At 40.9% G+C, this 62,052-nt stretch overlaps 2 protein-coding genes across 4 annotated transcripts in view; one reads left to right on the top strand and one right to left on the bottom strand.

The window, feature by feature from the left end:
* Positions 1–1,425: 1,425 nt before the first annotated feature.
* On the top strand, positions 1,426–30,002 carry adss2 (adenylosuccinate synthase 2). Its single transcript, XM_042501905.1, has 13 exons — positions 1,426–1,702; positions 12,635–12,737; positions 14,699–14,767; positions 15,365–15,415; positions 15,540–15,606; positions 19,073–19,180; positions 21,106–21,187; positions 21,264–21,390; positions 24,966–25,120; positions 25,520–25,644; positions 25,957–26,054; positions 27,156–27,305; positions 28,217–30,002. The coding sequence occupies exons 1-13, from the start codon at positions 1,511–1,513 to the stop codon at positions 28,267–28,269; spliced, it is 1,380 nt and encodes a 459-aa protein (XP_042357839.1). The 5' UTR covers positions 1,426–1,510; the 3' UTR covers positions 28,270–30,002.
* Positions 30,003–53,996: 23,994 nt separating this feature from the next.
* The window catches only part of zbtb18 (zinc finger and BTB domain containing 18), an 8,062-nt gene continuing 6 nt past the window's right edge, over positions 53,997–62,052 (bottom strand). Inside the window, exons 1-2 of one of the 3 annotated variants that reach the window (XM_042502764.1) lie at positions 61,619–62,052; positions 53,997–56,515 (exon numbers count right to left, since the gene is read on the bottom strand). The exon at positions 61,619–62,052 is cut by the window's right edge and continues 6 nt beyond it. In XM_042502764.1, the coding sequence (XP_042358698.1) occupies positions 54,804–56,498 (1,695 nt within the window). In that variant the 5' untranslated portion in view covers positions 56,499–56,515; positions 61,619–62,052 and the 3' untranslated portion in view covers positions 53,997–54,803. Of the gene's footprint in view, positions 56,516–57,966; positions 58,181–59,398; positions 59,684–61,618 lie in introns of those variants that run through there. The other 2 variants (XM_042502763.1, XM_042502762.1) reach the window with 2 other exon arrangements.

Here is a 62,052-nt window from a genome sequence, read left to right as displayed (position 1 = left end):
CAAGTTTAAGTTCCTTTGCAGATTATAAAATATGAAATTGACTGTGTTTTATATCTTGGCATGCAAGTGTTTGAAAATGTCAAATGCTTGAATTAATTTCATTTATTTTATGATCTTTTTTTATGTGGCTTGCTTTGCGTTTTCTTGTTTTATTGATCAATGTGATTACAGGTTGTTTTATTTTATTGTTTTATTTTTTGTGCCCTCAAAAGATTAGTGACCATTTTTGTAAGCTAATGGAAATAAAAAAATAAAAATAAAAAAAATAAATCAAATGCTGAAATGCACTTTCAGAATAAAAAAGTACTTGCTGAAAACACAGGCAACATAGGCTATTTAAGGGTGCATATTAGAGAGTATCACATTATTTTTGATAATGATTGATTGATTGATGGCAAAATCAAAATCAAAATGCTTGTGTGCTTCTTCATCTAAGACCACAAACCTGTTTACTCCCACTAAAAGACACAACCTCTGAGCTGAGACTGGATTTACCTGTTAAGTGACTGTAAATCTGACAAAGGCATTCTTGATGAAGATAAACAACTTCTTCTCTGTAAATATGCACGCAGAAACTATTTGTTGCAAAAATGTGACAAACTCTGGTGGAGAGACAGCAGTGACATGAAGTTCTGGGTTAAATGAACCTGTGCAGCCTCTCTTTGAAACATTTAGCAAATTGGTTGATTTCTTACGGGGGGGGGGGGGGGGGGGGGGGGGGGGGGCATGAAATGTCTCGTAAATTGCAAAAAAAAAAAGGTAAAAGGTGACAAGAAAATTACCTAAAAAAAGTTGCTTAGTAAAAGAGAGAATCATTGCAAAAAGTTTCAAATAACTAAGAGAAATTAACAAAAAAAACCCAACCCAATCTACAATTATCATAATTATACAACATTATTATTATTATTTATAAATATTATTTTTACTTTATTTCATAACTAGGCCATTTCCTGTTTTGGTTCTTCAGCCTTTTTTGGCTAATTTATGGTAATTTTCTTGTAACTTTTTACTAATTTTTTTGTATTTTTTGGCCATTTTTTTAAAAAAAAAGGTTGCTAATTGCCTGGTTCAAAGAGTTGAACCAGGTTAATTACTTTATAACATCTTTTTGGGCCTTGAACACATCTCCTTAGAAATGGGAGTGACCTCTGTGATTTTAGAAATAACCAAGATGATTCACGTGCTGTCGGATTTCAGAAAGTTATATCGAATAAAACGATAAAATTGCAATACTAATCATGTGGGGGGAATAATTTTATTTCATCTTTATTCAGACTCCATGTGAGTTACCTGACTGCGGTTAAAAGCTGCAGCAGAGTTTTTTTTCCTGCTCATAGTTATGTATGCTATGGTAATTGTAATTTCCGACACTGTGGTACGCATGTGCGAGGTGTGTTTCGGTTACCGTGAAGCTCCTCCAGTCCTCGCAGCTCTGTTTGGTGCAGCAGCGCGCAGCTCGGTCGGTGCGAGAGGGCGCACAGCAGTGTAGTCAGCCGGAGACCCAGCAGACATGTCGGAGAGTGGGAGTCAGGAAGCCGGCGGGGCCGCGGAGAACGGCGGCGGCAGCCCGACGAAGCGTGCACCCAGACCGGCCGTCGGGAACAGAGTGACCGTGGTGCTCGGGGCTCAGTGGGGCGACGAGGGGAAGGGAAAAGTTGTGGATCTGCTCGCACAAGACGCGGATATGGTGTGCAGATGTCAGGTTGGTCACCTCCTCCTCCTCCATGCTGCATTCACTTGTTATGCATCCGTAGCTAGTTAACGGAAACCCCGCAGGTAACGCAGCTCACGGGTCCACAGCGCGCGGCGTTAAGTTAGGTGTACAGATGAAGCTAACGGTTACTAGCTGCCACTGTCAGTGTGTTGTTGTCACTGTTTTGCTAATGTCACCTTGAATTCCTGCTAGCTGCTTTTAGCTGCTCTGACATCTTTGATGTGTGTGCTGAATTGATCCTGTCGCGTGCACATGACAAGGAGCTGAAGGCACCTTTGGGTAACTATAGTCACCAGGTGCATCTCTCCGCACCGGGCTTTTACGGCCACCAGCTGCGCGTTAACGCCAGTCAGTAAGCTAGCAAAGGACCGGAGTAATGTTGGCTGCAGGATTTTATTCTTTCTGGCTCAACAGTTTATTGCTAGTTTAATAATAGAGCTGGGAGGTGATGCTAATGTTACACTGCATCATACTGGATTGTGGTTATTGCAATATCCCGGTGATTTACTGGTGTTGAAGGCTGCATTAGATCCTATAAAGTTATTTAGTATTAACTACTATGTGACTTAATCAGACTGCTGTAGCTGTGTCAAATAAGCAATGCATGTATAAACTTGTGCATTATATCCTCAGTATTAAATATCACTGATTTTTACTGGAGTCTGGTATAAATATTGCAGGGAAAAACCCAAATGTCTATGCCAAATTTGAGATTTCAGTGGCACTTCGGAGGATTAGTGATTGATTGATTAATTGGTTGGTTGATTCAGATTTTTTTTTAAATTTTTTTATGGGGTAGTGTTTTCCTGGTCTCGCAGGCTGCACATGGACATATCCATATATTACTGATTATTGACCCGTCAGTGCATTCAGATGCTTTATTTTATTCATTAATTTTATTTATTATTTTACAGATCAGTGTTCTCCTGATCCTGCAGGTTGCACTTGACCATATCCATATACAGTATACATACACCATACACTAATGCGGCTGCAACATTAAGTGATCAGGGAATAATCGTTTGTCTTTTTTTTTTAATGCAAAAAAGCCAAAATGTTGCTAGTTTTATGCTGCCAAAATGTAAAAATTTGATGCTAAAAAGATAGAAAGTGTGTGAAATAATCAGGCTATTGTAGTTGAGAAATTAGCAATGAATGCTTGGATTTGTGTGACACAGACTCCTATGAAAACAATAATATTTGATATTAAGGGTATACTTAATATCAAATATTATTGTTTTCATAGGAGTCTGTGTTATAAATTACAGGGAAGTGAAAAATGTCAATGCCAGATTTGAGTAGTGCTGACCTATGTGATCTTGCAGGCTGCATTTGAACATATTTCAATGTACACCAGAGCTGCATTACATTAAATAACATGTCATTCCACACCAGCCAAACATTTGCTTGTGTCACGTTTTTTAAAGATACAGTTTTCAGATTTTTTCGAGTTAAAAAGTATATTCTCATACAAAATAACTCTTCTCAGTCATCAGTAAGAAGTGTGTAGTAGTGTTGTATTGTCCTGCAGAGACTCTGCCGTCTGTCTGTATTCTCTTATTAAATGTTTGTGTTTCTGTGTTGTGGGCGGTTGCAGCTGTGTACCCCACAGCACTCAGGTGAGGTTGGAGCTTTATAAAACGGTAACGAGCAGGTGCCAGAATGTAAACCACAGGCATCCAAAAGACACAGCGCCAAAAACTGAATCTGGGCTTGGCTTTTACGTTCACTTTTTATACGAGAGTGTTTACAAACAGTCACCAACAATCCTGCATAGCGTACCTTTAAAGTTGAGAATATTCTTTGTCATACATGTTTACAAACTGAATAGCATTGGATTTTTTGACTGTTCGACATGTTTCACGATTTTCTGACATTTTATTGACAAAACAATTTATCTATTAATTGAGAAAACAATAGGCAGACTGATCTATGATTACAATACAAGCTGCAGCCCTACCATTGTGCTGCTTCGGGGGGCCATACGTGCACCACCTTATCATTTCGGACAGACTGGGAGGGGACAAGGTGCTAAAAATAAGACATCATACATGTGTTGATAACATGCTTAGCATGTAAGGATGCACAAACAGATGCTGCTGTCTTGCCAATATAATATCTGGGAAATGTGTGTAGGTGCGACCTCTTAAACGTGTTTATGTATAAAGAGATGTGATGCAGCTCAAATCATTATGATTGTTGCTTCAACTCCTGGCGCTTAGTGTTGAATTTGAATCACACTAGTTTTCTCATGCAAAATTGGTGGTTTGGAGACTATGAATCGTGGTGAGTTGTTGACATGGCTGAAGCTTTCTTCTAACACATGCTGCCTTTATGTGATGTCGGAATAATCTGAATGACAACTTTCCCTCTGGGAAAATTCACATGAACAGCCTCTCAAGTTGGAAATACAACTCGGAGATAATTTTTTAACATGTCATAACACGACTTGATGTCATAAATGCATAAACATGGCGTGCAAAAGTCAATGTTTACTCATTGGAAAGAACCTTTTTTCATTAATTCAAGTATTAAATATCAACTTTTGATCAGATGTAGTGTAATATGGTATTAATGTTACCTGCTGTCCACATGGAGATTAGTTAGTGTTTTTTTTCTTGTTTGTTTGGTTTTTTTTTTTAGCATAAACCTGATAACAAGTTGGGTAAAGTTAATTGTAAGATATATTTGGTGGCTTAAAACACATATCTTTGAAATCGTGGCTCACTCACTCCGTTTACTTTGCTCTTCGTTGTCCTGAAACTGCTATCAACTTCTTGCTTAATTGCTCTTAGCATTAAAATGCAACCCATCTTCTTTTTAGCTTCCATGTTCCCACTTTACGACCTCAAAGCACGTGAACACAACAAAGTCAGAAAAAGGACTTCCCAACTCGGAAACTCTGACCTTCTGACATCACATGAAGGCAGCAACAGATCGACTCAACGCCCCTGAAGTATTGCACTCATATAATATATGTATATACTGTATGCACATTTTTCACAATGCAACACCATGCTGCTATTATGCAGCTCTGCAAGTACTGTAAACGAAAAACATACTTTTAACGTTTTTATTTGTTTGTTGTTTTGTTGCTCCTTGCATAGATGCTGCTTAAAGTTTTGTTGTACTTTGTTTGATGACAATAAAGTCTATTTTGATTCTGTTTAGTTGGGTTAAAGCAGTTGAAGGAAAACTGAGCTCATCCACTGTGTTAACCTGGAGTCACATGCTTAAACCAAATCTACTCAAAGAAAGCTGAAGTTTGGCCAGTCTGTAGAAATCTGGTCTTATTTGGTTTACTGCTCTCTGGTGTGTGTAATTATACACAGTGTATGCAGTCAAACTGTCTCGAATCAGAAGGATCATCGCTTTATATTTTGGCAATACTTTAATCAACTGGGCAGCAAAACACGTGTGAAAACTCCGATGAGTTCAGTGTGTTAGCACAACAATGTGAAGTACTTCCTATTTTTGTTGAATAGACTTCAAACCCTCGCAGCTCTCAGCAGTGTGTGTTGACACTCAGCCTGGTATACAGACTCTGTGTGTGTGTGTGTACTGAAGCGAAAGACTCGATAAACTGAGGCAACGTCAGAAAGACAAAAAGACAACCTCCCTGTATGTTTCCAGTGTAATGTTTTTGCATATTTTGACTTTTTTTTTGTTTTGCAACACTTTTTGCTGCATTCAAAATACATTTTCAGTCATATTAGGTCAATAGGAAGCCACTGGTTTCCATTAACTTTAACATGGTATGAAAATAACATTTTGAAGAGTAGAAACCTGATTTAGTTTGCGGATTGATTTAAAGAAGTCTAATAATTTGCCTTTCCCTTTAGGCACCATCATTAGGCAATACCAGTATTGTTTTTGGAATTTTTTCCTTTTTTGGGGGGAGTCGACAGCTAGAAAAAGAATGATGGCGGGTATATTACAATCACCTAGGGCTGCCGGGATGAAGAAATGTTCCCTACGGTGTTGCTCATTAGCACGATGTCCAGTATTGCTGCATTTTTTTTGTTGTTTTTGCAAATTACTTTGTTTATCATGGTTTTATTAATACGCATTATCATTGGGCTATATTCAGATGTAATGTTTTTTAAAAGACAAAGATTACACCATGTTAAACCGCCGGCGGTGGTGGTGGTGCGGTAAACTGCCAAACTGCGGTAATATGTCGCTCCATCACAGCAGTGACAAAAAATCCATACCAAAGTTAAGTGTTTCTCAACTCTCAACAACCAGGAAATGACCACAAAGAGCGCAGAATAAACATTCAGCGTTTTGTCAAGCTGCTTGCATTCATAGAATAAATACACAACACTCCCATGAAAAAACGAAAAAATACGAACAGAGAAATTGCAGCAGTTGCTTAACACTCCTTGCAGTTGATTTGTCAAGTGTGACATTGCAATATTGCGGTTATCACGTCAACCTCACATGCAGCAAAAGTTTGATCATGCTGTATTCATCTTTGCCTCCAAGACACCCTACTATATCAATATTTGAGAATCTGAAAATTGTCAGAATATTTATCAGTCAAATTCGTTTTTCTCAGTTAAATCCATTTAGAAGTTTAAAATGCTTCCCTTAAATTGTTTTTTCAAAGAATAGCTAACAAGATACCAACTGCCATTTTTTAATTTCGTCTGTGCTCTTTGTTTTGGAGACAGCCTCTGAATAATCTTTGCCATTTCTGTACTGCAGTGTCTTGTAACTTTCTGGCTGACAGATACGCTGATACCAACATTTCTACAATAAGCCAGTATCACATCTCCCTACTTAACACCATGTTGCTCAGACTGCTTAATAATACAGACAATGTTGCTAATCTTTTGACTGCTTGCACTAAATCTGCGGACTATAAGTTGTTGCTGTTGATAACAAGTTGACATAACAAGGATTCTCCGGAGCCTTTAGGCTTCCTGGTTCCTGCAGGCCTGTCCAGGCATGTAAAAATAAACAGCTTTCTAGCAGCCGTCCTGCACAACGTCCCCTCCATACATCATGGTGTGTGTGTGTGTGTGTGTGTGTGTGTGTGTGTGTGTGTGTGTGTGTGTGTGTGTGTGTGTGTGTGTATGTATGTTTGTTGGGGTCTGCTGGAGCAGATAGTGTTGAGCTTTTTATAAAATAAGCTTTGCCAGCAGTCTTGCTTGGTGTTCCTTACAGTTCGGACCTCCAAGATCCTAGAAGTTACAGTTGGGATTACAAGAAAGGAAAGAAGAGGGCGTATACTTGGGGGGCGTTTCAAGTAAAACACGTCTCTGGAGACTGTTGGCAGGAGAGTCAGCAGTCATTTTTGTGCAATATCATATATCCATACCAGGCTTCAACAAGTAAACAGCACAGATTGTTCCTCATCAGCAATGTATTCATAAATAAATATACTAATTTCAAAGTTGAATTTAGCTGTTGTTGATCAAATAAAACAAAATCAGAGGTGTGTGCAACTATCCATTGCAATGAAAAAGTAATAAACGGTCACAAAATGTTAAGTTTGCTTAATTTATAACTTCATGAGCACTTCACTGTCTGCATAGTGAAGTAACGGGGTCTCAAGTCTGTTAGAGGCAAATTGAAAAGTCGTCTGACACATTTTGAGAATCGATTAATCATTTGTCATTTTTTAAGCAAAACTGCAAAATATTCTTTAGTTACAGCTTCTCAAATTAACATTTGTCATGTAAATGTTAGTCAATTCAATATCAATTTTTTTGGCGTGTTAGTTGGACACAATAAGTAATTTGAATATGACGATTTGGGCTCTCTGAAATTACGATGGGCATTCTTCACTACCCTCTAACATTTTAGAGTTAAAACAATAAATTGAGAAACTGAGAAAATAATCGTCAGCTTGTGACTGAAGCAAAGTTGGTGCACTATGATAATATTGGATATTCTACCAGCTAAGGCTGCATGATATGCCAACAAATATCATGATGTGATTATTTTGATATTGATCAGATTTTGCAATAAGATCCACGATTTTAGTTCGAAAGGTAATTTTTGCATTTAATTTTCTTTCGCGAAAAATCAAAAAATTATGAGAATGTGATTTTTGCTGTACCAAACAGGCATGTTTATTTATATCTAGAATATGATTATAGGCCGGGGGCGGCGGGGTCTCTGTAGCACCATTGGTGGTGGTGGTTTTGATGATATTGAGATCAACTGTTCAGCCCTAAAACCAGCCAAAGTCTGTAGAAATGTCCCTTTTTTGAAGTAAGGTCAAGTAAATTATTAAATTAAATGCACTTAAGGTCTTGTAAAATGAAATAATCTAGAGGATGCTTCAAAAACAAAAACAATTTATAACTGCACTTACGACTGATTGTTTTGGCCTGACTCTGCTTGGAGATAACAATCATATGTTAAACAAGTTCATCAAGTTAAACAGATGACATTCTCTGTCTCTGAGGAGTCCAGTCATGGGTACACTGTGGGTCTTCCTCATGTTTTGTATTTGTCTTTATTTCCCATGGACTGTGTCAGGATGATATATGGTCTCAGTTATACCGCACACAGTTAAAATGCACTCCATTTTGTTGCTAGAGAGAGGTTTACTGAAACCGCGGCCTGGTTGGCAACAAGCCGACTCTCGTTTGCTCTTTCAATGGACATTTTGGTAAATAGAGGTTGTATGCACAAGACCTTTCCACACGTAAAAGGGTTAAAGGATCACGTTATATGAAATGTAAACAAGTCAAACCGGCCCAGTGGAAATACATACTGACAGAAAATTCAACGTTTGTGTTAAACAATGCTTAAAAGTGCAGATGCCAACAATTGAAGGCTCGGACTGAAGACCTTGAACCGGTTCAGGAGGTGGTTTCTGTGCTCACCATGGCACCCTGCTGCTCAGAGACACTTTTATACACAACACAGGCATTTGATACAATATAATGAATATCTGAATATATAATAATATCAAATATCTGACCGTCACTGTCATGTCAGAACAGTGACAAGTTAAACCATTGTGCCGCTCTGTTAGTGATTTTTTCACGTCTATTTATCACGTTTTAGGTGTCCTTAGGTGTTTAGGCGCTGTTTGACAAGTTCAGCGTGAGAACGGGCTGGGATAGAGAGAGTAAATTATAGTATGAACTGTCAGGATCGCTAAATTATAGATAGATAAAACAATATGTCTCCATCTATTGTGTCTGTAAAATCAATGAGTCACAGGTGAAATTGTTTGTATCCAACCAGAGCTCATCTCCCCAGACTCGACACACACGGTCATATAATCAGCATTGTCAAAGCAGTGCACAAACCGCAGTGCAGCAGCAGGTCAGAGTTAAAAGTTCCTCGTGATGGGAATAAGAGGCCGATCACGGGACAGTAGGAGAACCAGAGTTAGGTTCTGTGGGGGATGGGATGGATCGTAAAAGTATCTAAAAAGGAGAGGCATCTGCCCCCTCCCATCTGTGCCCCCTCTCCACCTTCAGGGTACTGCTGTGGCCAGGAATAACCCCATGTAATCAAAGCACATGTTGGGCTTGATTTACATCCACAGGCTACAGCGTCAGGAACACATCCTGGTCACAGGACGGACCTAAAGTTCAATTAGCACCTCAGGTTGTGACTCAAGCTGAATGGAGCTGCTTTAATATCAGCACAGCAAAAATAAAGATACTTAAAATACTTTGATTCATTCATTCGTCCACTACTGTCTCACCCCAGTTTCATTCCTGCTTTGCTTGCGTTCTTTTCACTGCTATTATCACTTTATTTCTTTTCCATCTGTAAGTCTGTGAGCTGCAGAGTATTAACCGCTCTGACTGTGAAATGTAAAGCGGAGAGGAGCAAAGCAGGTCAGATCGGGACGCTCTCGTCCAAGGACTCAATGTTCTCCTCCTGGGCTCTACTTTTGCATTTTTGCTATCCATTGTCAGCTGCTTTAAATCATACGCAGGCCTGGATGCAGCATCCAGATTAACACCAAACACTCGTGTCACTTGAGTGGTTCAGGATTTAGGCCGTAGGTCGGCTGACTGACACACAGAAGTGTTGATTCTTTGATTTCTCTGAACTTGAGAAAGAATCGCGGTTGTTAACTTATCGCACAAGTACATGTTCATGGTTCTACACAACAAAACATTTAAATTTAATGTCTTCTTAAATGTCTAATTGTTTTAACTAAATAAAAAGTCATCTTGTCAGGTCATGATATTTGGGATGCTACCAGGTATTGGTGAACAAGCCAGGAAGTTAATATCAGCCACTCCTTGTGTCTGAGTGCATAACGTTTTAACTTGTCATTTTGAGTTGCTTGTTTACCAAAAAATGACGATGAGGGCTGATTACACTGAGATGCGTCGCGCCAGGTGCCGCTCCAAAAGCACATCTGGATAAACAGCTGGGAGCGCCTGTGGAGCGCGGCTGCATGCTCATATTACGTGCACGTGGCCAAAAGTGACATTGACAAGTGATGTGACGCCTTGAGCTAAAAAGGTAAAAATATTTTAACTGTTATGCGCGCGCAAAAACGTGATGCTCAGCAGCAAGAGAGGAGGGCCCGACAGCTGCACTGTACTAAAGGGAAATCATGGTTTTGCTGGTGACACTTTTCTTGCAGCGTGTCTTGGTGTGATTGGCCCTTTAGTCCTCATGCAAGAACCACTCTTACAAACAGATTTTATATAAGAAGGAGTGATTAAAGATCATTTTGTTTTGAAATGTTCTCAGATTTTGACACAAACAAAAACTACAGTTTTTCCAGACCTGTCATACAAGTCATATAAAGATAGTTGGCCTTTCTCTGTGGGGCAAAAAAATGACCTGAAATTATAATGCCTTGTTTTAAATGAGAGCTGCAACAACAAATCGTATTTATTTCATCACCAGCTTATCTGATAACCAATAAATTGGTTTTAGTATTTATGTTATTTATTTATTTTTGAGGAAAAAAGGCAAAAATTCCAGCTTCCTGATGTAAATATTTTCTGGTTTCTGTACTCCTCTGAGACAGTCTTTGGGATGAACAAAACAAGACATTTTAAAGTACCATTTTGGGCTTTGGAAAATACTAATCAACATTTTCTAACCATTTTCTGACAATTTTATTGACTAAAGAACTAATCAATTAATTGAGAAAATAATCAACAATGAAAATTATTATTAGTTGCAGTTGTATTTTTGGGGGGGTTAAACATTAAACACTAAAACTAAATGCAAAATTAATATTCTGTTCACTATAACTTGCTGACTCACTGAACTGTCTAGTATAATCCTCTCATTGTACCACCTACTGCAGGCTTTAATATTTATGTCACGTCCCCTTTGACGCCTTTTACAGTCATTTAGCACTTTGCTTAAAATCCTTGCTAAATGACTTCCTTTTTAATGTCTGTCACAGTGTAGTTCTGCTCGAATGACTTGTGGCTGACAGCTGTACTTCCTATAACACCACTGTACCGATGCTGATAAACGTGGTATGTTTTTGTCTGCTGATGTCTGACAGCAGGACTTGAAACTCTGCAGTGTGAAATTCCTTGTTTTAACTCTTAAAGGGACACTCCACCACAAACTAAAAATTATATATTTCCTCTTACCTGTAGCGCTATCTATCGATTTAGTTTTTTAAAATGTTTTTAGTGTGAGTTTCTAACTGTTTGATGTCTGCCTTTTCTCAAATAAAATGGAACTAGATGCCACTTGGCTTAAAAACAACAAAAAAACAAAACAAATTTGAAAAACTCAACAGCTATGTCTCTTCTCAGAAATCAGAGTAGATGTACGTTTCCTTCTGTGTGGTGAAACGGTTGGCGGGTGTAGCGCAGCGCAAGCTGGATTTTTATTTTTTTCAACAGTAGTTTATTGAGTTTGAGTTGCGTGGTGGATAATTGAGGAACAAACTGATTATCATATTCAAGACTTTCTTTAATGAGTTTGGGATTGATCAGAGCTGATCAGTTGAGATCGATGGATTAGAGGAGAAGCTGCTGCAGAGACAAGTGAAAGAAAATTCTCTTGTGCTGCTGTAACGCAGGTGAGATGCAGAACTGGACCTCAGTGTGCATTTTTTCCACAGCAGTGCAGCACGTTTCATCCAAAGTCGGTTGGAAAAATGATAGACAACATCAAAACTATATGAATTAACAAACAGTCAGGTTGCATTTCTACTACGCTCTGCTGCTCTGTCTGTGTCCTACAGTACCCTCTGCTGTGAGTGCAAGAGTGAGCAAATACCATTTTTGTGAATGAAACTTGTCCACAAACAAAGCTGATCAGGTATCATTACATGGGAAATTTGTGGGCATACTAGTTTATGTTAACAATGAAACCAGGTGATTTCATCAGACTGAAACAAAATTTACAAGTTTATCCAGTCTGGTGAATTCAACTTGAACCAGTCATTTTGGACAGATTACAGAAATGTTTTTGGCCAATGGACTGTCAGAGTTTTGCCTCGTGTTTGGCTTTGGTTATCATTGGACTTCATATGTGCCAAAAACAGTAGTCTAACTTGTTGAGGGTTGCTAAAACAACACTTTATTCCTCCAGCTACATGATGGCAACTTGTGGCTTTGAGGTTTGAGGGTTGAACTGCTGTTTTTTGAGCAGCAAGTCTTGACAGGACATGGTTTTGGGTGTAGGTACCACAACATTATTTATAATGTTTAATCCATAGTGCCAACAATCCATTTGAATGGTCCTTTGCTGACACATTTGTCAGTGAGTTTACACAGGAGTGAGACCTTCACTTGAGACCTGAGTGCGTATGAGCAGGAGTCTCTAAGCAACAGCGGAGTAGCGCACACACACTGACAGACGGCGGCCAGCGGTTTGTGTGTGACTCTTGTTGCTACTTGCCAAACTATTCAGCGTGCCTTCTAGCTCGGCCAAACAAAAGTTGCAGAGCCTCATTTAGCTGTGTTTCTGTGTGTCTCATCGCTCTCTGTCTCCTCTCTGCAGGGCGGCAACAACGCAGGACACACAGTAGTGGTCGACTCGGTTGAGTATGACTTCCACCTCCTCCCCAGCGGCATCATCAACCCCAAGGCCACCGCCTTCATTGGTGTGTATCACACACAGATGCAGAAACCTTTTAATACACACAACATTTGTGCGATCCAAAGCAAGGGAACACGCACGCCATTCGCTCACACACTCTCGTTCCAAGGCCGCTATTTTCTTGATGAATTGATCAAGACTGCTTTTAGCTTTCCGCCGCTCGTCATCGCCAGCCTCCATTTTGATGACGGCTACAGTGAGTGTGATCAGTTTGACTCAGAGCCAGACTGCGGGCCACATCACATCCACTCATCTGCAGTAACTTCATTAGCTAATGCTTTCTTACTCTTTCTTTCTGGCTTCCAACCACACACACACACACACACACACACACACACACACACACACACACACTTAAACATGTGCTGCTGTATGATCCCTCAGTACTTCTTTAAAATATTGCACATTATTGCATCTGCTGGCTCAAATACTCGGAGAGACTTTCAGTATGTATTTTATGTGACATGCACATGGATGGATGGTGTTTAGGAGCATGTTGCACTTGCCCCACCAAGAGAAACAGGACAGATATTAAACTTGATTAAGCTGAAGTCACGTGTAGTGTTTTTCTTTACATACTTATAGCTGCAGTTAAGCAGCTCGATGCCACCGTTATTTCGTTTTGTGTAAACATGCAAAAGAAAGCATAAAGGAAGGACTTCGTGGTGGCCCTATAATGCGATCTGTGTGTTAAAAGGGTTAATGATGTTGTGATGCATGCCTGGATACGCGCTTCATGGAAAACTTTCTGGATTTCTAGACGCATGCATCCATGGCACCGCATGTAACATCACTACTAAACAGTAGACCAAAAATGTCTCTGAAAACATTTAAGGCAAGAAATAATAAGAAAATAATTCAACCATTAACCCTAAAAGTAGACACAGCATTTTCATAACAATTCATTTAATCTGGTGGGAGCTGTTACCCTAATGTGCCCTACTGAGCTACAGCGGTATATTGAAGCATTGTCAGCTGATGAAACCTCCTCTCTTTGCCAATTCATGCTCTGCACACTGAGCCTTCCAGACGGCAAAATCTGTAAAAAGCACTGACTGAGCTGAGGTGATCATTTTTGTGTTCCTCTGTGGATGTGTTACGATTATTTTTAAATGAACAGCAGGCCGGTCTGTCATTCAAGGTTTACATTTTCTTCTCACAGCTGTCCGGTAAAAGCTGTGAAAGGATTTTTTTTTTTTTTTTTTGCACTGAGTGGAGACAAAAATGAAATATTTGGATTCAGCAGCTCTTTCTTGATTATGTTGTTTTTTGTGTATGTGGATATTTATAGCAGAGGTATGGTCTGGTATTGGATTTGAAAGGCAATATTGGTTTGGTGCACCACTTTGTCCCAGACTAAAATATTCTACTAAATTACTAGTACTCCGTCAGTTTGTACTCCAAACGGCCTCCAGCATTTGGAGTAAATATGTGTTCAGGTCTTTCCTGTTACTGAGCTGGAAATAGATTTTATCTCCCATATTTTTTCCCACAGTGTCACTGAAAGAGAATTTGTTGGGTTTTTTTAGCCCTATTCCACATTTCTTAAATTTAATTTGGTCAAAGTAATTACCTCACCTATTCCAGTTAATGCAACTCAATTAAAAAGATAATTAGGGGCAGCTGTTTGAATACTCTTGTGAACAGGCGTCGTTTGGGCTGTCTCTGTCTGACAGAAATACAATCTTTTAACATCTCAGCACACACCTGGGCCGGCCGTCACAACCTCAGACATTCACACATGTTTAGACCTCAGACAGATGACCAAAAGTGCGACTGCACGTAGCTGGCTCAGTACAACCGATGCTCTAGACATCTACATCGTCTACACATGCTGTAGGCCCAAAAACGGTCATCATTTATATGAGGCAGGTGAATCTTTGCACACGTCTGTCAAACAGTGTGTGGGTCTTTTGTCTCAGAGACTGTAAATTTGAAATGCCACCAATTTTTTTTTCACCACAGGCAACGGTGTTGTGATCCACCTGCCAGGCCTGTTTGAAGAGGCAGAGAAGAATGAACGTAAAGGAAAAGGTGAGATGTTTTAGTACGAACAGTAACAGAAAAAAATGTGTCTTTGACCTTTAGGGACTGTTTGGCGTATTTTTGCGCTTTTTATTCTTTATTCTTTTATCATTTTGGCTGTGTTTTTGGCTATCATGCATGAATTTTAACTTTTAATGTTATAAGATTGTGTATTTTTGTTTTGTTGGAGAAAGTACATCCTATTTACACTAGGTACACTGTCACAGTCAGCGTTGCTGCAAAACATTGAGATATTCCAGGCTGTGATAATCAACAAAAAAAAACTCTACTTTGCATGTAGTATATAGAAAATAATAATTTTCTTGTAGGGGGTTTCATAAAAGAAAAAGGTAGCATCATCACAAAAACCTGGCATTTAAAGAGTTAAAATTCTGAAAATTAATAAATATTTGATATTTATGATTAGGACTGATGTTAGTTCAAATATAAACTCAATGAAAGTAGAAAATCATAGTGATGTGTAATATTTATTAAAGCTTGAGTTTGAGAAGTGCATTTTGTGCGCAGAGCGAGTGTGTGTAATACTAAAGGGGGCCCTAAGGGTTAATGTGCGGAGACTCAACATGTGCTTATGTGTGTGTGTAGGTCTAAAAGAGTGGGAGAAAAGGTTGATCATCTCAGACAGAGCACATATTGGTAAGTCCTCCCATGTTCGAATGTAGGTGTGTAAAATTGTGTGTGTGTTTGTAGAAGTGTGTGAGCCCTGCTTCTTTCTCCGAGGTGTGTGAGAGTGTGTGTCCCCTCTCTTCCTCCTCTGCAGTGTTTGACTTCCATCAAGCTGTCGATGGCGTTCAGGAACAGCAGAGACAAGAGCAAGCAGGCAAGAAGTAAGAAACCTGTTGCTTTAAAAATGGCTACACACACGCACACACACACACTCACGGATGGGCGGTTTATATCAGCTGTATCTTCCTGTAAAAGGAGGTGACTCATTTCACTGAATTTGTCTTGAATGTTATGAGTCACTGCACACACAAACACACACCTTTTGACTCATGATCAACCCTTGGTTTGTGCTTGTAAACAAAACTCAGGTGATTTTGAAGCTTTCATGTTCGCAGTGAGTCATCATCTTTTCTCATGAATTTCAGTGAGGTTATGACCAGGCCATAATTCTGCTGAACATGTCCGGTTTTAGAAGCTCTTATTGTTGATTATTGTTGTTCGTTAGTTATTCTGCAGCTGCCAATACTCTGCTACATATAGCTGCATGCTAACATCAGAGAAACGTTTCACTAAAGTTTTATCAGTAATTTCTTTCACAGTAGAAATTGCCGTTACACTCACTCTACGGCTGCAATGACGGTACAGAGACGCTGAGATGTACAAGACCTAAAAGCACTGACCAATCAGAGCAGACCAGGCTTTTTCGTAAGGAGTACTTAGAAGAGTCAGGTGTTAAAACGGAGCGGTTCAGACGGAGGGTGAATACAGATGTTCCAGACAGTATGAGAAAGTGTTTTTTGACCAACTGACAGACAGTTATTGACTAGCTGGTAAAATTAAGAGCCACATATTTCCCTCGGGAGTTGGTCCAGACCAACAAAACCAAATGAGAATCAATATTGGAGTAAATAAATAACTCTTTGCTAAAAAGTTAACAAAAACAAACAACTTGAAAGGTGATGATAATGTGTTTACAGCTTATTCCCACTGCTCCCACTTATTGCAGGTTTAAAACAGATTATAAAAATACTCCAGCAGAGCTGAATTACAGCATTTCAAGCATAGAAAGATGACAGATGTGTAGTTTTGCATCACTTAGAATAAACATTCCTCTGTATGATTCAGTTGTGGGTTTTAAAAGTCCTCTGATGGCTGTGGTATAGCCATTTATCTTTGTTAATTGAATGCTATGTGTAGATATACTATGAATAACAGATATACACTATAGGTAAATGTTAACATAATCATAACACACATTTTTGTCAAAGATGAAAATAAATCTAATTTTCTCTTTTCATTAATTTTAACATGCGTTTATCTTTGCTTTCAATATGTACAGAAATGTCTGTCCACAGTGACACGTATGCATATAGTCTAAACACCGCTCTGCCTGGAGGAGTCCTCAGAGGGGTCAGAGGTCAGTCAGACAGAGAAACTAGCAGCCCTGCAGCAGGTGCAGTTACAGCCTGTCAGACAGAGAAGCAGCACTTTATCAATCATCACTAAGAGACTGAATAAACCAGCAGCTTCCTGTTAAGCTGCATACTTTGAGACACAAGTATTTCATGTAATGAATCCAGGTATTCAGCAGCCTTATTCTGCACCATTTTAACACGATTGTACTCTAATACATTATTAGCCCGGGCAGTGAACCACACCGACGTATGTGAGGAATGTTAAGCTCAGTCTGTGGAGCGTTCACAATATTAAGCTCAAGAGAGATCCAGTGAATTCCTGTTCAGAGCGGCTGTCTTTACCAGCTCAGACACCAAAGCCCCAAACACCCAGCCAGCAAGTGTGTGTGTGTGTGTGTGTGTGTGTGAGAGAGTGACAGACTAAATGCATGTTCACCAGGGTGCCTAAATGGCACAGCCATTATAAGCTTTCAGCAGATTGCTCTGACAGGCTGGTGGATTTTCAGCATCTCCAGGCGTCCTGCGAGTGTTGCTGCTGCTGGAAGTCAGAGTCTGATCAGAGGAGCTTTAAGTCAGAATTTAGTCTTAATCCTGGTTTCTTAAAACTAGAAACGACAATGGGAGACATGTGTCCTGTAGCGCCAGAAAGATGCTAAAAACAGGCAACAAACTCAAAATAAAAAAATATTTGGTCACTGTGCTGAAGAGCAGTTGTAACCAACTCATATAAATAGCAATAGAAGCACAAACAAAATAGGTGTATAAGGGTTGTAGTCAAGGTCATACTAACCAAGACTAAGACTTGGCAGAGTGTGCATATATATATATATATATATATATAGCATATACAAGAGGAAAGAAATGAACAGCCCCACCCACCCCTATCAACACTCGCGCTCTGTGGTTGCAGGCAGCGTTAATACCCTGCGCTGTCCTTCAAAACTTCATGCACATGTGACCGGTTTCATCCGGCCGTGTTCTCAAGTGATGCCGCCCATGCACGTTGCATGTGGACGTGCCTGGTGCCAACCAGCTGTTCGCCGTTGTATAATAACAACGCCGCTGCTTCTGTCTGAGTGCGCTCTCAGCTGACACTGTCCAGCCACATTCTGGTTAAACGCAGAAGGTGGCTTATGGCATCGAGCAGCGTCAAGAGTTCAGAGTAAGAACATGCTGCAACAGCACACTGACTAGCAAAAAAAAAAAAAAATCAAAATCACTGCTCAACTTAAAGCTATCTCTGACTTCAGGGAGCAGCTCTACTTTTCAAGAGGTCAAATTATCCAGTATTTCACCAAATCATAGGAGACCAAAATTTAAAAAATCACAATGAATTAATGTAGCAGAACTACTAGACTCAACTACATAACTGTATATAAGATAGTTAAAGATAACTGTGCAACTCTAACAGTAAAACACTACTTATGCATTGAGTTTTAACAATATCATAATGTAATGTATGATAATTTATCAGTCACAGCAGCTGAGCATTTTTAACATATAAATACTAAAGTACATTTTAACAAGTAAACCTACTTTTGAATACAGGACATTTACTTATATAATGTAGTGTTTTGCATTGTTGTGTTGTTACTTCAGTAAAGGATCAAAGTACTTTTTCCTCCACCGGCAACAAAACTCGTGATTGGATACTGCATCATGTTTAACATCGGCTGGCTGATGTTGAAACTCGGTAACCAAAGACGATGTTTGGTTATTTCCATTCTGTAGCTCAAGCAAATTTAGCCTTTCTTTTAATAGGACGAGTTACAAGAAGCGCTTGTATATATAAAAGTAAATGGTTAACTAGTTTTAAGTGTTATTTGAGTTGTCCCACTCTGCTTTGATGTCCGCTCAAGTTTGTAAAAAATGCAGTAAATGGCCCATTAACAGTGTTTGACGTATGCTTTTTGTCCCTCGTTAGATAACTGAGTATCAGTATTAGAACATTCACACAATGTGCACAGCTGTCTAATTCACCAGTCTATGATTTACTGTAATTTGAACCTATTTTGATGTGAATTACAGCCACTTTTTTTGATAAGTAATTTTCCTACTGCTCACTGGGTTTGGAGGTGTTAAGATTTTCACAATAATTACTCAAATGACATAATGAACTTTTAACTCATAAAAAGCTACATTGTAGAAGGAGATCACATGCTAACGCTGCTTCTATTTTCTCCCCCCTCCCTCCTCTCTCGTCCACGCCCAGCCTCGGGACCACAAAGAAGGGGATTGGTCCGGTGTACTCGGCCAAAGCAGCGCGCAGCGGTCTCAGGATATGTGACCTGTTGGCTGACTTCACTAAGTTCTCCGAAAGGTCTGTGCCAACAGCGCAGGATTATATGTCTGTCAGGAGGTTTGATGAAATTTGTATCAAAGTGTATTTGCTCTCCAGAGACTGTTTGGTAATGAGTCTGTGGGTAATGTAATATTTGTTTCATGCCTTACAGTCCCTTTGCCTTACTGAGTTTTCCTTGAACCGAAGATGTCTGTATTTCACCTACACACACCTAACTTCAGTTACAAAGTTGATAGGAATAACATATGTCTAAGCAGGCGTTAAGACTAAAAGCAGCTTTGTGTTAACACTCTAAAACCTGAAAAAAATGGCTTGATTTCTTTAAAAAAAGGCATTGAGCAACCAAAGAAATTTCCTTAAAATTAGCAAGAAATTCTTAAAGAGTACAGATTAAATTAAATAAAAAAGAAAGAAAAGTAGAACCACAACAAAAGCAAACGAGACTGCTTAAAAGTGCTTAAAAATATAATTTAGCAAGATCATTTTAAATATGTAATTATGATAAAACGTTTTCCTACCTTTTTTCTCTTAGCCCTAGACATTTTTCCTAGTTTTTTATAAATATTTTTTTTCAATCCACACATTTCTTAAATGTTTGGAACATCATTAACCAAGTTGCCTATTTGATATATTTATTAATATTTAGTACTTATATTTAGTACTATATTTATTTATCAAAGACATTTTTAAAAAAGCCCCATCCAAAAAGTTTTAAAGAAAAAGAAAAGTCTCTCTGCTGCCTCGCTGGACTGACCTCATTCAGATGATCGAGGAGGCTGTTTTATGTTATTCAGGGCTGAGTGCGGCCTAAATGTGGTTCCTGTGGTGCCGTTTCTGCTGCAGGGTTAATGCTCTCTGATCGCCCAGGAATAATCAGGGTGGAGCATCACTGACTGGTCAAACCAAACTCCACTTATAGTGTTCAAAAAATAGCTTTTTCCAGCATTGGTCCAGTTTGTCAGATCTACGTGGTTCCTCAGATGTTCAGGAAACACAACCAGAAATGCTCATGAGGGCCATTTTGTGCATTTTCACATTGGAGGAGCTTGTAGTTTTAAGAACCCCCTTTTAATCCATCAAGGTTATTAAAGTGAACTAAATCTTAACTTTAAAAAAACCCTCAAACTAAGTGTTAAAAAACAAAATTAGACTTTAGAAAAAAATCAAACAATACTGTGTAGTTACAAAACTTACTAAAATAAAAAATGTGTAGGAAAATATTGAGGCAATATCCTCATTTTGATGCTTTGTCAGTTTGTTCATATCCATCATAGTGAGACAGAGATGTCTGCATGACTTAGTCAAATAGCCTTCACATAGTGTTTGTATTGTAATACCTATTCGGTTCTTAAATCTTGCCCCCATATTAAAAATTAAAAATTAAAGTATTCTGAAACTAATAAAAATTAAACTAAAACTAAACATTTTTAAACAATAAAAACTAAACAGAAACGAGCAAACGACTGAAACTAAATTGAACTGAAAACAAAAACTATAAGCAAAGTATATGTAAAAACTAATGAAAGATACAAAAGATTTCTAAAGCCTTGTGAAATAAAGCTTGTAACAAAAATAAATAAGTAAAGGGAAACAGTCAGATGGACCGACAGTGAAGTCCAGTCTTTACTGACTGTATATGCGACGGTGGAAATACAACAATGTAATTTTGACTCGCCATCGTGAAACATCTTCGATTGCTGGTTTACATCACTTCAGCGTTCCTATTGGCGTTGTAAATGTGTACCGAAAAAAAGCCTTTGGAGGTTTGTAGCTCTCCGGGGAGCTCCCCAGCCGGCCGTCAGTCCAAAAACACCTTTGTTCCAGAGTTTAGTTTCTGGGACTTGTGGTTGTTATGATCAGTGTCAAGATCTGCCCATCACATGGTGTCATGCCAGCCCAGTGAGATAAAAATAATTAAGACTGATCAGTGTTGTCTGTTACAGGTTTAAAGTTTTGGCCCAGCAGTACAAGGCGATGTACCCGACTCTGGAGATCGACATAGAGGGAGAGCTTATCAAATTAAAGGTAATAAAAGATAAAAAAAGTAAAATAATTTCTAGAAACATTGAGTTATTGTTTCTGCAATGACGTGATTTTTTAGGACTATGTGGAGCGGATCAAGCCCATGGTGAGAGACGGGGTGCACTACATGTACGAGGCTCTTCACGGTCCTCCTAAGAAGATCCTGGTGGAAGGAGCCAATGCAGCGCTGCTGGACATCGACTTCGGTCAGTGCATCTCTGTGTGTGCATGTGTGAGCATGTGCACCAAAAATAAGCCCGCCTTGCTGTTAACTTGTGTATATCTTCAAATTATCCTTTCAAAAAATAAGCCGACATCTTTGTGCTAACCTTTCTCTAAAAAAAATAAAATGTCATTTCTAATTGCTAAGCGCTGTTGAGTGCATCTACAGCGCCCCAGTGATGTTGCCCTGAAACACTTAAGCTTTGTGATGCTCTTTACAAAAGCCTGCTCGGAGCTCAGACTAGGGATGATGGTAAGTTTACTAACTGCTGCCGACGTGCTCTGGCATCCAGGCTTGACGTGCACGCTCACAGCTAAACCACTTAATGCCACCTGACTGTGCATGAGCACGAAGGCGTCCTGTGTCAGCAGTCTGTCAATCATTCGATCAGAATCACACAATAATCATAAATCCAAAAATACTCTCTGATTAAAGCATGAAAATTGTGTTTTTGCTTTTAGGTAATGACACCACAGACTTAACATACTAATCTCGTAGATGTCACAGGAACAGAGCAGAGCTGTGATTATTGACAGCAGTGACGCCACCGAGCAGATTAAATTACAGTCGAGGTTCAGCGCTGGTTATTATCATGCTCGTAATAACTCTGCTGGTATCGGGGCTCCGTGTCCTGCACACAACCTTTGTGACCAGCTAGAGCTGTAAGTGATTAGAGTACCTGTCAAATATCACAGGAGCATCAAAAATTAAAGGAATACTTCACCCCCCTAATGAGTATTTCTGTGTCAGTTACTCACTCCGTGTTACATCGAATTTGTGAAGAAAAACTGTTTTTCTCAAATGCCTCCAATCTGACAGATGAATCCAAAAACAGAAATGTCTTGAAGACATAAAGATCCACTTTTACAACAACAAAACTATATCAAAAAAATACTACAGAATTTGTGCGGTGTAATCCAAGTCTCATCCCCTCGTATGATCAGTACTTTCCAAACTGGGAACTGAACGTTAACTTGTTTACACTCTCTTCAAAGCCAAACTCCAATGACACAAACACAGATTTTAATTTGCTGAACACAGAAGTTGTTTCCTAAGATCAGTTGTTAGTTTGCATTATTGTGTGACTTTGGAGGATCTGAACTTTCCCTTTAGAAAGCAAACAAAAACTGATCAAACTGATCCCAGCAGCGGAGGATCAGCAGTTCCTGTGCTCAATAATTACTGTTTGTGTCAATGACGCCACTTTAAATCTACAGCCGTCACTGAACCTCCCTCAGAAACACTTCCATGGTCTTAAACTGGTCCTAAAGACAAAATGTATTTTGTTTTTGAATGCAAGAAATATTGTCTATGGGAGTTTTGAAATATGTTCTGCAGTACTACCATAATAGAGTGCAACATTATAACATCCTGGCATTTGGGTTGATGAAAAACTTACTTTTAAAGTCCGTATTGTCATGTAGTAGCTGCAGTCAAAGTTGAGAGCAAAGTTTGGGCTTTCTTTTAAGAAACAAACCTTGATTTCCACTATTCATCAGAAAGAGAATTACTATGTAAGAAAAACAAAGTTTTCCTCACAAATTCAATGTAACAGACTGAGCAACTGATAACCACATGGTCATTTGGATTGTGAAGTATTCCTTTAACTTTATCTGTACCATTTCACATTATGTATATCCCTAATCAACACTTATTTGGAATTTGGGCGCCTGTAGGTCATCTGTGTTTAGCCACTTTGACAGGACACAGGACTGCTGATGGACACACGAGCTGCTGAACCTGTTCTTCTCTGATTACACAACAGTCTCTCTGAGCACTGAGGTGACCTGCATGTGGGAAGCTTCCAGCATAAAGGAGTGAAAACTCAACCCCTGTTTGCTTAATCACAGTAGTTGAAAACACAGTTCCCTGAAGCACACCGTGTTTTGAATATCTGTGTCAGTGTGGAAGTGATCATTGCTTCAGGGATGCGAGTGAGGTGAGATGGGCGAGGTTCTTTTTTTTTTTTCAGGCAACTCAATTATCAAGAGGCCAATCAGCATCAAGATAAACTCAGTCACAGTTTGGTATTTAAACTTTGTTACAAATAAGTGAGCATGTCCGAAGGTGTTTGTGTTCAAGGAGGAGTCCAGGGATTGAAGGAGGGACAACTGAACTATATCAGGAGGACAGGTGATAAAATAAACACACCTGTGTGTCAACACAATGCTCTACCCAGACACCGCTCATCACCCTCACTTTGCCAAATCCACACACAAAAAAATTAAGGGATTTTAAAGATGAAAGCATAGAGAGGACAACTCAAAGTGATCTCATTATACTGAATGTGTCGCATTTCTATCAAAAAGGAGTTTTCAGACTGAGGCAACACAAAAGAGATGCTGGGGTCCGCAGAGGGACGGACGTGAGGCAAATAGGGCTTTTCCACACGCAGTTTTGAAAGCACAAAGTCAAACCTTGCCGTGTTGATTTGTGTTTTCAATACCAATTTAAACTAGCTGAGTAGAGTCCAAGATGGGCTGTTTCCAAAGCCGGCCAAACCGGCCCAACCATCAGCAGATTGCGGTGACATCAGATGTAATCATGCACATCTAAAAACAGTAAAAACGTGCTTTGTAGATATTGTAAATATAGTGTACGATGTATTAAAGGGGAGTTTATTATATTTTTTATATTTGACTATAATATGATCCAGCTTTAGTATTTAAAGACCTTTTCATATCAAACTAAGACTGAAGACGAGCATAAGCTGGAAACAACACTTATGGATGTTGATAAGTTGCACATAAGGGAGTTACAGCATGCAGACTTTTTCATGTCATCATTCAGGCACAATTAAACATGTGTAAATAACCTCTGCAGCAATTGCCAGATACTTCATCATATAGTAGATCCAGGCAAGATCACAACAACAGCCTAAAGAGATCCTTGATGATAAGTATCTGTCTACAAACACCTGCTACACAGTTAACCAGTAAACAGTGCTAAAGAGATCTCTGCTATTAAAAATCATCAACTTGGAAGCAAGCACGTCATCCATTAAAGACGCCTTCAAGCGGGGCAGCCTTGTTGTATGGAGAAATACTTCCTGCACAAATTAACCTGAGTCAAGCCAAGCTAGCACATGTGTCTGGAAAAGGTGTAAAAACAAATACTGCATGAGGTGAAAGAGACCAGTCCAGGTGACTGTTTTGAAAACAACAGGAAGTTCATTGCTGTAGTTTGGCACCTGATGTGGCTGCTCGACAGGGTCAACAGTTCAATATATCCAATAAATCCACTTCAGAAATCAGTAAAAATACACCAAAGAACTGTATTTTAATTATTTACCAAATAGCCGAGAAGTAAATTTATAAACTTTGTCTTGTTGCTCTATAAACTCTTTTAAATGTTATCAAGGCTGTTTATGGGTGACTGACTGGGGGAGATGGGATTTCTGAGGAGGTGCGTTTTTTTAGGGGGTCCCACTGTCTTAAGCCCCTGCTCTACACAAATCTTCCACATTTTATTTTTCAGTTGCATGTTTTTTCAACCCTGTATCTACACTTCAAATTAAAACTATTATTGGTTTACACTCATTCACTCGTGTCATTGCAGGAACATACCCATTTGTGACGTCGTCCAACTGCACGGTGGGCGGGGTGTGCACAGGCCTAGGCATGCCGCCTCAGAATGTCGGAGAGGTTTATGGGGTTGTCAAGGCGTACACCACCAGAGTGGGCATCGGAGCTTTCCCATCCGAGCAGAGCAATGTAAGAGGACACACGCAGTAATTCACACCAGCGATCTGTAATGAAGCACAGCATAAAAAGAGAAAGTCCTTTAAATCATGTTTTTAAAGGGTGAAGCAGCAGCTGTACAGATAAGTTTAAAGGTCCAAATTATATATATAATATATATTATATATATACGTGTTCTTCATCCACACGTGATTCTGTCAGCATGTTTATATGGTTTTCATCTTACACATATGGTCAGGAGATGTAAGGACCTGATATGTACAGTTTACAGCAGAGGAGTAGCTTTGTTTGCAAACAGCACCACCAAGAGGAGCTTTGACCTCACTGTACATTTTATTTGTCAAGGTCTGTAATGGACAAATATTTTTGACACTACTTCCCGAAACTGACGTCTCATCTTGCCGTGTTTAGGAGATCGGCGAGCTGCTTCAAACCCGAGGGAAGGAGTGGGGCGTGACCACAGGCAGGAAGAGGCGGTGTGGTTGGCTCGATCTGGTGCTCATCAAATACGCACACATGATTAACGGCTTCACCGCGTGAGTTCATTGTGAAGCGTGTGTGTGTTTGTATTGAGTTGTGCAGTTTTTGTTTGCATCAGGATGAAAAGTTTTCTGACAAAACATTTATTAAATAGTTCGATAATCGAGTTAAATGTGAAAAATTATTTTGATATATAGTATTGTTTTTTTTTACAATATATATATTTCTATATATACACATATTGTAGGTACAGAATTTGATCAAATTTTAGTTTTTTTAGCTGTAAGTCCTTTAGCAGAGTGAGGTGGAATTCAGCCCGAAACACTATCTGGTGTCTGAAATCCTTCTTGTCCCCTTTGTCCTCCCAGTTTAGCACTCACCAAACTGGACATACTTGACGTGTTGTCTGAGATCAAAGTGGGCGTAGCGTACAAAGTCGACAACCAAATAATACCACATTTTCCAGGTAAGCCGGTGTGTCAGTGAGTGCTTGTTATGAAAGAAATTCATATTAAATATAGCAAATATTACAGTTTCCTCTCTATGCTTAGGCACTATTTTTAAAACTATAAGCCATTTTTCAAAAATGTAGTGTAATTTTATTTAGACAGGGACAGCGCACAATAAAACACTAACCTTATACAAAACAAGGGGAGATACATTGTACCAAAATTGCTATTTTCCACCTGTAGTCCCTGGGCAGCTAGGTGGAACAAATAAATTGACAACAGAATGTGATGTAAATAGAGTACAAAACACCGAGTCATAAAATTTTACAAAACATTTTCATCCCCATATCCCACCCACCTAATCATGATAAATCACAAATTTGTTACAGCAAGAAAATTATCAGGGCACAGTCATTCCCTCATCCTAAAACCAGTTTGCTGCACCCGAATTATTCACGTAATATGTTCAAAATCTACACACTAACCACAAAATGTTACACCAAACTAGCAGAACATTGTCTTTCTCTTGCAAAAGCAAACAAAAAACTCTTCATTGTTCTCTCAATACAGCGCACACAAAACAGCATATTGGTAGTATAAATGAAAAGCATTTGTGACTTTAGTCAGTCAGTCATTTTCTGTAACCGCTTGTCCTCGTAAGGGTCGCGGGGGGGCTGGAGCCAATCCCAGCTGTCATTGGGCGGAAGGCGGGGTACACCCTGGACAGTTCGCCAGACCATCGCAGGGCCGCATTTGTGACTTTATATAAAGTATAAAGAGTGTCAGGATAATGTGTGATCAGTCCATAGAGTTTATCCCCAGTGGAAAAATGTAAATGAAAGTGTTTTTTATTTTCCAAGTGGATCACAACGTTTTTGAATTTTGACATCAGGTCTAAACTGATATCAGTGTAACTGTGGGGTCGATGCGTCTCCGCCTTCAGCAGATTTTGTCTGACCTCGCCTCGTCCAGTCTATACTGTTATTTTTAGAGAGCTCTATTTCAAGGCAGGAACGTATTGATCTGTTGTCGTGGCTGTTTGATTGCTGTCTTCTGTAAAAGCTAATGGTGTGATAATATCTCCCCCTCATCCCCTCCTCTCATTGATTCTGTGCCAGCCAATCAGGAGGTGTTGCAGCACGTTGAGGTCCAGTACGAGACGCTACCGGGCTGGAAAAGCGACACATCGGCTGTGAGGAGCTTCGACGAGCTGCCTGAGAACGCCCAGAAATATGTGCGCTTCATTGAGGAGCATGTCGGAGTGCCTGGTATGACCCCACTCATTCATGTCAACTAAACTAAACTTGTTAAGGTGTTTTAGAGCCAAAGTCTTCACCAGACAATAACTGCTCACTTCTAAGTACAGTATGTTTGTTTGTGATTTTTTTTTTCTTGCCATTTTGTCCAATCGTGTTTAATTTCTTGTTGTCCGTCTTGGTTCTTAGACCAAAGTTGTGTACTAAACTAAAACTGAAATGACCTTTAAGTTGCTACTATAGGTCTAAATAAGTCAGTTTCCACCAAACATCTGTTGATTTGTAGGATGCACTCAAATTGTAGGTTGTCGGTAAAAGGAAATATGGAATTAATTTTCCGGGAAAAAACTTAATCATTTTCAAGATTAAAGGCATAAATTTAGGAGAAAAAAAACCTTTTTCTAAAATTAAATGAGTTCATTTAAATTAACAAGAAACCTCAAATTTACAAGAAAAAAAATAAATATTTTTTGAAAGCTCATGAAGTTATACATTTGCAAATGAAAAAACAAAAACGGGGGAATTTTTGTCAAGAAACTATATAACTTATCAAGGTTGGGTAAACCTCATCACTTATTCCTTCTCATAAATAAATAAATTATGAGAAGGAATATTTTTAAATTATTTTATTTATTTATTTTTTTTAATCGTCTTATCTACAATGGCCTTAATATGCCCTCCTACCTCACACACACACAAAAAACAGGAAAAAAGTCAGGACTTGCGCAGTATCCTCTGCCACTTAGTTAAAACATAAAGCCAAAAGTGTAAGAGAGGAATCTCAATTTTTACTGACCTGCTGCATGTGTGCACAGATTATCTGTGAGTCTCTAAATACAGATTGATTGACCAAGTAGACCTAAGACCTGCTGCAATAGAAGAGGACATAATTAACACCAACCTCTGCCTCTCTGTCTCCTCAGTCAAGTGGATCGGGGTTGGAAAGTCTCGGGAGTCCATGATCCAGCTGTTCTAGACGAACGAGAAACACAAGCAAGATGATGCACAGCAGCAAATCTTCTTCCCCTCACACACACACAGCCTACCTACCTGTCTCAACTCTCCGACAGAGACATGACCATCATGTCTGTTCTTAACGCTTTATATCATCAGAATGTCTCACGTTACAGACTGGACCTCTCTGGATCAGACTCCCATCAGACTGACCTCCCTGTAAAAACGGTCTCCAGCGTCTCCATCTGGAGTTTTTTAACTTTTAGACAACAGTTCAACGGTCAAGTCCCTCTTTTAATTTGTCCCCGTTTATATCGTAGCTGTTTATCTCAGACATGCAACACACTCGGCAACACCAGCTGCCATCAGGTCTGAGAGGACATGAGGGAACTGACTCAGCACACACACACACACACACACACACACACACACACACACACACACACACACAGTAACACTCCCTGGAGGAACTAAACGTAGACGTTTGGTTGGTCAAACTTTTGTTCACATGTATTTTTGTTAATTTATGCTGTGGTTTAAATGCACTGTGCCACTCTGGTGTAAATCAAGATTTAACCTCTGCACTTTAGATGCTCTGGACTCCATCTGCTTCATGTTTTATTCTGCCAGGTGTACAACACATCCTGACACCATAAAGGGATCCTTTCATATTTTTAACGTGTCTTTTTGTGTTTGTTTTTTCGTCATCAGACACATGTTTGGGGTTCTCATATTGCCTTGTCATTCAACCAAAAAAAAAAAAAATTAAAGTTTCTTGTAGCGAGTGAATGCTTCCACTGAATGCTGTTGATGAAATGTTGACGTACATCATATTGTACTGTGAGAAGGCTCATGGTGAGTTTTTCATGGAGCAGAGATATAACTGGTGTAACAATCCCTTCTTTCAAATGGAAATCAATATACTCGGCCGCAATATTTCCTCTCACGTTCTTGTGATTGTTTATTGCACTTTCAGTGCAGTGCTCTGTTCAAGTGTGTGAGACATCAGTAACAGCTTTGACACGAAGAAAAGTAAATATTGATTGATAAATACTGTATGAGATGGTCATCTTTTCTCTATTTTTGGTGCAGTCTTCTGCCATCAGTATACCGCACATCTTTAAAACCTAAAAAAGGTCTTGGATTTCATTTTGCCTTCAAAATAAAAGCTGGCACTCTTCAGCGTTGCACCAATGAAAAAAAGCCCCGTCCATAAAAGCCCGTCAGTGTGGCCTTCTGGTTCAAATGGTAATGTGTCTGATGCTGCGTTCACGCAATGTCGGCAGAAATCGCCTTAAATAGCTACTTCTGCAGTATTTAGAGCTATTTGTTAGCAAGAGAAATCATATAAACTCTATATCCTTTTTTAAATTGTCTGAAATCAATTATATCAGTGATTCTGGATGTTATTTTTGATGCAACTGCCAGCAATTGTGACTCTCAAGACTTTTTTCCAAAGTTTTGTTGGTGATATTTGACTCAGAATAACGAGCAGGAGACTGACATGTTTTTCTGATTTGGTTGCTGATAATTACAGTCTTAACAATATCCAGTTTTTTTTTTATCCTATCCAGTTTGTGGTTTAATTCAGTTTTGTATAGAGAATGTGAATGTAATGTCATTCCATGTTCACATTTTTGGACGAAGGCATGATTTTGCAGAATCGAGCTGTCTTACTAGCAACAGTCTTTGGAAGAACTAATTGTAATAAACAACATACATTGATATGACTTTGCAGCCCAGGGCTGGATTACACCTCCGCAATCTCCTTTTTTTGACTGAGTGCAACACTGAGTAAGAGAAGTAACAGAGCTGTCCTGCTAGATATGCACTTTTAGATATTTGGGTTATGTTAAAGGGGTACTAAAGTGATTTAGTTTTCCTTCAAGAGGCAGATTTTTAAAGTAAAATGTCAAAATTGAGTCAGCAGAGGCAACAATATTCTTTTGGTTTCTAGTTTGGTGTCAAACTCCTCAAATGCTAAAATCTTTATTTTCCATAGTGTTTTTTTATCATGTTCACGCCATATAGAATGGATGGCAGAGAGGGGAAAGATTTACGAGTTTACGGCTTGTGAGTGTGTATGTGATCCGATAAATAAAAATGGTTGTCTTAGCTATATTTGCAATGGACTATGGCTAATGCCAGCTATCCATGCTTGATTTTAGGCAGTTTTCTATGAAAGTATTGTATTAGATACATCAGAGCTTTCAGAAAAGTTACAACTTAAATGCTGAAATAAACATTTACAAGCCGGAAACTCAATATGACATAAATGTGACATGAGACGAGACTTTGGAAAGCTTCTCCACAGCCACAGAGGACATTAAATTGTTCACACACTCGTCATGATGAGAAAAATTTAAAGAATGCCTCTTTAATGAACAGCTCTGATTAGAGGTGGAGAACTGGGAGCTGAAACAACAAAGATTAACAACTTTATCTTAAAAAAAATGTCCCAGATGTTTTATAGCCACACAGCTGTTTTACCAAGTATATTTTCCATTAAAAACAAAAAAAAACATCTTGTGGAGAGAGAATTATTTGCAGCTGCAGTTAAATGTTTTGTTTTTTTATGTAAGAAATTCAACCTGTTTTGCAGATTGCACATTTTATTTTGGGGGTGTTATTCCGAAACCAGTAAGTCTAACCATGATGACATGAATGGGTTTGCCAACAGACATTTTGCATTAAGTATTTTAAAAGAAGCAGTTGGTCAAATTGTTGATCTATAACTTTGAAATATAACTCTTTGTCAGTTATGTAAAATATTATCTGATCCACCTCTTTTCTGGTGACCTTTAACGTGACTACTCAGTCTCAAACATTTTTCTCAGGACATCGTTTAAAAAGGTTTTGGGGTTGTTGTTTTTTTCAGAGAAATGTATGAATTTCATGTTGGTTTTGTCATGAGATTGTGTGTAACTGCTGAGCTGAAACAATCCCGCTGTCTGCCAGGATCATTCACTCCTTCATCTCTCTGCTCGACTGATCAGTGTATGTCTGGTATCTGTATCCTCTTGTCATCTTACAGCAGCACAATGTTTTCTGTCTCTTTTGCTGTTATAATGAATCTTTATCCCTTTACATGCTCACACTGCCAACTTCTCTCTGAATGCCATTTTTAAAACCTGAAAACCTGCAGTGTCCATTTCTGTGTCTTTACTTTTTTATTCTAGGCATTTCCTTCCTTTCCTCAAGATTCACCCCGTTGACTGTTTCTTAGAGCAGACTTTTATTTTGACATCTGGTTAAGACTAAATGAATGTGGCTACGTACGCACAAAACACACACAAACCCTCAACGCATCAGTTACTGTGTTAACGTTTTGTTTAACCCCATGTACATGCAGTTTTCACCTTTTTATTTCCAAAAGTCAATTTCAGGTTAGAAAAAAACAATCATCACATTTCCTTAAAATGTATCCTGACATGATATTTGGTGTCTTTGGAAACTTTGGGATCTCCAGAATTTAAAATAAAGTTCTGTGGCTTTGAACAATGTTTGGCTGCAGAGCATGACTTCATAATATTCGTTGGGTATAAGGGGTTAAAACACACAGAGTTCTTTTTATTTCTTTCAAAAATGGGAAGGAGGCAATGAGCAACTTATAAGAGGAGATAAACAAAAAATAAGCAAGAAATTATTGAAAAAAAAAATTGATAAATAACATTAAAACAAGAAAACTTCCTGAAAATTAGCACAAAAAGAAGTAAATTAAAAATCAACAAACAAACAATAAAATAATTATAATATAATAAAAATAATTGTTCATTGCCTTTCTTCTTATATAATAAAATAAAACATATTTGCTTGGAGTTCAAAGTTTAAATATTTGTGAATGAATTCTTAAAGCAGTACAAGAAAAATGTATGTTTATCAAGATTTCAAAGACTTAAACTTGCATTTCTTTGTGTTCTAAAAATGTCTTAAAATACAACTTTAGATGTCAAATCTGCTCTTAAATACACCTGGTGTCTAATTCCCTCAAAACACCAACCCTAAAGGTTTTCTGACCTTTCAACCCAAAATTAAAAATACATGTTTTTCCTCTTACCTGTTGTGTGGTTAATCAATCCAGGTTGTTTTGGTGTTGCAGATGTCAGCTGTAGAGATGTCTGCCTTCTTTCCAATATAATGGGACTAGATGGCACTCGACTGGTGGTGCTAAAAAAAAAAAAAAAAAAAAAAAAACCTCAATTGTAATCTCTCTTTCCAGAAATCATGAATTGATTACACAAAACAATCCACAGACTTTGTTGAGAGGAGTTTCATGTAGTGACAGCCCCTCTGCTGGTCTCCTCTGCTACTGCGGTTCGTTTTCTGAGTCTGGGGCTGCAGACTTAACGAGCACAATCAGCATCATGGGACACACCTGAGCCTGCTGAGCCCACAGAGCAGCACGCAGTCATTTCACCTTTACTGAGCACAAATAAATAAATTATTAAATTTTTCATATATCTGTTAATTGCTATAGCAAAAAAGGCCAAAGAGGTTGTGTTTTTTTTCTTATTACTTTCATATTTTGACATTGTGAGACATTTCTTACATGTCACATCAGTGGCATAAGAAAAAAGGGGCAAATAAATGAAATAAAATGACATGAAAAAAATAAGGGAGAAATACCCATGCAACACTTTCAATAAAATTTATTCTACAGGCTGCAGCCAGTGTATTATAAGTCCTTTTGTTTCGTTTAGTCATCTTATTAAGCATGAACTCATATGAGGGCATTTTTCTTTCTTTCTGTCTTTCTTTCTTTCTACTCTGGAGAGCATCCCAGTGTCTAGTTTATGGCTTTTCTGCACATTGCCGTTTTCTTTATGAGCACTAGAGGGAGGCATCTGACTGTAAATAAATGCTAAACACTTGTTATTGAACCTGACTTTTTCTCTCCTCAGGAATCCTTTATGGGAGATATAATAAAGTCACAGACAGAGAGAGGGTATGCATTATTTTATACAATAATTCACTGGAAGCCAAACAAATCATACACGGCTATAATCTCTTTCTCCTCTGTTAGTTTTCTATTAATATGCTGTGTGACCACAGGTTGGCTTTGACCACAGCCTCACCTGCAGCTCATTTCCCTGCCTTCACCGAGCTTCCTCTCTTTATTTGACTACATCTGCATGAACCAACAACCTCTAAAAAAAAACCCACAAACTCTCACAGAATCCATCCAGATGTGTCCCAGATGAGTCGAAAACCATCAGATTTTTCCATAAACTGGAAATTTACGGCCTGAAATTCCTCAGCTGTCCGAAGTGAGGTCATCTCATTAAATAAACTGTGTCACCTTGACGCACAAAAAAGCACACAGTGGTATCTGGCACGATGCCTGGCCGTCCGCACTATTGTGTGACGACGTTGATGGGAGGCTGGACGGCGTCACAGCAGGCCGAAGGGCACCGCTGTCCCACGATTTGGGTCGGGGTTGCGCTAATTTTATGACCAGCCGCCCCCTCCTCCTTCCTCGTTACCCCTCATCATCTATCACCTCCTCCCCCCTTCTTGTACCACTCATTCAAACCCTCTCAACCTCCGTACCCCGCCACCCCAACCCCTTCATGCTTTCTATGCCCTGCTCCCCCTCCTCCCTCCTTCATTTGAATCCCACAGTGAGGCCTCTTTGTCCAATGGCTGCCACTGCATTGTGCTGCAAAGGGAAGCAGAGTAAATGGACAAGCAAATGAGTTTTCTCCTTCAGCCAACTGTGGTGTTCACGCACACACACACACACACACACACACACACACACACTGATGCACTCACCTACATGCACCCACACAAACATACACGCAAAGATGCATGCACTCATTCATTGATTAAAGCTTTCTTTCTTTTCAAAACATTTTCTTGGCCTGAACATCTTTCCTTTGTGTGTCCGTGACCTTTTGACCTGGAGACAAAGGCTTGTATAAAAAAAGGAAATGCAAAGACATACAGCAGAGTGTGCTCATATCATCACGTCCATCATGTCCTCCATCAGTCTCTGAGATGTGCTGCGGCTGAAAATGCTTCATAATGTGATCCTCCACACCCAAAGAAACTTTGTAAAATCTCAGTTGAAACCTGTATTATTTGATTTTTTTAGTCTAACTTTGTCATATTATCACTTCATGAAGTATAAATGTGTTTGCAAAGAATTATTCCATTTACACAACCGGCAGATATCAAGCAACATTCAACATTTTCTGGCCACCTGATGAATGTTTGTCCGCCAATTTTTCTATTTTGATTTAACCGAAATAGACAGATGACAGTTCATTATACAGTTACGCCCACTTGAAGCCGCTCATGAGTCGAGAATAATAAATGAGCTTCTTGTTAGAATGCCACATCTGCTTTTTTCTAATTAAGATATGACATGATCTTTTCTTTCCTTTTTCCCCTTAACATTATAAGTGATTAATTGTATGTGGGCATTTAGTTTAAAACTGGAAAGCAGATCACAAATTGTAGAAGGGAAGAGAGGGAAAGAATAGAAAACGACAAAAACAAAAGAAATAAAAACACAAATGATTTTTAGTTTTTAAATGAAATTCAGCACACTATCCTTCATCTCTCGTCTCATCAAGCACTTCCAGTATTACTAAAGAGACTGCTTTAATCCTATGGGTGTTTGACAGCTCTGCACCACTTCTCCTGTGCTCTTGAGCAACCCAGAAAACCTCTACCTGATCTGCTCTGCCGCTGACCCGTGTCTCTAACCCCTCTGTGGAATGTGTGGCTGTAAAAACCCTGTAAAGTTGTTTTTACTCACTATCTCTCTTGACCCTCCTTCACCTGCTTCAATTCTTCTCTCCTCTTCATTCCAGCTCCTCCTCCCCCCTCCTCTCCTCTCCTCAGCCCCTGAACTGTGGCCGCTCTGTAAAAGACCCCAAACGCAGCAGATGTGTGACGGCCGACGCTGTTAACAGCTGTCAGCTCTTATATCAGCTCCTGTTCAACCCCACACACCAACCTACACGATATACACCCCAAGCAGCGATCACCAACAGTTGTGGGACAAACTTCAAGGGTGAAATCTAACCTGCCCATAGGGAGAGGCAGGTTTTTTTGAGAAAATGAAAAACCAAAAATTAACCTTGATGTCTATTAAACTAAGACAAAGGTGTAATGAAGCTGATTTGAATTAAAAGCAATAAATTATTCAACAATCAATATTCTTAACATCTGCAGCTACACACATATTATAAACCCTTTTCTTTGTCCTCTCACCAGTCTTCCTTTTACATTATCAACCTAATAAGGCCTGCACACACAAAGCATCACCTAAACTTATAGTTTTTCGTCATAAAGAAATAAGGCAGGACAGGGCAAAGGCTAATATTTGATTTAAATATCATTTAAGTTAAAGTAAAACTGCTTAGTGACACTTTCCAAACTGGTGGTTAAAGGAAATCCAAGGAGAAGAGAGGATTTAAACACTCTTTCCTGCTTGAACATAGGTATTATGGTATAAAGAATGATTTGTATTTATTAATTATCATTTTTATAACAGGAATAGTACAGTATTGGGTGAGTTGTCAAGGTTATAGTGCTGAAGGCTTCTACTGTATTTGGACCAGAAAAATTGTACTTTTTACACCAATACATTTATTTGATAGCTTAAGTTACTTAGTAAATTCAGATCAATATGACAAACTATAATTAACAATGATGCATTATTGTGGATAAGTATAGGGCTATTGATTCCTGGGTGAAATTCACAAGCTACATGGCAGTAAATATGGTTTAACAACTTCCACCTTTATCAGCTGTAACATTAAAGACATTTAAAGAGTAATGCATCAATCATTATAATTCAATAATATATTGTATATAGGAGCCATTCTACAGGAGTACTTTTTACTTTTTGCACATTTAAAGTGGAAACAGACATCTCTGCAACAACTAGTATTTAACAACCTTTGTGTCAACAGGCACCCTTTAGAGACACATCAGGATTTTAACAAGTGTAATGTCACCCGTCCACTGGGATATTTGACACTTAGAGCAAGTTACGAAGTGAAAAGAGCAAGAAAGTCCATGTAGGGAGGACGTCAGGGTGGATAGATGGATCAAAGAAACACAGGACTTTCACCCTGGAGTCTGCTGTTTGTGCCCTCTATGTAACTTATGTAAAATATCAAAGTAATTTTGCTGCTTAAACCGAAGTTTTCTGCAAACACAGAAGTTTATTTTTAAAAGATTGTGTGCATATAATGAGTGAAACCGACACTTCCAAAACTGATGCTAGAAGGGTATATAAAGCGTTATATTTTGAAAGGTAGGGCCACTGACTAAACTGCTGTATTTGAGCAGCTGGGAGTGAGAACTTGTTGTGGTTATATTCGAGGAGAGACTGAAAGTGTGTTCATTGGGAACAGGTTTAAACACTTTTGTCTTTAGTGTCCGGATGACACTTACTAGTTCAAGCGGCCTTAAACTCTGCTCTGTCTAACCTCATTGTTTCTCTCTGGCCTCCATCCCCTGCTCAGCATCTGGCTGCAGTCCAAGGCCTCGCTGCCTGTCTTTGGCAGCTCCGTCCCTCGCCTGTTGCCCCCACTGCTTCCATTCCCTCTGCCGAAAACTCACTAAAGTCTGGCCTTTTAACATGGCCCAAACCCCAGCTCCAGCCCCACTCCCGGTCCCAGCCTGTAAGCTTCGACCCTCGGCTCCCACCCCAGGTCCCAGCCTCTGGCCCCGAGCTTTTACCTTCTCCCCAACCCAGCTGCTGTCGCCATCCCAGCCGTCCAGCCCAGCATGAGAAGCCTAGCAGCTGTTGATCAATGGGCAGCCGGGGCCAACGCCTGCCTGTCCCCTCCCCTGACCTCCTACCCTTACACACACACACACACACTAACACACACGGACACGCACACAGATGCACGCACACACTCCCCAGGGAGGCAACAGATGGGGGTCAGCCAGAGGAAAGGGGTGTGGTGGGCTACAGCGGGCTGGATTAGGTGTGTGCGTCTGTAGTTGTGTGTTTGTCAAACATCCTATTTCACAATTAGATAGATTCATGGATGTTTCTATGTGTGTGTGTGTGGGTGTTTGAGGGGCTGTGGCTGGACATTTGCTAGCCTCGTGTCTCCAGTATGGACAGGTGTTGGCGTCAGCAGTGTCCAGACTCGTTTCGGCAGCTGCTGCCACCCCTCTTCACCCCCGGTCCTCTCCTCTCATCTCGCCCTCCCTCCCCCCTGACAGATGTAGCCACACCACCACCACCTCTCAGCTTTTTATGGGCCCAGCCTGTTTTGACTTTAAATATTTGCCCAGGAGGCGCTTGCTCTGTTTGGAGTGAGGAGGAGGAGGGGGCGGGGGGTCTGAAGAAGAAAAGCGGGATCGGCTTACAAACTGGCACACAAACATTTTCTCTGTGTATGAATATGAGGACCTCCAGTCATGTAGACACACACCTGTATAGACAGAGGTTTTTTGTCTCAGCAGGATAAAAGCAACATTAGGCAAACTAACAGCTAACAGGAGGGAAGAGTTCACCAACCGATCTGTGGCCCCCTGACGATGAAGATCAGCTGACAGCTGGGGAAAACACCAGGAGCTGACAGCTGACGGCAAATGGATCTACAGAGAGTCGGGATTTTTTTTGACACTTCCAAGAAAAGTCACGGGTAGAAACTACAAATCTAGAACGAGCACATTTTTAAGTTATCGTCTGTCTAGTGAGGTCTATTTGTTTCATTGGCCCTCTTTTACGAAACAGAAAACTTGGCGTATGGTCATTCCCATTAATCGCTACAAAACCATTTTTTATGATAGACTGATCACTATGCACGTTACCATTAACCGTCACATTGCACAAATTGAAATTGCGAATATAAACACCTAATGGAAACACATCAATGTTGAAATTTCTCACGTTTTTGGTTTCAGAATTTTTTTTTTCCACCATGAGATCTTTTCACTTTCAGGAAATGTGGGAAAATTATAACTCAGTGCTTCCTACACACTGTATTCACCTGATTGACAGTGAGTGATGCTCAGGACAAAGTTAATGGTTAAAAATAAATAATTCATTCAAAATAATATCAGAATCAAATCAAAATTATATTTAAATTGAAATTAACCTTTTCCTACACTTATTTTGATTTTGAAAATGTTTTTGATACATCCCATTTTTTTGTAACCGCTCTGGTGAGGCACCTTGCACACTGATCTGATACTAAAAGGTGAAGCTCGTCACAAATATCCCATTGATTGAGACAAAGACTCTAAAGACTCCATCCTGAGTTTGTGTTTTTCCTGTTTCATGGCATTCTTCAGTCAGTGTTTCCTGTTTTATTTTGTTACTCATATCTCCTCTCGTCTCAGGTCACTTAACCTCCTGTTCTTGTGTTTTCCTGTCAGTTTTAATTGTCCATCGCACCCTGATTAGAGTCACTTGTGCCTCACTCGTCCTGCAGTCAACTCACCTGTTCTCACTCCCCAATCAGTGTTTTCTTACTTAATTCAGTTCCTTTGTTTTTTGTCAGTTTGTCTTCATTTCTGGTTTGAGTCCTGTTGCTTTGTTTTCATGTGCCTGCCTGCTTTCACCTGCCTGTTTTTAAAACTATAAGCTCTTTGTTATAGATCTTTGAATTCGTCCTGCTGCCTCTTTCGTTGTCTGCATTTAGATCCAAGCCTGCTACCTGCTCTCTAAGGCCGTGAAACTCTCTTTTTTCGTTTTAAGAATGTCAGAATGGAAATACAGCGAAAGCTGAACAGAGCAGTGAATAACACCAACCCACCTACAATGAAGTGTTGTCTGCAATGTTAACAGACAACAGGCTTAACAGATCCATTGTTTACAATGCACCGGTGCTAAGGTTACTAAGCGACTAGCTGGTGGACATAGCAGAACATTAAACAGCTCAAGGGCCAGCAAGTGAACTGGTCCACTGAACCAGTGCTACAAATGCTGCATCTGTTCAAATACAAACACGCCATCAAAATTATTACCTGAAATAAGACAAAATTGTCAACTCATTACACTCAGTTTCCATCTTCTGTCCGACATTAAGTCCACTCCGTTATCTGTGGGCAGAGGGGGATTGGATTTACCCAAAAAAAATAGCTTGAGACCAACATATCCGCCTAAATCTAATGTCACTGTAGGTCCACACTGATGCGTAGCCATGCCAACATACCTGTTTTGTCTGGACCCAGGCAATCAAAATTAAATAACTCTCAGTAACTTATGATTATTGGTTTAGGACCAGTTAAGATGGCGTCTGGAGAGAGTTCACAGGTTAACAGGAGAGATGCATTTTGATTATTTTAACAAAGGGGATGGCGTTCCTACTTGCCCATGCTCAAATCACCTATTATTACCTACATTTCCCTCAGGAGTTGGTGGAGACCAAAACAAAGCTAAGAGGACACAAAACAGTCACCATATTAACTTTACAAGGAGATAATATGTCAATGTCGTTTACAGCTTGTTCCACCAAAAAAGTTGATTACTAATTCTGTATGAATATTTCACCTTAGTTATGTAAATGCACGAACGATATTCATGCTGCAATTGTATATTCATCAAAAATTTCTGTTTGTGTATATTTGTTAACAATTTGTTCAGATTGACCCTTCTCAAATAATTTTTCTTATTTGGCAAAATAATTTTACTGTAACACAAAGGCCACTTACGAGCTTTTTCCAAGTTGGCTCAGTTGTAATTGAGTAAATTACCACAAAAAACGGTTCCCGTTTCTGAATATAACAAGTATGAAAGTTGGCTGCATATCAGTATAGTGACAGTAACAGCCGATCAACTTTTGTGCACATTTTCACCCTCTCTGGATGCAGAAAATCAAAAAGAATTTATGATTCCCTCTGATTCTGCACAGTACTTTGCTGCAAGTATTTCCAAATCATTCCTCCTGAGTTTAAAGCAACTGTACAGCAGAGGTGGAGCAAATAGCACAACAAAAAGAAGAATCAATTAGTGGCTACACCTGTACTCGACAACAGCCGCAACACCAATAGGCAAAAACTATGCATCAACAAACACTAATCTCAAGGTGACACATGCGTGTGTGAAGTGTCTGTTTTTCCAAAAGAATCTCAGAGGAGCGACTGAAGCTCCTGCTTGTGATCCATCAGAGAGAGAGAGAGAGAGAGAGAGAAAGAAATGCAAAGAGAGAGGGAGAAGTTAGAGAGGAATGTGGATATAAAAGAATGATATGCAGTTGGGGTTTGGAGTTGAAAGATAATTAGAACAGCAGTGAAGGATTCTGCTGCTGATCCCAGAAAAAACACCTCCGCCAGCTGGGTTCAAAGTCCAGGAGGGAGAAAAGACAGAGAGGGAGAGAGAGGGCCACAGGAAGGGAGAGATTTGGGGATCTAGCAGAAGAGTGGTGGAGCGCACCTTGTTGTGCCATCTGGGCTGACTTCCCCACCACAAACACACACGCACACACACACACACACACACACACACACACACACACACACACACACACACACACACACACACACATCTCCTTCCCGTTCTCCTCCTCCTCCTCCCAGCCCATTAGGACGGAGGATTAAGGTGGTGGCAATTACAAGACGCAGCCGACAGGAGCGTACCTGGCGATACATTTAACTGTCCTGGGAGGGAGGGTGGAGATGGAGAGGTGGATCCAGAGGGAGGTGGCAAAAGAGGAGTAACAAATGAGATAGGTGGGGAAAATTATTAGGAAAAAAAGACAACACACATCAGGATTGTTGTGATAACAGCAAAAAAAGAAACTTTCTTCATCACCAGCTCGGCCGTCTCATCTTCAAAAATGGCCGAGTGAGCAAAGAGTGCCAAACAGATGCTGGCACAATTGCTGCTATGCTTCCCCACCCCACTCCAACACCACCAACTCTACACCCTCACCCCCTCCACCCACCCAGCCAGTCAGGGGGCTGCAGTGTGTGTGTGTGTGTGTGTGGGGGGGGGGGGGCTCCGGCTATGGATGGCGCCCATATGGCCGCAGCTGATGGGGGTGATTGTCGGTATTGTTCACTTTGTCAGCGATCCTGTGGATGCGGGAGAGAGCTAATGATAATGCAGAGTGCAGATGTGCTCCGGAGCAGCCCAGTCGTTAAGCAACAACAGCTTGTGTTTTGTGTGTGTGTGTGTGTGTGTGTGTGTGTGTGTGTGTGTGTGTGAGGAAATGAGAGTTACAACCACAGCTGCTTGCCAGCCTGTCTGCCTTCTTGAGAAGACCTTTTGGAGGATCTACTACAGTATATGCACACAAACTCACAGTCATACATGTCACATGCAGGTGTGCGTGCGCTCACACACACACACACACACACACACACACGCACGCACGCACGCACACGCACACGCACACACACTTTATTCATCCAAAGTTGAAGTTCAAACTTTAAGGTAATTTTAGGTAACATGATACTTTCCTCTTTACATCTATACAGCAAAAGCTTTTCAAACAACATGCTTGTCTTCTGTCCATTCAAAGCACTTAAAAGATGCATTCATCCCAAATACCAGGTCAGTATTTGGGCTGATAATGAACTTATTTAGACAATCTGGTATCAGCCCTTGACTTCAGTGATCCACAGTTATTACAGATACTTTTTCAGTGTCATAAGAATTGGTTGTTTTTGTTATTGTGGCAATTATTAAGTCAAGATAAGTTGATTTTATCGACATAATCCAAGATCATAAATCACAAATTTGCCTCTGGGGGTTAACAATCTGTACAGAATGACACCCTCTATCCTGAGATCCTCGATTTGAATAAGAAATGCCCTGACAAAAACCCTTTTAATGGTTTAATTTAGGACAGACATGCAATCGGTGATGAATCTACAGACAGGCTGTTCCCATGCACTGTTTGCACGTGTACCTACAAAATGTAATTCACCAGAATTTGTATATAACCCAAGTAATGATGAGCCAGTACTTTATGTATAACCTCTGTTATCAGGAGGGCTGCAGTCCCGTGACCAATGGGCTGACAAGAGGGAAGAAGGAAGAAATATAAAGAGAGCAAGTCTGCATGAGGAGGCAGGTTTCGGTGGTGTATAGGTTAAAAAAACGGGAGTTAGGTACAGGATAGAAAAGGTTTAATCACTGCATTACTAATAGAGTCGGTATGTTCCCCTTGTGTTTCACTTTGCTGCTACAGTCCATAGCAGGCATGCAGGTTACATGAACTAGAGACCACAGGAGTGTGAATGATTGTTTGTCTGTGCGTGTCAGCTCTTTGATAGACCAGGTTGTACCCTCCTCTCACTCAGTGTGCGCGAGGAAACACAGCCTCATTCCCACTGCACAAAAAAACCACTAACACCTGCTAACATCTGGCTTTTTGATACAAGAATACATATGATCGACATTCACACCCAGGTCAAATGATTCTGCAGTAGACACTGGTTTTTGTCGCCTTCAGCTGTCATCAGCATCGATGAGAATACAACAGCGGGTGAACGCAGTAATTTCAGCTCTCGACCGGCGAGATGCAATGACTTGCATGAAACTTTGAAAGACAGACTGAATAAATACAAGATATATAAAGAGAACTAAACAGAGAAAGAGAACAACTAAAAAGTCAGAGACCTCTGTTCCTGCTGCTGTCTACTGTTGACCTGTTGTCCTGCCTGGGGTCGTCAGGATGATTATTTAGGTTACCACAGAAGAAACAACAAAGTGCCCTCTCTATACCGCCCCTGCATCTTTACACAGAACCAAACGGTGGGGGCTTCATGCCCCTCCAGTGCATCTCTGTCCACAATCAAGGAGGCATGACAGGCGTTTAATGCTACGTTCCACTGCAAGTCGGAAGTTGATAATTCTGTGTTGATTTTGCTGATCAAAATGTGTTTCAGTGCATCTGCTCGGGAAAACACTGATGCCCGCAGGAAACTAATGTTTCTTTAGCTTGCCACTGAACATCTGAAATCAATCAATCAATCAGACTTTGTTGTATAGTACTTTTCATGCAGATGAACTGTAACATAAAAATAATAATAAATAAATAATAAACCCAAAATCTACCCCCCACCCCAAAACACATACATGCACACCCACACACAAGCAGGTAAATAAAAACACAAAAAATCGTACTCAGAAAAACTGGGAACTGAGCTAAAAAAGCTACCATAAGTGAAGAAACACCGGAGGCAGGATAAAACCAATAGATAAAAGTTGAAAAAAGGAAATAAATAAGGAAGCAGATAAAAGGATGAATAAATAATATGATAAAAGCAACTAAAATAAATAAATAGGTAGATGAGTAATTGGGTTTGCAGAAAAATACGCAAACTGTAAAAAAAAAAAAAGTTAAATTAAGGATAAAAACAGAAAGTAAAATGAACTAATATGTTAAAATGATAAAAGGATAAAGCAAGTAGTAAAACTGTGAACCAGATTAAAATATCTAAATAGATAGAATAAATATCTAAATAAATAAAGTTCAATTAAAAGCCAAACTAAAAAGGTAGGTTTTGGGTTTGCTTTTGATGCAGATAAATTTCAGAGGCAGGAGGCTACTACATGCCTTCAATCAAACACAAATCAACTGAATGGAAATGACACACGAAGTTGTTATAGCATGTTTCAAAACACAAACAGCGTATAACACACGAGCGTCAGCCTCTGGCGTGACGGATAATATACGCATCGGAAGCGCTTTCTAAACAATAACAACAACAGGTCAAACACAGTCACTTACTCTGTTATGTGGCGGCTGATCTCGTCCTCTGCTGGGAGAATAAGGAGCTCCCGAACCTGACAGTTTTCCCAGTTTGCGGACATTTACCGACACTGTTGTTATTTGTGTTAGCTACTATGTTATCAGCTGTTTTTTTAAATCTCCCGCGCTGTGTCGCACACATAAATACGTCATCAAAACGTCACACCCGTACCGCCCAAAATCACAGGCCGGGTTTTCTCAACACCAAATATTTTCACAGTAATGCTAACAATAATACAAAATATGATGAAAACACAACCCTTCCTCCTTTCGTTTTCATTCATTCATCTCTTTATTCCTTGATAAATAAATAAATAAATATGTGTGTATATGAAATCGACCATTATTATAAATAATATGTATATATTTAAATATTCTGTCCTTTATTGTCATCATCCTAAAGCCTGGCTAACTTACTGATATGATAACAAATAATGTTAGGAAGACTGCAAGTTGGCTTGGAGGCTACACATCTCCAAAAAGAAAAAAAATGTAACTTCAGGGGCATCACGCCAGGCATGACCGATCCAAAAATGCATGGAGGCGCCTCTGGGAAAACAGCTGGGAGCTTGAGTGGAAAAGTTGAAAATATTTTAACTTTTATGCACACCCGGAAAACGCCAGAAAAACGTGTTGTGCAGCCACAAGGGAGGAGGGCCCGACAGGTGCACTGTATCATTGGAAAACAATGGTTTTGCTTGCAACGCTTATCTATAGTCTCCATGTGATTGGCCACTTACAGCTGTGTGTCTTCTCTGCTTCCGCTACTGCCGCTCATTGGTGCGAGATGCATTTTTGGATACATGGCTGTCCCATGTCCACACAAGTCACGTCTTAAAGCATCCTAAAAATTTTGGTGTGCTGGTGTCGCTGGAGGAAAAGTCAGGGTATCACCAGAGTCATAGGATTCATCCTCTGATTACTGTGAATATTTGCACCAAATTTCAAGGCTATCCACTCAATAATGATTGAAATGTTTCCACCTAGACCAAGGTGGTGGACCAGCAAGGACCGACACTGCCATCCTGAAAGCCACACTAGAAAAATGTCAGGAAACATACAATTTAATGTAGCAGACATGTTTATTTTCCAGTTTCTTGCTTACTAACCCTATCGACCATCTTACATGAAAGGGGCTGACCTGACAACATACAGTGATTTACATGTTGGATTCATTTGCGCGGACGCGAAGTAAGAAAAAAAATCAAGGATGCAAAAAGAACGACAGCAACTCTTTTTTCGTTCTTTGAGTCTCCTCTCCTCCTTCTTCATTTCTTCCCCACCACCATACAGATGGTCCCAAGCTGCCTTCAATAATCCAATGCACAGCCATGCCAGTACACCCCAGGCTATACCCCTGATGCTACACTCCTCACACACACATACGCACACATACACACACACACAGACAGTGCCAGTTCCCTAGGCAGGACCCCTGTCTCTCTAGCCCAGATTGGATCAGTTTGTTTCAGCATGGAGCAGTAACACTGGGCCTTAGGGCTCTACATGGGCCTGCAGGGTCCCACGTTGGCCTCAAGTAGCTGCGGCTACGATGGAAAAAAGCTCTTGGGCTTGATTGTGTTATCTTTTGATGATGACAATTGTTATTATTTCACAAGCTGGAGTGGCCACATGTTGTCGTTCTCATCACTTTGAGCCTGGCCGTCTAGAGGCACAGAAGAGCTGACGCAGACAATAAAAACAGAGAGAGAGAGGGAGAGGTGGAGGGAGAGCAGGGGAAGTTCTTAAGAGGAAGAAAAAGATGGAGAACAGAAACGAGGAGTTTTGCGAGGGTGAGGGAGAGCGGGTGGAGGGTGACGGAGGCGGAGAGAGGTGGAGGCAGATAGAGAAAAAGGGAGGGATGGAGAAGAAGGATGGGTACGCAGAGGGAGGGATGGATGCGGCGGATGGGGGAGGGATGGAAGAAGGGATGGAAGGAGGAATGTGACAGATGGGTCGTGCCTGGCCAGAGCTGGGAGGGAGCGGAGAGGTTGGCAACACAGGGTGAGAGAACACACACAAACACACACAACACACACGCACAACACACACCATGACTGCACGCATACATGCATGTGCGCCAGATAACTCCTCTCATGCACATTCTCCGCCGTCAGGAGTGTTTTCGATGTCTTTCCTCGTGTCAAGAAAACGTCGACCATATGATAAATAGACAAATGGATGGCGCAGCGGACATGTTTCGACATATTGTTTGCATAATTTTTTTTCTGCTCTTGCAATCAATTTTCTGCATTGGCAGGCCGAGATAATAGTTTAGTATGCTGAGTCTAATTCATGCTGTCAGAATTTATGAAATGTCCAAGTTGTGCTATAATAGAAATCAAGATCATCTTTGCAAAATTGCAGGTCAGTGCAGGGTGTTCTCGTGCACTGTTCATACCTGCAACAAGTAATGCACCAAATTTAGTATATAACCCATATAATCAGTAATTCTGAATAACCCACATAATCGGGAAAGCTGTGATCATGTGACCAATGTGCTGACAGTAGAAGAAAGTAGTTTAAACAGTGAAAGTCTCCATAAGTAGTCAAGTTGTGCGGTATGGGACATCAAACGCAGGAATTTCCCCGAGGAGGCCGGTTGTAAACTGTGTGTTGGGACCGTGTGAAACCAAGTGAACTTGAGTTAAGGAATGTCGTCACAACGTTTTTCCTCCTAAACCCAACCTACGTAGCGTTTACTTGCCTAAACCTGACCCTGGTAAGTTTACAACTCCCAACCATGCTGCTTTTTCGAAACCTAACTTACATCATTTTAACGTGTAACGTGACAACGCCATTTGTGGGATGCCTATTCGTTAGATATCATCGGAACAGTTGTATGTGCGTTTTTGTAACATATACAAACCATTTTGTAAGGATACTGAGGTATGAGTCTTTATACAATCTAGTAGCTATAGGAAATACTGACATTGTACATTTATGCAAACCACGGATAAATTACATTTTTACATTTCATACATATCATACCAACATTTCTAAAGTGACACAGTTTGTATTATAAGAGCTGACTTTGTCATTGGGAGGTAGAGGGGATGGTTGATGGTGTGACACCTTGGCGAGTTGACTGCCAAGCTGCAGACCGCTGCTCAACAAACAACAAAACCAGTTTTTGGGGTTTTTTTGCAAGACAACGCAACATTTCCAGCTGCCATTTTGCCATCCAACCAGGTGTTTTAAACCAAAACATGATCTTTTCATAACCACTGTTCGAGACCAAGAAACAACAAAACAGTTTGTTTTTTTTAGCCAGACATTGTGACATTTCTAACAATGATTGTATCAACAAAACTGGGTGCTTTTAAGCAAGACATAGTAGCATTTTCATTAGTAATTGTGGCACCAAAACTACGTCATTTTAGTGACACATTGCAGCATTTCCACCTGTGATCGTGGCACCAAAACCAGGTATTTTTAAGCCAAAGCTTGATTTCTTCCTATGTACTGTTCATGACCAACAAACAACTAAACCTATTCTTTTTAAGCAAGACATTGTGGATTCTCCAGCAGCGATTGGGTAAACTGGGTATGTTGGGCCAAAACATGATCTTATCTGAACCATATCTGAGTGTTTTTTGAGCCTGAATATAGCCAGGAAACATAAAGACACATTAAGTTTCATACGTCAGCTACATAACAAATATTCAGTCATTAGCCAAAACAGAGAAGTTGTGTCAGTCTTCTGTCTGTTTGTTAAAAATGATCCAATCTTAATGCAAAGTATTGCACCATATTGAATTGTATCATATTTATCTGTACTTAATTGTGTGAATTTACACCATTTTTGCTCCCAAAATGATGTTTGAATTCACTACTGATGTTAGTGGTGCTTTTAACTGAACAAAGACAAGATCAAATGGTACCATATCTAACTGTAGTGTATTATACTATTGCATTGTATTAATGTATGTTATGGTATCAAACTGTTTTCATCCTGCGCCGTGTTTCAGCACTATGCAGAGCAACGTGTTTGCTGAATCTGAGTTTTTTGTTTTTAGTTCCTTTTTTTTGTTTTGTGAATATATGGACAAACATGGTATATGTATGTTGTTTATGAAGGACTCATTCAGATATTGAGATGATACCTTGTTTTTAGCTTGTTATCTATTTCACAAAATGTACAAAAAATCACATGCTGCCATAAAACTTCTCTAAATGGATCAGGAATATTCTTGAAGTTTCACTCCAAAGTTTTAAATCTTAAACTTCTATAAAGTTAAAGGTTATTATAAACTGACAAATGGATATAAGACACATACCGCTTCATATTTTGGCTGGTTTGAAAATGTATCGCATCTTGACAGCGCTGTGACGCTGTGAATTTTGTGATTTGTTACACTACGAATGAAAAGATGCAGCACTCAGTTCACGAGCTATTATCCAGAATGCATTGTGTCTGTGTCTCTTTCATCAGGTCTCCACTGTGTTTCAGCAGGAGGAAAGACAAGACGAGGAGAATGAACTTGACTCTTCCCCAACACCACAGCTGGCTGACTGCTGCTCGCTTGTCATGTGTGTGTGTGTTCGTACTTATGAGTGTGTGCTTAATACATGTGTACAACTCAGCAGGCAGGTGCAGCAGATGTCCTGCACACACATCTCTCTCTCACGCACACACACATACAGTAACACCGTTAACATCTACACAGCGGACAGCTGAGTTGGTGACACGAAAGGACCTCTCCCTGTGTGACCCCGTCAGGTCACCATGGCGATGATAAAGTGCTGAGTCGTGCACATGTGTCCCGGTGCCAGCAGTTTCCAACAACACCCCGAACACACCCTGGTAATGCCCCTTATCTGGCAGACACACACACAGCTGGGAGAGGATGGGATGAAAAGAGGTTTGGTTTCTTCCCGCGGGGGCTTCGTTGTTGCTTTAACCTTAAATCCAATTAATTTGTCTGTTTATCATATCTGCTTGAAATGAGTCCTTTAGGTGGAAGGATTTACGTCTCTCCGTCCCGTTCTCTCTTTCTCGATGTCTCTTTCTCTCTTGTGTGGAGAGTTCATGGCTGCTCTCCTTCCATACAAGAAGCACACAAAGGACAAGTACTGTTTAATCCCATCGTAGCCCAGCCCTAAAGACAGACCAGCTGGAGGCCTTTGTGTTTGTGTATGAGTGTGTGTGTGTGTGTGTGTGTGTGTGTGTGTGTGTGTGTGTGTGTGTGTATGTTGCATAAACTGGTGTTCTTGGTGCATGCACGCTCTTGCAAGTGTGTGAATTGTTGAATGACAGTCTTCTCTGAGTTTTTCTTATGAGTGTATGTTGATTTGTGTGTGTGAGAGAGAGAAGGGTAAGTAGTATTTGGGGCCCCCTCTCACAGCGACACACAGATATTCAAGTTGCGTCGCCTTTTGTTTTCAGAGAAGAGGGAGGAGGAGGGTGCAGTGGACGGATGGATGGCTTGCTGGGACACTGTGCCCCCAGATTTTCCCAAAAAAATATCCCCCCTTTTGCCCCCACCCCTCCCCTCCAGCCCTCCCTCCACAGCCAGTGTAGTGCCACTGTATTGTCTGCTTGCAGGCGGGCCGCTTGTTGCTTGCCTTCTGTCCTGCTGTGCTGAGTGCCTGACAAAGGGGCTCTTTTAAATATGCAGACAATCCTCGATCACTCGCACACACGCACACACGTACACACACAAGTACGTTTGTCCCCGCTTTCCTCTTTCTCTCTCCGTCAATTCTTCCGTGGCTAGACCTGGCCTGGGAGTGTTTCCTTTTTTCACGGAGAATCAACAAGTCTCAGACATGAAAAGGATACAGAAAGGCTTTTCTCCCCCGTCAGCGCCGTATGAGCTTTGAATGAATGCTCTTAGCGTTTGCTTTGTGGCGCGGCCGTCTTGTCAAGGCTAAAAGCTGAAATCCTGTTTGTTGTCGTCTTTGTGGCCCAGCTTTGTTCTTACTGTACATTTGACCAGCTTCTTTTTTTTATGCAAAAGAAAAATCCTTACTTGGGTGCAACATAAGAACAAATTTCTCACACATCATCATACACAAAAACACTCCCACAAGAAGCTACATAAACATGTGTGTCCTGTTTTCTTTAAAAAACTTTAGATGGAACATCTTTAGATGGAAACAGCTGTCTTGGGCTGATTTTGGAAGTTGCAACAAAGTTATGGAGATTGTTTTTTCCCTCAGCCAAACCTGCAGATGTCAGCTCAGAGACACGAGCTGCAAACTGGTTTGAAAATGTGGCACAAAAGCCAAACATCAGGACGCTTCAAGTCCACATGACACTCTTCTCTTTATCTCCCTCCCCCTCTTTCTCCCTCTCCTGGTATGGGAGCACTCCCTGGCAGCTTGGCAGAGGCCGTTCCCTCACGCGAAGCAGCAGAGTGCAGGGGCCCGGGCCCCCAGACAGGAGCCCAAGCTGGTCTCAGCCTCCCAACATGTTGAGCTGGCCTGCCTTGGGCACAGCCAAATGGTTCTGCAGCTGCCCCTTTGTCCCCCTTCCTTAAGTAAACAAAGGACAGAAACAAATTAATGACCTACATTCACGGCAAACCTCGCACGGCCTCCTCACAGGGAGAGAGAGAGAGCAGTTGTCTATAAGCAGATGTTCACTTACAACACTGCAGATTGCAATTAATGATCACCAAGCAGCGCATCACCAAAGGATGGGGGATGCTTTCTGCAGCAGTTATCTGTGAATGTCCGCTGTCTGCCTGAAATGAGCAGATTCCTCAAAAACACTGATTACTTATCATTTTTTAAATTTTGAAACTAAAAAATGTAAAACAAAATCTATTTTAAACGTCACATCTCCAAATGTGACATTAATGTTAGAGTACCAAGTAAAAAGGTTAAAAAATGATTGAACTCTACCTGAAACAGACACCACACTTAACTTCTAAGTTTCTTAAAACGAATATTAGGCATTCATCAGACAATGTCATAAATTTAGGCATGAGCTTATCGCGTGAGTGTGCGTCGGGGGCTTACTGAAGAGACCATCTGGGGCCTAATGATCGCTGTTCCTTGGCCTCTGAGTGCAGGGGCTTTGAAAGCATCTGTAGGAAGCAGGTTTACTGAGCAGCAATACATTAGCTAAAGCTGATTTCTTTACTGGAAAACTGTTCTTGAGGAGCTTTGGTGTGTGTGTGTGTGTGTGTGTGTGTGTATGTGTGTGTGTGTGTGTGTGTGTGTGTGTGTGTGTGTGTGTGTGTGTGTGTGTGTGTGTGTGTGTGTGTTGGGATCTCAGCAAGCTGCTGCACATTTCCCTCTCAAATGTAGCTTCAACCAGCACAGCAGATATATCAGGAGTTGTGCAGGCACGCAAAGGCACACAGTGAGTTCACACACACATACATAATCATGCATACACACATAAACATGCACACACACATGCACGTACACAACTTCCACCCACATCACAAGTCAGCAAGGAACAGGACGTGAAAACCTCGTGCACTAGCCCTTCTGCAACCTGTAACTCTGTGCATGTGAGCTTCGAATAAGACCAAAGTTTCCATAAAATGTGCCTAAAAAGAGGATAAATTCAAATATTCAGGTATTGTTGTGATTTTAATGGCAATAAAGAAACTGTTAGTTGAAACTCAGCGTTAACAAATGTATTGTTATATGTTATGATATAAAAAACGAGCCGTGTCTGCTTTTATTTCGTCCGAGTAAAAAGAAAGACAGAGCATCACACGAAGGTTGAATTTCGAGATTCTTATAATTTATTGCAGTTTGCACACAATTTAAAAATGTCAACAACAGCACACCAAAAAATTACAAAACTAAACACAATTAGAATTTACTCCCCTTGAGAAAAAAAAATCAACCCAACTATGATTGTCAAAGCTAAAAATGACTAAATCTGAAAAAAGAACATAAAAAGAAAAGCAAAGAAAATTTTTAATCTCAAGAGGGAGCAAATATATCTGAAAATCTGCTTGTTTTTTTTCCCCAGACAGTGATTGTCCTCAAAACAGACTCAGTCACTTCACGCCCCCCACCCCCCGTCTGCCTTTCCATAAACTGTCTATGACATTTGAACATTTTATTTTTTATACCTTGCTTAAAAAAAAATCTCCCCCCTTTGTTTTCAAGTAAGCACAGCAAAAGATGGAGATGTTTCATCAGGGTGGTTAACTTCACAGCGTCTTGAGCGCTTAACATCGCTCCCACAACTCCACCTCACACTTTAAAAATAAAAAAACAGCCCGGACTACAGCAGTTTAAGGCGGTCAAGTACAACCAGAGGAACAGAACAAAAAAAAAAAAACAGCAGTAATGATGAAAACAACAGCAGGATGGACTGAGCCCATATGCAGAGACGCTGCCAGTGAAGAAATAATGTTTCAAGGAAGAAAAAAAACAAAAAAAAAATGAGACGATGCGGTGCAAACTGCCGCAATGTCACCCACACTGTTGCATTGGCAACGCCTGCCTGGGTGCCACCAGATGACAGGGCAACACATACAACCACCCACCCCACCACATGCACATAAATGGGGGCGTGCACACACACACATACATCTGAGTGAGGGGAAATGTGGAGCGTTCAGTATCTCTGTGTCAAATGTTTTTTGGATTGTATAAACGCTTGACCATTATTTTGAAATTCTAACAAGAAAATTAGAGATACAGATGTTAAAAAAATAAAAAATAAACTGATGTAGCCCCCCTAACATTCACATACAAAAATGAGTTTTCCAATCACATAATCAAAATATAATAAGACATCATTTTCTGTAAATTCAATAAATTCCATGAATTTATACATGATTTTAACAGCTATTTCCCAATGCTCTACAGTATCAAATACTTCCATAGCGTGAGAAATGTTGGTTTTTTTTATAAAAGGCATCTTTTCAGCAAAAAAATCTGATTTCATGTCTTTTAGCTTAAAAAGGTGCATTCAGGCATGCCAATTCTCTCCCATAGATCTCAAAGTAAGGATTATGTTTTAAGAGGAAAACACACACACACAGATATCACATTAACGCCACTGCGTCTAACATGAGATGCACTGAGTTGGGTGGGTACTGAATCAGCACGATCAGCTCAACACAGCTCGTGACAGAACAAATCTGACCCTTCAACTTTCAGCAGGACAGTTTCAGCCTCTCTCCTTCTTTTTTTCTTCCGATTATTCTTTGCGCTTTAGCCGAGTCAGAGCCACATAACTGCACTCAACAGACCTGAAGTAAGTGCCCAATGAGCAGAAATAATTAAGAAATGGCTTTAGCACGTCTACAGCAGGAGAGGACAGAGACACGAGAGATGGAAAACAAACATACAGCAGTGGAGGAACGCCTGAGGAGGAGCAGGAGGAGGAAGAAGTGCTGGGTGGACGTAGATCTTCAGTAGGTTAAATTGACTGGTAATAACCAAGCCACACGCTCAGAAACACACACACACACACACACACACACACACACCACACAGCAGAGAGATCAGTGCATATACACACAGGCTTAAAAATGCTTCATCATATCGCTTCAACATCCGACGGAAACACATTCGGTAACATTCTTCTAGGAGCCCAGCGACAGACCTACGACGAGTAGAAAATAAAAATCCAACTTTTCACTGTCAAAAGTGTTCAAACATCCCCACCCCACCGCCCGCCCCAATGCAAAAACCACAACTTAAAGGTTTAAGACAAAATCAAATTTCATGCATTTTTTTCCATAGTCGTGAGAATAATATTCAGTTTTTCAACAGACCGCACCCTGGAGTAGTATTCACAAAGAAAAGAAAAAGGAAAGCCTGTTGTCAAATATTTGATCAATTACAATGTGTACAGTAATACAGCAAATTCACATTTTTATTTTAAAATATACAGGTTTGGACGTCATGCAACAACAGCAGGTCCCATTACAAAAAAGTAACAAAATAATAATAATAATAATAATAATAATAATAAGAGTTTCTGTGCAAAAAAAAAAAATGTAACGGACTTAAGTTCTAAAACTATAGCAGAACAATATACAACAACCTTAAATTAAATACCTTTCCAACAAGAGATGTTTTAAAGACTGCCAGCTAGATTTAAGAAAAAATTCTATTAATAACAATAATAATAATTATTATAATAATTTGTAAAGGTCTTTTCATTTTTAGAAAATACTTCAAATTGATTGGAAGTGAAAAAAGGAGGCTGTGCATTGCATGAGTGCCATCAGTTTGTCTGTCAGTCAGTCAGCTTTACCCTGAACACACAACACCAAAGAGCTTAACAAGAGAAGCGGGGAGCGCTTCGCCAACGACACCTCCATGCCAGTAGAAAATAAAATTAATACACACAAAACACACTCACACACACTCACGCACGTCAGGTGAAATTTTTGCCAGAGTAGTGCAGTATCACGCACACACACACTTCTTCAAACCGTGTGTGTGTGGTGGTGATCACAGTACCCGTTTAGTGTATTGTAATGCTTTTTCACTTCAGTGTGTTCGACCTGAACTCCTGCAGTGGTATTTGCTGTCTGTGGAACTGGGACCGATACGCTGGCCAGCGCCGGAGTGTTGTGTCTGAGATGAAACACAAACAGAGTGAAAACTCTTCGAGAAGGCGAGACATTCTCACTGGGATCCACGTCCTCAGACGCAACAAAAACCATCAAACAGAACTTATGCCAGATAAAAATAAAGAGATCCGAATAAAATAGATAAAACAAAATTACCCCAAACAGCAACAAAAAAAAACAACTCAGTAGTAACATTTTCATGTGCTATTAAAGTGCAATTGAATGAGATTTTGCGACACATTAGAACATGACTTGAACCCCAAATATCAAACTCTGCCACCTCCCTTTCACCTCCCCATGCCTCTCTGCCCCTCTGTCACTCTCCGCTCTCTTTCCCTTTATCAAACAGTCTGTTTCTACTTCCACAGTTCCTGGGAGCTGTCCTCAATCGCCCAATCCCTGACATTGGGCAGCGCCAGCGGTTCGCTCTTCACTGACAGCGAGTTGACCAGTTCGCAATGGAACTTGCGAATGTGTCGGTAGAGGTCCCCGGACTGCGTGAAGCGCCGCTCGCACCACTTACAAGCATGCGGCTTCTCACGCGTGTGCACCACTGCGTGGCGGCTGAGGTTGTGTGAGTACTGGAAGCTCTTGCCGCAGGTGGTGCAGGTGTAGGGTTTCTCACCGGAGTGTGTCCGCTCGTGGCGCTTCAGCGTGTACATGCAGGAGAAGGTCTTGCTGCAGATGGTGCAGGTGGGCACGTTGACGTCCCCGGCGGGCTTGGAGCGGATGCCCTCCTGCTCCCTGAAGTGGGAGCTGAGGTGAAGCTGGAGGATGTGCGGGGAGGGGAATACCTTGTTACACAGCGGGCACATGAAGATCTGGGTGTGTTGCGCTGAGAGCATGTTGGAGACGTAGGGCAGCAGGGAATTATCCATGCTGGCCGCCTCGGCCTGGGCGCGCTCATTTTCACCCCCCAGTATGTCCTCGTCGTCTGCCGTGGCCGAAGGCTTCTCCTCACGCTCCAGCTCCGAGGCCAGAGAGGCCTCTCGTAGAGCGGACAGGTGCGCTTCCAGGCCGAGCCTCCTCTGGGCCGACAGAGGCCCTCCGACCCCGTGGTGGGTCAGGCCCCCATTGGCGCTGGGAACCGTGGCCTTGGTGATGCCGCTGTGCTCCATTTCATAGTCCCCACCTCCCAGCTCCTCTTCCTCGTCCGAAGCCACACCCCTCTCCACCTTCACCCTCACAGCCAATGGGCTCTGGAGGCTGTCTGGTGTGGCTGCTCCGCTGAAATAGGACTGGTGGTGGTTACTGTGGTTGCTACCGGCGATCGGCTTGACTGACAGGTCCAGGACGCAGTCAGCCGCATCATTCGACACCCTCCTGCCCCTGTGCCCTCCACGAGAGCTCACGGAGCGGTGGGATCTCTGTGAGAGGGATCCGGTGGAGCTGGTGGGGCTGCCTGCCGGGGAAAGCAGCTTCCCTCCCTCCCCCAGCGCCTCCCCACCCTGCATCTCCGCCTCGCCGTGCGGGCTTGTTGTAGCCATGGCTGGCGTCCCTGGTCTGTCTGCAGACGGCAGCCTCAGCCACAGCGGTCCTCCCTCGCCCTTCCCCTCCTCCTCTTCATCACTGTGCAGCAGGTCGGCAGTCGCAGGCCGGCCCGTAGACCCATCTGATAGACTGTCGGCCTTATCGGAGCAGCTGGAGCCACCGTCCTCTTCTCTGCGCGTGCTGTCTGCCTCCGCCGTGGCCTTCTGCTTCAAACGTTTCTTACACACCTTGACAATGTCATACATGTGCAAGTAGCTGGCCGCTGCCAGCACATCCTCTACGGGAAGGTCCTGGAACTGCAGCTTGCCCTCGTACATGAACTCCAGGAGCAGGGAAAAGGCCGGGGCTGTGACAATGTCGCTGTTGAGGTGCACCACGTCTCGCTTGTCCAGCTGGTCCTTGTAGAAGAGGTGAAAGTACATGCTGCAGGAGGCCAACACGGCACGGTGGGCCCGGAACTGGGCATCGCCCACCAGCACCGTGGAGTCACACAGGAAGCCCTGGTGCCGCTGCTCGCTCAGACACTGGAGTAAATGTCTGCTGTGATCTGGGAACTCCATCTTGCCGTCCTCATAACCTGCAGCCACACAGAGACACAGAGGGAGAAACAATGTTAGATACATCTGATAAAGAGCTCTGATTTTACACTTAATGTGACTTTTTAAAATGAAATTTAAATGAAATGTTAAAATTAGAAATTTGTTCATTTTCATTGTTCAAAATTTGTCCAGGGAACATAAATCAATACACAAGAAAAAAGGGAACCAAGAATTGTAGATGAAAAACAAAATCTGCAAAGGAAAATTTAAATCCCAAGAGGACAGGAACAATGAGATTTTAACGAGAAGCACATTCAATATAAGTTTTAAAATTAAATATGTGATAAGACATTTAAGTTAAGTGTAGAGATCATGACACCGTTCTTATCGTCACTCAGGTTTTTCTGTTAATTACGCAATTTCTGCAAACAAAATTATCTCAAGGCCAATTAAAAAAAAATAAATTAAAAACCGAGAGACGCAAGAAAGAGGAGACAAATGCCAAAAACACATATGGTATGTGATGCTGAAAACAAACTACAGAGAAGAGGACGAACGAGCGGAAAAACACACATCAGGAGAAGATAGGTCAGTAAAAACAGGAAGACAGTGAAGCAGAAAAAGAAACACTTTTTAAAACATAGAAAGTATATTAAAATGTGACAAAAAATGCATCGCAGATACCACATATATTTAGAATCCGTTTCGAATTTTTTTAGAGGTAATAACCTATGCACAGCCATGATTTTTTAACTTACACTCTTAACATCAACAGAAAATATCTCTGCTCTAATTCAAAAACACGAAGCAGGTAGATGTAAAGTCATGCATTTATCCAACGACGTCAAATACTGATGTTATTTCTATTATTATTTACTTTCTCTAAAATAGATTAAAATGGGGCCAAAAAAGAAAAAAAAGAATAGTTACAATCAAAACAGAATAACAGCAATTAAAGAATAATCACTAAGTCTTTACCCACAGACAGACTTAATCTCAGGTAAACCAGCAGCGACAGATTCTTCTACTCTGTCTCTCCGTTCTCTCTCTGTATCTCTCTAACTCCTCTGCCTGCACTCCTGGATTGTCGCTGCTCCTACGCTGGTTATTTTTATTAACCCACTTTGGCCTGGCCTGGCACAGCCCTTTTAGGTAACCGGCTTTCAGCTGCACACACTGTCCTCACGTACACACTAAACACACACACACACACTTAGTACCAGCCTACCTACCAACCACCTCCACAGGCTAAGTCGAGCAGGAAAACTGGCCAATTGAAATAGCACTGTTGAAAACAAAACAGCTTGTCCCTCGTTTAACCTGCGAGCACCGGCTTTAGCAGTAAGATTAGACAAGAGGGGGAAAAAAAAAAACTTGCAGCGACGCTCTTCAGGTGTCCTTTGGAAAAAAGAGTCAAATTTAAAATAAATGAACTAAATTGACAGAAGGCGATAACGAGGCTGAAATCTTTACAATCATTAAGTCCCACCTGTTAACCAAGTCGATTTGTCCTGCCTGAGAAAATACATCGGTCCCGCTCTGCACTGTGTTAACCAAAGCAGTTAAATCACCTCATTTGAATGAAGCTAAACCAAGAATGTCACTGTGTGTGTGAGACTGTGTGTGTATGTGTGTGTGCTCGCCCTGCGGCTCGTTCAGACTGCTTTTAATGAGGGGGCTTACGGGGACAAGGGTGTACCACCTCCCACCTCATCCCCCCATCCCCCCCTCCGTCCAGCCAAACCCCTCTGCCACCTCCTCCTTCCATACACACACACACACACACCATCCGTCACTCACACACCCATCCGAATCTTACAAGAAGAACCAAGCACATCCGCCCCATAGTAGAAACTGCCCTTTTCCTCAACCCCCAACCACCCTCCGCCCACCACCACCCAGAAGAGAAGATTTACAATACAATCACTGTAAGTGCCCTGCTCGTCACAGCATCAATCCTAATCCTTAAAGATGGCTAAAAATAAAGACGGCGGTGGCGGCGGTGGGGAGGGAGCCGTCAGCGGAGGCTCAGGAGGGCAGCAGCCCGTCACCCGGCCCGCCCGGCCCCGGCCAGTTAGCTCAGGCAGGGGTCTGAGAGAGACACAGAGGGGCAGGGAGGGAGAGGGTGAGGGAGAGAGGCTGGGACGGCCAGGGAGGGAGGCTTACCCACATCTGATCCAGCTGACGGGGGCCATATGGCAGCTGCTAGCCAGATAAAGAGATTAAGACTAGGAGGGAGTGCGATTACAGCTGTCTAGCCAATTCAGGCAGCTCAAATCTGCAACTTCTAAATTAGTCTCCTCTACTCCAGCCGTCAGGAGGGGGAAAAAAAAGACAGCACATGCTTTCAAGTAATTTTTACAGCGAGTTAGATTTAACTGAAAGGAAAAAACAGATTACATGATTAGGATTAAATACCGGCTTGACATTTTTTTTATTAGCTTATTAAATAAAAATGATATTAATTTTATTTGCTCAAATTTAAACCAATTTTTTAAAAAGACTAAATTATGTTTTTTTCATAATATTCTTTTTTTTATTAAACATAAAAAAACATTACTTTCATTTGCAATTATACTAAACTAACTGGAAAAACAATCTTGGTTTAAAATGTTCTCCCACTTGTAACTTTGCTGTCAATTAATTAGCGTCTGAACAAAATGCCTGTCAACACTAAAAACAAAATGCAAAAGCTGGATTTTTAAATGCGGCTCTCTCTAGACTACAAAACACAGCAGAGTTCCCGGACTGCAATTACACCTCAGACAGGCAGCACCAACACGAGTTTACTACTCACCAGTAGCTTCACACACAGCGCTCACACTGGTTTGACACACCGGAGATCCCCACAACAAAACAAAATAACTACTCCACTACCCCCGGACGCTCACACACACATGCACACACACACAAAACGATACCTGCAGCAGTATGCATCAACTTGATTAACTCCACTGTAGCAGAATAGCTGGGCTCTCTGGCTGGGAATGGCTGTGTGTGTATCTCTCTCTCTTTCTCTCTCTCTCTTTCTTTCTTGCTCTTTCTCTTCCTCGCTCGCTCTCTCTGAATCAATGAGTGGGTAGAAGAGGAGAGAAGAAGAAGAGGGAGGCAGGCAAAAAAAAACACGCTGTTCAAACTGCGAGGGACAGATGCAAAGTGGAGGAGATGTTGGAGGGGGAACGAGATACCACCTCCCTCCTCCTCCTCCTCCTAACTGGCGCTGATCGGCAGCCACAAACACACACACACACACACACACACACACACACACATACACAGCACTAACTCTCCCAGGCTGCCGCTGAGACTCACAATAAAGGACTGGGGAGGGGTGGAGGCGGTGGAGGGATGGAGGAGGAGGAGGTGGGGTGGATGGCAGCCTGTCAGCTGCTCTGACATCATCCTCAGATGGAGATGCTACCTCCAGCTGTGCTCTTTCTACAGCCATATGCTGCCTCCTCTACACTCCTGCCACCAGACTCCTCTTTCATTCTACCAACACCAACACCACGCAACTTTGTCTCTCTTTCTCCCCCTTTTTCTCTCTGGGAAAAAAAAAACACGGGTGTACAAAATGCAGTGATGATTTTGGAGTTTACACAGCAAATCATGCAGCCACAACTGCAACCAAAACTATCAAGGGAAAGCAAAGTTTGCAGAATAAATACAGAGGTTCTGTGCAAAAAAAAAACTTTTTTTCCTAATTTTTGAACACTCCTCTGTCTTTCTTTCCTTCTCATAAACAAAGGCCAGCACAGCACATTTGCAACTGACAGACGCACGCAGCTGATATTGTTTTCCACTTCTTTACGGTTCAGCGCCGCTGCCTCGTCTTGTATTCATTCATTCACTCATTCATTCATCCATCTATCTATCCATCCTCCCCCCTCCTCCTCCTCCTTGCTCGGACTATTCGGACAGGAACAAAAATTGAAAAACAATGAGAGCAAGTCATAAAGAAAGAACCTAATGAGTGCAAATCCCGAACAAAAGACATACAAGCCTTTAATAAACCGCGGAGAAACTTATTACAACAGCTTTATTTCGCTTTCGTTTTAGTGAAAGTCTGCAGGTTGGGAGCGCGTGAATTCCCAGTAATTTAATATACGCATATAGCGCAAAAGTACTTTTGGTTTCCATTTAAATTATACAAATTAACATATTAATGAAGTTTTAAATATAGCATGCGTGTGTATTAAATTATTGAAACAAAACACATGTGCAGGTACATAAATGTGGTGCTAAATTATTTAAGTATTATTTTCTTTTAGTTTTATAATTTGTAATGATAAGCAGCACGTACGACATTTAATTGCAAACACCTCTGGGTAATCCAAGTAAACTTTTCCCGAAAGTTCTCCAATAAAGCGACACTTTTTTTTAACAAAAGCACTTAAAATAGTTTTATCGGTGTTAAAATATTGTCGACTTTAACTTCTACAATCTTTAATAAGCTTGTGCAATAATTCGGCTTTCAAAGTCTGACGCATTAAATTATCCGAGTTAAACTTTAACTAACTTCACCACTGGAGTTTGACTTAACATCTTTGATTACACTGTTAGAAAGTGTCGCTGCACAATTTCTTTTTTTCCTTTTCACTTTGACACAATTTACCGCAATGACAGCGCTTTTTTAAACACTTGTGCAAAGACAAGTCCGCAACGCGATAATCAGTTTGATGTAAATTACACCAAAAATGCACGTTAAGTTAATTTAAGCAGCACAGCTGGTGTTTGTACGCGTGTTAATTTGCATAAAAAAGTCAAAGTAGTGCTGAGGTAGTGTTGTGGGGTTGTTGGCGAACAAATTAACAAGATAATTAATTTCTCAAGAGGAGACATAAAAAGAAACACAGAAAGACAGAGACACAGTGACCCACGCAGCTAGCTATAGCCCGATCATTGCTAACAAAAGTAAAGCGAAGAGGCTACAATATTGAGCTATTTACAGTTGTGTTGAAGGCCCCGGTGGTATGACAACAGCTGCTAAAACAACGAGGAGGGAGAGCTAACATAGCAACTATTAAAGCGAGGAGACAACACAGTAATGCTAAGGAAGGTTTAGCTACTTTTTCCCCTCCGTAACCCACCCTCTCTCTCCTGAGCCTCCTTTAATCGGACTCCGGTATTAAGACACTTACAGACAACACGGTCCGACGTCTTCCTCCGTCAAATCCTCCTTTTTCCCCAAAACTAGATTGACTTTGGACTAATTTCCATAACAGGCTGCCGAAGGGGCGAGCAGGCGGAGGGGACGGGGAGTCTAGCACTCTGCGGCGGCCAGATGTTTCCGAGCTGTTGCTGCTCAACTCGGGCTGGGAGAGGAGGCGAGTTGACTGGCACGGCGCGGAAGCCAATGGAGCCGGCGAGGAGGAAAGTGAAGGCAAATTGGAAGCGGCCCTCCGACAGAGGAGAGGGAGGGATATGTCTTCTTCTCTCGTCGGCGTAGGTTGACACCAGGCAACAACAACAGCGGCAGCACACAACACAGAGAAGGCAGGGGGAAGAAGAAGAAGAAGAAGAAGAAGAAGCTGGGCCAAACCAACTGGTTCTGCGAGTCAGTCAGTGAGGCGGA

Source organism: Plectropomus leopardus, chromosome 15 (assembly GCF_008729295.1).
Source record: "Plectropomus leopardus isolate mb chromosome 15, YSFRI_Pleo_2.0, whole genome shotgun sequence".
Lineage (NCBI taxonomy): Eukaryota > Metazoa > Chordata > Actinopteri > Perciformes > Serranidae > Plectropomus > Plectropomus leopardus.
Note: the sequence above shows the minus strand (reverse complement) of the source record. Positions and strands in the feature narration are given on the sequence as shown.

Coding starts and splice junctions, on each gene's coding strand:
- adss2 (XM_042501905.1), top strand. CDS start 1,511: ATGTCGGAGAGTGGGAGTCAGGAAGCCGGCGGGGCCGCGGAGAACGGC. Junction 12,738..14,698: donor CAAGGCCACCGCCTTCATTG/GTGTGTATCACA, acceptor TTTTCACCACAG/GCAACGGTGTTGTGATCCAC. Junction 25,121..25,519: donor TCCCATCCGAGCAGAGCAAT/GTAAGAGGACAC, acceptor TGCCGTGTTTAG/GAGATCGGCGAGCTGCTTCA.